Source organism: Cricetulus griseus, chromosome 2 (assembly GCF_003668045.3).
Source record: "Cricetulus griseus strain 17A/GY chromosome 2, alternate assembly CriGri-PICRH-1.0, whole genome shotgun sequence".
Lineage (NCBI taxonomy): Eukaryota > Metazoa > Chordata > Mammalia > Rodentia > Cricetidae > Cricetulus > Cricetulus griseus.
In genome coordinates, this window is record NC_048595.1 from 37,126,453 (window position 1) to 37,178,574 (window position 52,122).

Here is a 52,122-nt window from a genome sequence, read left to right on the forward strand (position 1 = left end):
CCAACACTAACTGATATACCTATAAACACAACCCTTAACAAGACTCAGAACACCACAGAAGCAGGGGCTGGGAGACAGACTGTAAAAGCCAGAAGACTGAGAAAATATCATGTATATTACAGGGAAGATGCACTAATGAAATCTCAATATGGGCATCTAAACAATCTCATAGGGCCCCATACCAAGATGAAGAGTGTGGTGGTCTGAATGAAAATGGCCCCCATAGGCTCATCTGTTTGAATGCTTAGTCATCAGGGAGGGGCACTACACGAGAGGGATTAGGGATTACATGTGGCCTTGTTTGAGGAAGTGTATCACTAGCGGTGGGCTTTGAGGTTTCAGAAGCACAACTCAGGCCTACAGGCCTGATCTCTTCTTGCTGTAGGCAGTTTTCCAATCCCAGCAGCCACTTCAAAATAACCACTCTGAGGCTTACATTATAAATGCTTGACCAATAGTTCCAGCTTATTACTACCTAGTTCATATATTTTAAGTTACCCATATTCCTTATTTACACTCTGCCACATGGCAGTACCTTTATTAACATGGCACAGTCCTCTCCTTCTCCAGGTCTACCAGTGACTTCTCTGACTCTGCCCTTTCTCATCCCATCATTCTCAGTTTAGCTTTCCTGCCCAAGTGTATCCTGTTCAGCTTTTGGCCACTCAGTTTGTTTATTAAATCAATCACAGCCACACATATTCAGGTAGTGTAAAAGAATATTACATAGCATCCTGCTGCCTGAGGGTCCAGATGTAAAACTCACAGCTACTTCTGCAATACCACTTCTGCCTGTGTGTGCATGACACACCATTATGACAATGGACTAAGCCTCAGAAACTGTAAGCAAGCCCCAATAAACACTTTCCTTTGTAAGAATTGCTGTAGTCATGGTGTCTCTTTACAGCAATAGAACACTAAGACAAAGAGCTAAAGGCAATTAATGGCTATCGAGATAGGATCTGTCTTCTTCAGGGACAAGCCCCCTGATAGGTTATTCAGTCCTAAGTGACAAGCCCTAAACACACATATAGAAGCAACAGTAAGTAAACTCAGCAGGCTGTATTTATATAGACATGTATGTGTATACATGTGTGTACATAACAATAAGAAGGGGTCATGAATTGGAGAAGTTAGAGTATGGGAGAAACTGCAATATGAAAGACAGATGAAAATTATGTAAATATAATACTCATTGAAGTAGAATATTATTTTAAGGTGTGTGACTTTTGTTTATGCTACATCTGTTTAACAATGTGAAGCTGTGATTCTTTGCCTGTCTAAAACACCTGATTGCCTCATAAAGAGCTGAACAGCCAATAGCGAGGCAGGAGCAAGGATAGGTGGGAACAGCAGACAGGATAAATAGAAGGAGAACCGAGGAAGTAGAGGAGCAATGAAAGAACAAGGGGAGGAGGATGACATCACCCAGCCACCCAGCCACCCAGCCACCCAGCCACCCAGCCAGTAAGAAGAAAGTAAGAAAGAAGTAAGAAAGATGAAAGCCCAGAGTGGAAAGGGTGACAAGGTAATTTAAATATAAGAAAAGCTAGCTAGCAAGAAGCCAAGCTAAGGCCAGCATTCGTAAGAATAAGCCTTTGTGTGTGATTTATTTGGGAGCTGGGTGAAGGGCCCCCCAAAAGCCAGAAGACTAAAAAAACAACAGCTCATGTATAAACTAATTTTTAATGTTTTAAAAATGTCTATTTTATCTTATATGCATGGGTATTTTGTCTGCAAACCACATGAATGCCTGTCAGGAGAGGGTGTCAAAACTCCTGGAATTGGAGTTACAGATAGTTGTGGGTCCTCTGCAAGAATAGTCAAGTGCTCTCAATCCCTGAGCCATTTCTCCAGCCCCATGAAATTCTTAAAAATGTCAAAATTTAAATTAAAAGAAAGCTTTCAGCAATGGCCAACAAGTGTACAGAGGAGGGACCTTGAAACAGGTTGTAAGACCTCACCAGATAACGCATCTGCTAGGGCTTTGACTTTGGGTTTCACCACCTCCAGAATTTTGAGTTCTCTGTTAACACTATGCAGTGGGTTAATCAACCTTCCTTCATTCTGAGGAATAGAGGCAGCCTGCTGGGAATGGATGTAACCTGGGATATTAGCACTGAGTTGCCATCCCCAGGAAAATACCTGATGAAGCTGTCTCACAGCTAACTCAGCCTACTCCCTGGCTTTTGTATCGTGGTTTCTATAAATTACAAGTCTGCCACAAGAATAGTGGAGAGAAAGTCATTTTTCTGGCCCTAGCTCTGCCCACAGCTCTAATAAGCCCACTTTCCTTTATTATTGGTTTCCCAGTTTTTTTTTTTTTTTTTCTTTTAGAATGCAGTAAGCAAGAAACCTGAGGGACCAGTTATACCTGCAACAGAAATTCATTCAGCCAACACCTCCAGGAAATAGCTTGCAGCATGCTAGATGGTTATGTAAACCTGTTTACAAAGCACTCAAACTTCATTCATAATCATATAATGACTCATGTCCCAGTAACATGTTATCATGTGACTGGTTCAATCCTGTACAGTCTTTTTTTGTTTTTTTGGTTTTTTTTTGGTTTTTTGAAACCTAAAAACTCGAAGCTTTGGAGCCTATCCTGGAACTTGCTCTGGAGACCAGGCTGGCCTTGAACTCACAGAGATCCTCCTGCCTCTGCCTCCCAAGTGCTGGGATTAAAGGCGTGCACCACCAACGCCCGGCTATTTTATGTTTTATTATCATCAAAAACTAGGCCGGGCAGTGGTGGTGCCTACCTTTAATCCTAGCACTTGGGAGGTAGAGCCAGGCAGATCTTTGTGAGTTTGAGGCCAGCCTGGTCTACTGAGTGAGTTCCAGGACAGCCAGGACTATACAGAGAAAACCTGTTTTGGGAAAACAAACCAAAAGCCAAAAAACATGGTCTAGAGTTCATAACACTTTTAAATGTTCCTGTGTCATCAAAAAAGCTATTGATTTTGTAATAATTTTAAAAACTGTTTGAATTTAAATTGTGAAGTAGAAGTTACAGTAACAAACATTTGGTTTTCTACAGACCTTGTTTCCATTCTGGTGGATAAGCTCAATAAAGGTAGTATGTTGTCCCCTCCCCCACAAAGGCAAAGAGATAAGAGGGTGAAATGAGAGAAGGGAAAAGAGAAGTTGACAGAGAAAATGCAATAAAGTTGCAAATGGGAAGAAAAGAGTAACAAAAGGAAAAAAGAGTGAGGGTAATCACAGGGCGAGATTGCCACCTTCCTTGTCTGTTAGCTATCATTTAAACATCTGGGGACTGTCTCAAAACCTTAGTTCCTTTCTCATTGTCTCTTTACCCCAATGATAACTGATTCCATCCTTCATCTGGATGATAAAGCTAATACCCACCCTGGTCACGCAGTTCTACGACAAGGACATGCACCCTTCCTCAGTCTTCTAGTCTTATCCACACAGTCAAAGCTGGGATGGGCATCACACAATCTCTGTCATTTCCCAACATCCTGTATAGACCAGCAGCATCTGTGCTGTAGCTCACTTAATCAAATACCTGCCACTGTATCCACTTCCTAGTCAATGCTCAAATATCTGGTTCCTTTTCCTGCCACCTCCCACTACCATTCCACAAATGTCATTATTTGTTTTCCTGTATGGTTTTGATTAAACGCCCTCAACTTTCTAGACCTCTTGGCCCTCTCTGCTGTACTTACCTTGAAAACTCAACCCGGAAAGAACATAACACCTGCTTTCTCCACCTACACTGGAACAACTAAACATCTTCAGTTAATTGAAATCCATGGTCTCAGACCCCAAATGAGCTTTTTGGGAATACCACATTCTCTAGGTTTTCCTCCTGTCAATAGAAGTTTGAAGAAAAAGAGGCATTTCTGTGTTCAACATTCTACAAGGCTAACTGATTAGAACTTCAGTGATCTTGGAGATCTGGAATGCTAGGGGTCCAGAGCCAAACTCAGGCTATCTTAGCCCCTAAACAACCATTTATTGGCCACCTCTTTGTGTGAGCTAACATTCTTGTGACTATTAGGTAAGTTATTTTGTAATGTACAAACAGAACCCTAGTTTCCAAACCCAAATGCTAAGAATGCCATCATATAGCATGAGACCAATAGCAGAGACCACCAGCTTTGCTATACACCGTTTCCACTAACTTACCTGAAAAAAGCTTTGATTTATAACTTTGTTCTGTTAGTATAAAAACCCCATGAAAATGCTAACCAATGTCTCCAACTTTCAAAGGTTTGTGTTCATCCAGGCTCGGTTTTAGGCTCGCTCTTCTATTTTTCCCAGCAATGGCTGGGATCAAAGTAACAGGGCTATGCCTAAAGTCTTTCACTGTGGCTAAAATATGCTCTAAATGCTTTCCATAACCGGCTCCACTCCCCATTTATCACTTTTCATTTCCCTATGGAGCCCTAACCTTCCCATATGCCCTCCTCTCTTAGTGGGCCACTGCAGCCTAGTCTCTGTTCTCCCCAGACCTCAAGTCTTGGTTCCAAGGTCACCTCTCCAGAGGCCTTCTCTGCAGACCTCAACCAAACTGTTCTTGTTTTTCCCTTGGTTTCCTTCCCAGCAGTGCTGTTGTTCCTATTGATTCCAGTGTCTGCTTATTCAGTTCAGCTGCTTCTCGTAGGAAAAGGAAACTCTGAGCGACAGAAAGATGCGTCTGGCTAGGGATCCACCCAGTATCTGATACGAAAAGCACTGGGTTTCCAGCCACACTCGGAAGGACCGGAACCGCGAGCGGAAGCTGGAGCCTTGCAGGAGGCCCCGCCCCTTCCGGTCGCGGCGGCCCGCAGCTGGCGGCGGGGCCAGGCGCCCGCTCAGCCCGCCCCCCTGTCCCCGCCCGCCCCGCCGCGCCGGCCGCTGTCAGAGGCGCAGTGTATGCTGAGCAGCTGTTGTCGCCGGCTGCTGCACGTCCTGGTCCCGAGCTTCCCGCCGCTGATCCGTGGCCTGCGGCTCTGTCCTGGCCACCTCATGAAGCCGTTGGTCGTGTTCGTTTTGGGTGGGCCCGGTGCGGGCAAGGGGACCCAGTGCGCGCGCATTGTCGAGGTGAGGCGGTGCGGGAGGGCGACGGAGAGCTCTTGGGCTGAGCGGGCCCGGGGGCCAGCGGGAGCTGCCGCGTTGGCTGCCGCGCCCCCCGCCGTGGGCAGCGGACTACGAGTCCCGACGGCCACCGCGCGCCCGGGCCGAGGGGCGTCGGGTCTGCGGGCGAGCGCCGCGTTGTCCGCTTTGTTCCCGCGCGCCCTTGCTTTTACTCTCGGGACCCGGGTCTTCTCTCGTGGCTCCTTCCCGGGCTGTCAGTCTACCGCTAATCCGCCTCAAGGAACCCAACCCGGATCTTGTGGTAGTTAAAGTACCGGAGCCGTGTGAGCCCAGGTGCTAACCTTTGGCCCAGCTGCCAGCTCACGCTTTTCTTTGGGCGAGTGAGTCACTCTCTCTCTCTTTGAACCTCAGTTGTCGAATCAAATAAGAAACCGGCTCCCCTGTTAACTGAGAAAGTAAGACATCACCCAACTCTAAAATCCTCTTACTAAAATAAATAAATAAATAAATAAATAAATAAATAAATAAATAAATAAATAAATAAATAAATGTTTGCTTTAGGGCTGGAGAGATGGCTCAGCGGGTTACGGCGCTTGCGGAAAAGTTCCATCCCCGAGACCCACATGGAAGGAGGGCACCAACCCCCGAGAGTTGTTCTTTGATTTTCACACTTGAGCTGTGGCTGAGTGTTTGCCCAAACAAACAGACAAATAAATAAATGCAATAAAAGTTTTGACTAAAGTTTACCAGTTCCATTTTGTTAGTATTTGAGGCCAGGGGTGGCTTGTACATGGAAAGGCAGAGACTTCGGACTCAGGTATATGGGTTTACACCCGGTTTTTCTATCCCTTGTGAGCAGTAATGATATGGTGAGGAAGGCCTAAAGGACAGTCTTGGGCAATGTTTGAAAGGAAAACGAGGCAACTAGAAACAAAAGGTTTTATCCCAACAAGGGTTGGGATAAAACACCCAACATTCCCCGTTAAATTGGGTGGTATAAGTTTTTGACCCAGAACTTATTAAATAATTTCCTTTTTTCCTAGGCTGTGGCCCATATTTGCTTTGACTTTTTCCACGTTCAGACATTCAACTCTTGTCCTATATTCTCTAAAGAACACCCACAAATAAATAGAATGTGTTCTAAAAATTATGTGTTTACAGTTGTGTTTATAATAGCAGGCAACTTAAAAAAAACAGTTCAATAACAAAATACATAGCATTTTCCTCATTTTTGTTTCTGTTGGTTTTCACTTTTTAAAAGTGAAATGGCAAGTGGATGGTTTCAGGTTATTTTATAAGTAAAATGACTAAAATGTAAATAGTATAGTAAGGGAAGGAGCAGAAAATTTATAGTCAAAACAGCAGTTCCAGACTCTGCTATTGTTTTTCTAGCCCCAGAGAAGTTACTTTTAACTTGAGTTCCTTTGTAAGAAGGGAGAAAATAGAATGTTTTGTATTTGTGACTATTAAATGAGGTCTGACACCTGGCACATAGATGCAAATGTCTTTTCCTTTAAACTTCCTGGTTTTATTATATTGGCCATTTAATTTGTTTTTAGAAAGACTACTACTATTGAACTGCAAGGGGCAGCAGGCTGGGCAGTAATAAGAGTACTATCTGAAGCTGTTAATTTTTATTTTGAAGGGGTGTTACTTTTAAAACTTGACTTAAGACTTTCATTTTTGAATGTACCCAGATACTTTGTTTCTGAGTTTATAATGTGTCCTTTTAAAGGTCCACACTCAACCTAACAATACTCCACTGGATTCAAAGTCTCTGTGTTCAGTAACTAGTATTTCTATTCATGAATTGATAGCTGTTAATACTTAAACCTGCTCATTATCAACTGCAAGAGTCCATGATCCATGATTAGATATGCTCCTTTTTTCTTTTCTTTTTTCATTCTTTTTTTTTTGTTTGTTTGAGAGCTCTTCTTTTACTTATTATTTAAGACTTTGGCAGTTATATGAGCTTAAGCTGTGGGTTGTTCTATTTTTTATTAATTTTTCTGGTTGCACTGGTAGTGGAAGCCAGGTCTCAAACATGAAAGACATGCACTCTACTACAGAGCATCTCTCTTTGCACTTTTTAAAGTTTGCAGCAAGTTGTCCCTGCACTTACTCTGTAACCAAGGTGGGCCTTGAACTTGTGGTCCTCCAGACTCAACTTCATAAATAGCTATGATTATAGGCCTGTTACACCAAGCCATCTAGAATAAACTGTTTTGAAATGTTTGCTGTTGGTTCTAGTTGCCATAAACATTAAACTGATAATCTGCCAATTTCAAATATATAATTTTAGAGGCACTATTCCTTAGCTGTTGAAGTAAACACTGGAATGTCTGTGGTCAGGTAAGTCAGGTGTTTTTCCCTCTGTGAGTCTGCATTTTAGCTCATAATTTCATTATATAGGCAGTACTTAATATCCTCAAAGATGGCAAGTTTCTTTGGAGAGAAGTTATTTTGGTTTCTGACTCATGTTGCTAGAAGTTGTGTTGTTTATTTTGAGGTGTGGGCTCCTTATATTAATCCAGGCTGGTCTCAAACTCTGTTCTTCTGCCTCAGCCTACCAAATGCTAGGATTACAGGTGTGTGCTGCCATGTGCTATTGGAAGTACACCTTGGATTCCAGGATATCTTTCCCTCATGCCCTGGCATATTGGAGTTAGGTAAGGGAGTGTGTTGGAAGGAAGCTGGTAGTTTTTTTCTGGAGTCACACTCTACTTTATTAATTGTTCCATGGGCAGGAAAGAGCAGATCTGATAGAGAACTTTTAAGGTATCTCCTAATTGGAAGAGAAATTTTGAGGGAGCTTTGGGAATTGACTTTACTCATTTATTTGTAATGGTCCTTTTCAGTTTAATTTTACTTTCTAATTAGTTATTTCTAAATCTGTGTCCTCTTGTACTATTTATTTAATTAGCCATTTTCTAAGTCATTGGAATACTTTTATTTTAATTAAATACTCAGTGAGATTATTATATAATGATGTATTTCTAAAACTTGTCTGTTGTATCATTTAAAAAAGTTTCTACTTCCTTATGTTGTGTGTACGTGTGTGTGTGTGTGTGTGTGTGTGTGTGTGTGTGTGTGCGCTATGGTACATGTACAAAGGTCAGAGGACAACTTTGTGAAGTTGCTTGTCTTTGTGAAGTTGCTTCTCTCCTTTTATCTTCATGTGAGCTCAGGGATGAGAATCAGGTCATCAGGCCTCATTTGTGAATTTTTGAAAAGTAAGCTTTATATTTGTTTTGATCCAAAATAAATTAGAGTTCTGTTACCTAAACTTATTTTTGAAAATAACATCCACAATTTTGCATAGGTTTGTTGGAAAGAATATTTAATTTCTCTTTCATAGATTGTGAACATTTTATTTACATAAGTAATATGTAAAGCATGTTCATACCATATTTATCATGTGTCAAAACTTCCTTAAGAGCTTCATTGAATGGATGACTCATAGTGTGCTTAGGAAAGTTTTGAATGAGATTGAATTTGAGACTACAGAAATCAGAAACTTGATTTATTTATCTTTTTGTGTTTGTTGTTGAGCATTGTACCCAGCACATAGTAGGTACTTGTTGAATAAATATTGATGACAGAGATGTTAATGTATCCTGAAGCTGTATACATTTTAAAAATTTGGTCCCTAGGGGGCACCCAAGTAGCTTTCTGGACCTCAAGTATGAATAAGACAAATTTTTGAGATGCTTTGGTTTATTCTGAGTGAATGAATGGTAAGTATGCTGAGCAGAATTTTAAAAGCTTTTAATTTCAAAATCCAGAACTCATCATGTACACTCAGAAGGAACTAGATAGGAAAAATCTGGTAGACCTTAAGATCTGGTCTTTTAAGGATAAGACTTTTTCTTCTTGGGAGGGTATAGTTAAAGATTTTTTTTTTTTTTTTTTTTTCTCGAGACCAGGTTTCTCTGTGTAGCTTTGGAGCCTATCATGGGACTTGCTCTGGAGACCAGGCTGGCCTCGAACTCAGAGATCGACTGCCTCTGCCTCCCAAGTGCTGGGATTAAAGGCGTGTGCTACCAACGCCTGGCAAAGAATTTTTTTTTTTAAAAAAAGGCAATTTAAGGAGGATCTCTGAGTTCAAGACCAGCCTGGTCTATAAGAACTAGTTCCAGGACAGCCTCCAAAAGCCACAGAAAAACCCTATCTTAACCTCCCCCCCCCCCAAAAAAAAAGCTTTAAAGAATCTATAAAAGATATGGTTTACAAAATATTTGCCTCTTGGGGATAGAGAGATGGCTCTATATCTTAACCACTGGCTCCTTTTCCAGATGACCCAGTTAGATTCCTAGTACCCACATGTGCCTAACACCATCTATAACATCAGTTCCAGGAGATCTGACTCCACTTTTGACCTCTACAGGTACCAGGTACGCACATGATACAAATACATACATGCAGGCAAAACACCCATGTGAATTTAAAAAGCAAAAAACTTGAGTCTATTAAAGAACCACTATTCCTTTTTTTTTTTTTTTAAGATTTTATTTATTATGTATACAACATTCTGCTTCCATGTATATCCGCACACCAGAAGAGGGCACCAGATCTCATAACGGATGGTTGTGAGCCACCATGTGGTTGCTGGGAATTGAACTCAGGACCTCTGGAAGAGCAGTTGGTGCTCTTAACCTCTGAGCCATCTCTCCAGCCCTCCTTTTTTCTTTTTAAAGATTTTATTTTTATTTTATTATGTATACAACATTCTACTTCCATGTATATCAGCACACCAGAAGAGTGCACCAAATTTCATAATGGATGGTTGTGAGCCACCATGTGGTTGCTGGGAATTGAACTCAGGACCTCTGGAAGAGTAGCTGGTGCTCTTAACTTCTGAGCCATCTCTCCATCCCCAAGAACCACTATTTCTTTAAGGATGCTTATAACACAGTGTTCTTATGTTGCTATTTTAGAAGAGGTGAGAAGAGCTTCAGATTATCTACTATACTTTTTTTTTTTTTTTTCTGGTCTTTTCATTTTAAGTTGTAAAAATAACAAATCTTGGCCTGGCGGTGGTGGCACAAACCTTTAATCCCAGTACTCGGGAGGCAGAGGCAGTCGGATCTCTGTGAGTTCGAGGCCAGCCTAGTCTACAAGAGCTAGTTCCAGGACAGCCTCCAAAGCCACAGAGAATCCTGCCTCAAAAATCAAAACAAACAAACAAACAAACAAAAAACATATCTTTTGAGACAAGTTCCGTTTCTTCTCTGGAGGTTCCAGTTACTTACTCTTTCCATCTCTATCAATAGTCTTTAAAAAGTTTATTTCTTGTTTTAATTTTATGTGTATGATGAGTGTTTGCCTGCATGTATGTGTGTCCAGAAGAATGTCATCTCTCCTGGAACTAAGTTATAAACAGTTGTGAGCTGTCATGTGGGTGCTGGAATCAAAATAAAGTTCTTTACAAGAGCAGCAAATGAGCTGACCTATTTCTTCAGTCTCCTCTTTCTCAATATCACAAAATCCACAAATTTAATTTTTTTTTACATCTAATAGGGTTATTTACTTTCCCCCAAAATAAACCATGTTTATTTTTTTCAGTGCTTTTCCTATACATTTAATATATTTTATTTGTAGCTGCAGAATATTCTGGATATTGTTATAGCTTAGCTGTACCATCTCAGTTGTGGCTATTTAGGACAGTTTCTAGGGGTAGTTTTGGTGTTAACTGTGTTTCGGTGAGCGTTCTTGCAAATGTAACTTTGCATATGAGTGTCAATAGGATTGCTTCCTCAGAGTATGTGCATTTTATTTCAATTAATTATGATAACTTGGGAAAAACTTTTGGGTTTTCAGAGGAACAGAACTATTAAGAGATAGATACAGATGTAAACATACAAAAGTTTTTATTTGGGGAACTATCTCAAAATTATAAAGGGTGAGAAGCCAAATGATAGGCTTATATAATCGGGAACCAAGAAGCTGGTGGTGTAACTCAGAATCTGAAGACCAGAGAACCTGTTTTCTAAGAGAGTGATTTTCCTCTTCCTCCCTCTTTGTTCTAAAGAATGTCATAAGATTTGGTGATGAGAGGATGAGGGCTATCTATTTTCTGTCCTGTTCTATTTTCCTGGATTTTAATAACATGCAGGCACCCTCCTGCTGTCATATCCCCTTCTCTATTATTGACTCTATCCTTTTGAACTGTGAGCCCAAATAAGCCCTCCTTTAAGTTGCTTTTTTGCCAGTTATGTTATCCTAGCAATGTGAAGCTAACAGAGTCAGAGTTCATGGCTTTTGTGTTTAAGTCTCAGAACCAGCACAATAAAACAACATCCATCTGTATGGGTACATTGGTTGTGCCAGGGAGTAGTTTCTCTGAGGTAAGGGGGCTAGTAGCAATTTTTGTTTTTCAAGACAGTTTCTTTGTATTCCTAGCTGTCCTGAAACTAGGTCTGTAAACCAGGCTGGCCTTGAATTCAAAGATCTGCCTCCAGTGCTGGTATTAAAGGTGTGCCACCATGTCAGGTTCTAATAGTAACTTAAAAAAAAAAAAATCCCAAACAGAATTAGTCTCTGCCTCAGTCTGCCCTAACTTGATCTTCCTTCAGTATCACTTATTTCCTCATCCTTATTCTCTTTGAAATTGTCTTGATTTACTTACTCCCTTTGTGTTAAAGTTTCATGGATCATATTTGGTTAATCTAGACATGTTCCAGTTCAAATGTTATTAGAACTGAGATTGTGGAAGACCTCAAAATCACACACAAGTACTGTGTCATAAGCAAGTTCTGAATCGAAATCAGAACATTTCTTAAAAAATCACTTCAGGTATGGAGAGAAAGATGGCTCAGTGTTAAGAGTGCTGGTTGTTCTTGCAGGGGACGTGGGGTCAGTTCCCAGCACCCATGTGGTGGTTCACAGCCATCTATATGTAACTTCTGTACCAGGGCATCAGATGCCCTCAGGTGGGCACCAGGCACATACTTGGTACACATACATAATGCTGGCAGCTACTGATACAAATGAAATAAAAAGTAATAAACTCCTTTAAAAAAGGAAATCACTCTAGAAATCTCTTTCTTGGCAAGGAGAGAGACAGAGACAGAGGGAGAGACAGAGAGAGAACACAGAGGCTTGATGTCTTATTTATGTTATGTTCCAGGTCTTGTTACTTTTAAGCTAATACCTTGGCTCAACTGCTACATGAAAGTGTTTGCTGTAACATTTAACCTGTCAAATCAAGAACATTTTTACAGACTAAACATGTGATAAGAGCATTTAAAAGTTAATAGAGAACAGGTGTAGCCTGAAAGACTCTTTGCTGACAGTTTTGTTCTGCCTGATGAATAAAGTTAACAAAACATCAGTCGGATAAAGGAAAAAGCACTATTTGTAACTTACTACTCCCAGAAACTGTCACTTTGAGGAGAACAGGTCCTGTGAAACATTTGCTCTATGCCTGGTTTCTGTCAGTCTTTTCCAAAAGACTTGTAGGTCCATTCACCACTAGAGTATATCCCATACTAATAAGCAGATGAACTCATTTTGGGGTGTGTGGAAGACTGCTTCCTCCCCACTTTCTGTTTGGAGCTTCCAGAATGGATTAGTCATTGGTGTTTGCTATTGGAAAATGCATGTGTTTAAACTCACAGGATTTACCTGTGTAGTTACATATGGTTTAGGTCGATAATAATATGAATTTCCATTTCTTGATGTCTGCTGGGAGCATAAAGGCACTTCAGAAGATGTTTCAGTCGTGTAATTGACTTGATAGTTAATTTACCTTATCAGATGGTAGAAGATTGTCTTTGTTATTCACTTAATGTCTGTTGGGCAATGCGAGTAGAAATGACAATGTTTCAGAAGTGGAGAAAAGCAAAAGTGAAACAAAGGAGACTAGCCAGAAGCAGTGATGACGTTGGCAAGAGTCTGGCAGGATCAAGATGTGTCAAATACACCTGGTTCTTTTTTTTTTTTTTTAAGATTTTATTTATTATGTATATAACATTCTGCTTCCATGTATATCTGCACACCAGAAGAGGGCACCATATCTCATAATGGATAGTTGTGAGCCACCATGTGGTTGCTGGGAATTGAACTCAGAACCTCTGGAAGAGCAGTCGGTGCCCTTAACCTCTGAGCCAACTCTCCAGCCCCCACACCTGGTTCTTTGTGTAGGGGTGAAGTTCTTGGGTTCATCCCTATGTCACACATCTCTATTGACTTTGAGTCTCCTTTTAAATGTGCACTAGAAGATTCTGTGATCCAAAGGTCATTGCAGCCCCTTCATTCTTAGCAGATATGTAACATAAGCAAGAAAGAAAACTTCATTATTTTATGTCATTGAGTTTGGGGGATTGCCAACCCATAACCTAGCCAAACTTGAGTAGTACATAATGCACAGTTTGGCAACTAGAAGTATTTACTTTCTTTCAGACAATTCAGTGCTAAGGCTTAACTGCATCAATACAGAGTGTATATTGGACTCACCTGTGCATTTCAGGTATTAGTACAATACTAATGATGGGGAAGCAAACTCCTTTGGAAAGGTAAGTTGTAAAATGGAGTTCTAGAACAATCATCCCTCAACTACTCTGAGGTTAATCCTTGGTTCCTTTCCTATGTCTGAGAACTCATTACTAGGTGCTAAAACCACCATTAGCACTTGTTCCAAAAGTATCATCCAGCCATGGGAAGGATATTGTTTTTCATAAATTCTAATTTCATATATGGAAGCTTTCCTCATGGGATTTCTCTCTCAGTAAATAGCCTTCCCTCCTCCTCCTATCAGCTCCCACTGAGGCTATAGAAGCTTGAAGGCTGAAGAGTCACCAAGGTATTACCACTGAGGTCCATTAAGGAATAATACTCAGTGACGGTCTGGAGATCTGAATCAAATTTTCTCTGTATTAACTAGGAGTCAGCACATCTCAGGTTCCCCTGTAACTGGATATGGACTGTTGTGAGCTGCTATGTGGTTGCTGGGAATAGAACTGGGTCCTCTGGAAGAAGAGCCAGTGTTCTTAACTACTGAACCATCTCACCATGGCTGCATTTAAAAATTTAAATTGTAAAACTTAATCTCATCCTGTGGGTTGCATTTATTTATTTATTTATTTATTTATTTATTTATTTATTGTAATGCCCTTGGGAGAAAAAAGTTTTAATGGCCAGGTATATTTGAACATATGGTGTGCTTTTTCCTGTTTGTGATTCAGGCATTACAAACATGAAAAGTTAGTCCAGGACTACAAAGGAAATAACAACTGATAAGTGTTTGTATTGGAGTTGGGGACAGATAGAGAAGGGATAACCTAGATAGAAAGAAAAGGGGAGGGGGGCAGGCAGTGGTGGTGCACACCTTTAATCCCAGCACTTGGGAGGCGAAGGCAGGAGAATCTCTGAGTCGAGGCCAGTCTGGTTTACAGAGTGAGTGCCAGGACAGGCTCCAAAGCTACAGAGGAACCCTGTCTTGGGGGGAGAAAAAGAAAAGGAAAGGAAGGAAGAAAAGAAAGAAAGAAAGAAAGAAAGGAAAAGTGAGGAAAGGTTCAAGTTAGTCACGTCAGATTGGTTTGATGGTGTCCATTTTGCAAATGGTTTCAAGAGATCTTTTCCATGGCAGGAAAGAAAATTTTATAGAAAACATTTTCTGTGATAGAGTTTATCACATTTTATGGCATTTCCCTTGAAGTGAGACTCCAGTCAGGAACCTGTTTGCTCTGCAGTATAAAAGTAGACAACAGTCTTCTATATTCAGCGTTAGATCCTAGGTTGGATTAGGATTGATTGCTGTGTAGTCAAAAACATATATTCCTGGGCTGGGCAGGTGGTGCACATCTTTAATCCCAGCGCTCTGAAGTTGGATTGCTGTCAGTTCAGGACAGCCTGGGCTACACAGTGAGACCCTGTCTCAAAACAAAGCATGGATTCCTAGATTGACTAATTTTAGAATGTATTTATAAAGGTAAATTTTATATCAAAATATGTATAGTTTCTCAAAGCCAAATGACTTTCCTCATACCTTCTGATAAGAGGTTTTGAGCTAATAATGAAGGTGATTCTTTACTGTCTAAGCAGGGTTTGATTATTTTGTTGTTATTGTTGAAAAAGGTTGCTTAGCACAACACAGTTTTGATAGGTCATTTTGGAGCTTAAGGTGGTGTGGGTATGTTGTCCACTCCACACATGGTATTTCTCAAACGTTTTGTTTATAGTTTTGAACTCTAGTGTCTGGAGTCAGGCTTCATTGAATATGTTTCCTTTTAAACCTTTGGGTAATCTCATGAATTCTAAATTTTCATCTGTTTCTGGGCTGTGAAACTGGACTGTTTTCTGTCTCTGTCTGTAACTCTTGACTCCATGCCCATGTGATGTGTTCCTGTATGGCTCTATTGTACTTTGGTTTCTCCTTTGTTTATGGGATGGATCACTTTTCAGAGAAAATTTTATCTAAACATTTGAGTTGATTTTTGGTTTGGGGAAGTTCATGGAGACCTTTCTCTAAAGCTGTTATTTTCTTTTCTTTTAACATGTATTTATCTTTTTAAGTAAGTGTTTTGCCTGCATATATGCATGTATGTCATGTGCATACCTGGTGCCTGTGGAAGTCAGAAGAGGATGTTAGATCCCCTGATACTGGAGTTACAGAAGGTCATGAGCCACCATGTGGGTACTAGAATCTGAGCCTGGATCCTCTATAAGAGCAAATAGTGCTCTTAACTGCTGAGCCATCTCTGTCATTTTCTAAGTGATGATCTGCTTTCACATTTGAAGTAAGTTTGATTGTGCAGGGTCAGTTTCCTTTTCTCTTGGAACCAGGTGGTTGGGAAGGTACAGGATGCTCTACCATTGAACACTAATGAGCTGAATTTACTGTTATTAGAACTGTTTCTCTGTATAACTTTGGAGCCTATCCTGGCACTTGCTCTGGAGACAGGCTGGCCTCAAACTCACAGAGATCCGACTGCCTCTGCCTCCCGAGTGCTGGGATGAAAGGCATGTGCCACCAACGCCCGGCAGAACTGTTAACTTTTAAAAGTACTTATTTTATTGGGTATGGGTATGGGTATATGGACAGTTTGTAGGAGTTGGTTCTTTCCTTCTACCTTGATGGTGCTAGGGACTGAATACAGGTCTCCAGAGGCTTGCAGCAAGTGGCTTTATTGCTGAGCTATCTCAATAGCCCAGAAGTTGAATTACTGAGTCAAAAGATGCACAAACTAAATCTTAAATTTACTGACCACTCACCCTCTATAAAGGTTGAACAAAGTATATTGATATTCGTGTCCCTGTGTTCTTGCCATTGCTGCTCTTTTTTCCTCTTCAGTTTTTCGAGACAGGATTTCTCTGTGTAGCCCCAGTTGTCCTGGAACCACACTGGCCCTGAACTCACAAAGATCTGCCTGCCTCTGCCTCTCAAATGCTGGGATTAAAGGCGTGTGCCACCACTGCCTGACTGCTATTGCTGCTTTTTAAAATACTAGAATCAATCTGTTGAGTAGAAACTGGAAGAATAATTTTGTCTTTATTTGCATTTGTGAGGTAGAGCTTTTTTTTTTTTTTTTTTTTCTTTTTCTTTTGGTAGTCCTGGCTGTCCTGTCCTGGAACTCACTACTCACTATGTAGACTGGGCTGGCTGGCCTCAAACTCACAAAGATCTACCTGTCTCTGCCTTCCGAGTGCTGAGACTAAAGGCATGCACTACTAACTACTGCCTGGTTCTGTTTTTGTGTTTGTTATTGTTTTTTTCTGCCTGTATGTCTGCCTGCAGGCCAGAAGAGGGCACCAGATATCATTATAGATGGTTGTGGGCCACCATATGGTTGCTGGGAATTGAATTTAGGACCTCTGGAAGAGCAGCCAGTGCTCTTAACCTCTGAGCTATCTCTCCAGCCTCCTTGTTTTTGTTTTTTGAGACAGGGTCTCTGTGTAGCTTTGGAGCCTGACCTGGCACTTTGTCTGTAGACCAGGGTAGCCTCAAACTCAGAGATCCTACTGCCTCTGCCTCCTGAGTGCTGGGATTAAAGGCATGCACCATCACTGCCTATCTTTGGTTTGGTTTTTTTAACCCTCTTATGAATAGTTTGTTTTTATGCTTGTTCACCCCCTCCCCCCTTATAGACCCAAGCTGATGTCCAATCCTGGGCTAAAGTGGTTTTTCTGTTTTAGCTTCAGACTATAGGTGAATGGCACATTACCAGCTTGCCTGTTTTTATATATAATATTTTATTGCTGGTTTTTCTTTATATACATTGTATATAGTGTACTATATAATGAACATATCTTGTGTACAAAAGTAGTTTCATGTAAGCTGTTGCCTGTCCTTTTTTTTAGCCCAGGTTGACCTTGAGCCTACTAGGTAGCACAGGCTAGTCTCAAACTCAAGGTAGTCTCTCTTTAGCCTCTTTAGGACTAGGATTATAGTTATGAGCCAAGCACCAAACTCATTTTGCTTTTTTGAGACACAATCTTGCTATGTAGCCCAGGCTAGCTTTAAACTTTTGATCTTTCTGCCTCAGTTTCTTGAGTGCTGGGATCACAGACATTCATAAGCCATATCCCTAGCAGCTCATTTATAGTTTTGCCTTGTTCAAAAGTTTTTATGGGATCAAACATAAACCATATCTTTTTTACTTTGCTTAGCAACAACCTTCCTGTATCTCAGGTGTTGATTATCACTGAATTCACATTAGTACTTGGCCTGTTTCTGTTTTCTGTCTTAGGACTGCATTGTTATGCCTATTTTATATATCAGTAACACACTATTTTAATTATTGTAGTGTTATAATATTTTATATAGCTAGGGAATTCCTCATTTGTAGTTGTTAATATTATTTTCAATTTTGAAAATTTTACTCATGCTTATTTCTTATAAACTTGATAATAAATTCACCAACTTTTTTTTTTTCCCAAAGCAAGCTAACATGGCTGGTGTGTAGCTAGTTCAGTGGCAGAGCCCCTTGTCTACCATGTTCAGGGGCTTTGTGTTTGAGCTCCAGTACCACAAAGCAAACAGACAATTCCAATCAGATTTTTAATATTTAAGTTAAAAAATTATTAATTTATTAATTTAGAGGATCTGACTGTATAGCCCTCACTAGCCTGGAGCTTACATTGACCCATCATTTCTGCCTCCACCCAGTAGGAGGTAAATTTTTTAATTAATATATAAAAAAAGCAAATGTTTCAGTAGGAATCTTTCCTAGGATATAGAATATTTTCTTTCTTCTTATTCTTTGAAAATTTCACACATGTACACAATGTATCTGACTCCCTCCTTTCAACTTCGTGGGGTGTTCCTCCAACACATCTCTCTCCCAACTTCTGTCCTTTCTCTTGAGTAGCCCACTGAATATAGTTGATCCATGCCCATACGGACATGGGTGTGGGATCATCCACTGGAGAATGCTTCCTTTTTGTGATTTGGCTTTTATTTATGCTGTAAATACAATGTTCATTTTCTTCATGTATTTCTTTGTGTGTGTGTGTGTGTGTGTCTTTTTGAAACAGGGTTTCTTTGTGTATCCTTGGCTTTGAATTCACAGCTGTCTGCCTGTGTCTGCCTCCTGAGTGCTGGGATTAAAGGTATATGCCGCTACCACCTGACTTCTTCAAGTAATTCTTTTTTCTTTCTTTTTTTTTTTTTGCTTTCCCAAGAGATTATTTTTTTATTAGTTCAAATTAGAAACAAGGCTGCTTCACATGTCAATCCCTTCTCCCTCTATCCCCCCCCTTCAAGTAATTCTTACACAGTATATTTAGTATATTTTTGGATTACTCCTAAAATTTTTTTTTTTTTTTTTTTTTTTTTTGGTTTTTCGAGACAGGGTTTCTCTGTGGCTTTGGAGACTGTCCTGGAACTAGGCTGGTTGGTCTTGAACTCACAGAGATCCACCTGCCTCTGCCTCCCGAGTGCTGGGACTAAAGGCATGTGCCACCACTGCCCAGCCTAAATTTAATTTTCAAATCATTATTTTTATTACATTAAAAAAAAAATGTGTGTGCTTATGTGCAGAAACCAGAGGGCAACTTGCTGGAGTTGGTTCTCTCCTTAAATGTGTTCTAGGGATTGTTAGGTCCTCAGGCTTAGCAGCAAGTACCTTTACCCACTGGGCCATTTCACCTGTTCTTTTATTGCTATTTTAATGAGATGGTGTTTGTTTGTTTGTTTTTGTTAGTTTGTTTTTCATTTTGTTGCCACCGCCCCCCCCCCAATACATACACCCTGAGATAGGATTTCTCTATGTAGTTTTGGTGTCCTGGAACTTTCTCTGTAGACCAGGCTGGCCTTGGACTCAGAGATCTGTCTGCTTTTGCCTCCTGGGTGCTGGTATCAAAGGCATATGCCACCACCACTCAACTGTAATGAAGTTTTTTTTTGTTTGTTTTTGTTTTTTGGTTTTTTCGAGACAGGGTTTCTCTGTAGCTTTGGAGCTTATCCTGGCACTCGCTCTGGAGACCAGGCTGGCCTCGAACTCACAGAGATCCGCCTGCCTCTGCCTCCCCAGTGCTGGGATTAAAGGCGTACGCCACCAACTCCCAGCTGTAATGAAGTATTTTCAAGTGTATTTTTTTAATTTTAATTTTTTATTTGGGTGTGTGTATGGCAGGGGTAGGGAGACATGTGTGCATTTACAGCATCATACCAAAGACCTGGGTATGAAGATCAAAGGATAACTTTTGGGAACCAGTTATCTCTTTCCAGCTTGAATTCTGGACATTGAACCCAGGTTGTCAGGCTTGTGCAGCAAATACTTCTGACCCAGTGAGTCAACTCACTGTCCCTCACTAGATGAATATTTTCTGATTAGTCACTGCTAGTTGATTGAAAAGCTCTTGAACCATCTATGAAAAAAATAAGCAGAAAATATAAACAAACAAGAGAAATTCTCATCATATTTATTATGCTCTGAAATATTTGTGATGCCAGTTTTTAGAACCTCTACGTTGAAGGCTTTGTGCAGACTTTTATTTTGTTTGGTTTTGGTTTTTGTTTGAAAAGTCTTACTGTATAGAACAAGCTGGCTGGAATTCAAAGAAATCCTGCCTCTGTCTCCCAAGTGCTGGACTAAAGGTATGTGCCACCATGCCCAGTGGTCAGCCTATTTTTTTTTAGATGGTTTCTCATTAACCTGGAGCTTGCCATTTTGACTAGACTGTGACTGCCCCTGGCCCCAGGATTATAGACTCTGCATGGTAATGCCCCTCTTATCTATGGGTACTTAGGATCTGAACTTAGGTCCTCTTGCTTGTAAGGCAAGCACATACTCACTGAGCCCTCTCTCCAGACCCAAAATAATAAGGACTTTGAGGACCAGAGAAATGGCTTATTAGGTAAAGTGCATCCTTAGCATGCACATCGTAGAAGAAGAGAACCAGTTTTTGCAAGTTATCCTCTTATCTGCACACGCATGCCCACATACATATACATAGATATAATAAATAAGGTTTTTGTTTGTTTTCTGAGATGGGGAATCTCCCTTTGTTGCCCAGAGTGGCCTTGAACTCACAGAGATCAACCCAATTCTGCCTTTTAAGTACTGAGATTAAAAGTATGCACCACTATGTCCAGCAGAAAGTGTTTTTTTCTTTAGAGCTCTATCTGTAGCTTATATTTCTGTTGTTTTCCTTTTGTGAAATTAAGGAGAGGTCCTGTGGCAGTTCAGTGGTACTTTTTAAATCCCACAAAAACAGGAAGATGAGGTGCTTGGCATTCAAATCTTCCTGCCTTCAAGGTCCTTGCATTTATACATCATTTGTGCCTTGAACTCTGCTTTTTCTTTTTCCTTTAAGACAGTGTTTTACATTGCCAAGGCTTGTTTCAACTTCCTGATTCTTCCTGCTTCTGCTGCTTCCTTGGTGTTGGGATTACAGGTATATACCAACTCTCCTAATTTTGTGTTTTTATTTTGTTTTTGTGGATTATATAGAACCACATTGTACAATTATTATATTTTAAGAGTGTGTGTGTGTGTGTGTGTGTGTGTGTGTGTGTGTGTGTGTGTGTGTGTGTGTGTGAAGTGATGTACCACTGAAGAATGTCCCAGGACCCAATATTACCTAACTTTTGAAAGGAAAGAAAGGCAGTTGCTAAAAGGTGATTTTTTTTTTTTTTTAATTAAAATGTGTGGTGGTTTGAATGACAGTGGCCTCCCTAATCTCATACATTAGAATGTCTGGTCCTTAGAAACTATTTGGGGAAGGATTAGGAGATGTGGCCTTGTTGGAAAAGATGTGGCATTGGGAGTGGCTTTGAGGTTTCACCTCAGGATGTAAAGCTCTCAGCTACTGCTACGATGCCATGCCTCTCTGCTTCCTGCCTTGATTCTAGACTAACCCTCTGAAACTGTAAGCAAGCCCTCAGTGTAATGCGTTCTATTAAAAGAGTTGCTGTGGTCATGGTGTCTCTTCCCAGCAACAGAACAGAACAGTGACTATGCCACAGTAGTTTGAGTGGATGCCATAAATTGACACCTGCCTGTTTATCGTAAAAGAAGATACTGTTTTGTTCTTACTGAGAACATGGTGCCTTTTTATCCCTCTGAACAGAGGATCCAACACTCTTCTGGCCTTTGTAGACACAGCACTTACATACACAAACCTACACTCACACGCATACACACAAAATTTAAAAATAAAAATAAAATCTAAAAGAAATGCTTTTACAAATGCCACCCATGTGCATATTATATATGTCTCTATAGATCCGATTTATAACTAGTTTTCTTCTTTTTCCCACGAAAGGGAATATAATATAATCCCGCTTTAAGACAATATAAATCTTGCCAATTTGAGTTCTCCAATGTCAGAAAACAGTGAGTATTGTTTTCTGTATTGTATAGTATTGTATAGTAATGTAAATTACTAGCCAGGTTTCTGAATGTGTATGGTTCACACTGACACATTACAAAGCATTCTGTATTGGTGGTGTTGTCACTGAGCACTTGCCATCGTTAGGGTTGTTCCTCTGCATTTGCTCAGTGTTACCATATACAAAGGATTAAGCCAGAATAGAACATCCGGCAAGCAGAGGCTTCCAAGTAAAAGCCAAAATAAACAGCGGGAAATGAAGCTGCTGTAAAGTTTTGTGGACAGTAGTTGCAAAATGCTTTTTGAAAATTGTACATACTAAGTGGGAAAGTAGGTCATACTTTATTTTTCATCAAGTCTTTTTGTACTCAACTTTTAGGCATTTGCCTGTATACTAGGTGATCAGGTTAGGCACTTAGCAACCAGTATGGAAGTAATTGAACAATTTTATATTTTTTTTCTGTGAATAATGGGAGTTTTTTTAAACTGATTGCAATTTTAGCACTTTTGATAATTTCTCTTACTAGAAGCATTTATAGGAATGAGACATAAATGTGATGATAGTATGATATTTATATATTTTTTCTTTTGGGGAGTTTTATTTATTTATTATGTATAGTAGAACACTATACTGTGTTGTATAGTGTTCTCTGTGTATGCCTGCAGGCCAGAAGAGGGCACCAGATCTCATTATGAATAGTTGTGAGTCACCATGTGGGTGCTGGGAATTGAACTCAGGACCTCCAGAAGAGCAGATGGCTCTTAACCTCTGAGCCATCTCTCCAGCCTCCAATATTTATATATTTTCATCCAACTTTATATCCAAGTTTACTCAGTAAATACCTTGTTTAAAGTTTGTTTTCCTTTGCTAATAGCGCTATTGCTACCTTACTAGTTAGTGAACAGGATAAATTTAGCCAACACTTTTGGGAAATGGAATGGGAATAAAGATGTATTGGACGGCTCATTTATAGCCTTGGTCATTTGAAGATTTTTAAGAAATTAACAGAATGCTTTTTTTTTTAATGGCCTTAAACTCAGTGTACTCCTGCCTCAGTCTCTTGAGTAGCTAGAATTACAGATGCATACACACTGACACTTTAAAAGTGGGGTGATGGTGTGGGCTGCATTTAAGTTGTATATATGCAAACTAAAAACTCGTTGAAGGAGTCTTAAGATTTGGAGTGAGATATGTTGTATGAATATATATTGAATATGAGTATCCTAATATTTGAGAATGGGTTGTGTCATTCTTTTGGTTTAATAGAATTAGACATGTAAATTTTTTCTTTGTTTGTTTTTTGAGACAGGGTTTTCACTGTATTGCTTTGAAGCCTGTCCTGGAACTTGCTCTGTAGAACAGGCTGTCCTTGAACTCACAGAGATCCTCCTGCCTCTGCCTCCTGAGTACTGGGATTAAAGACAGGCACCACCAATGTCTGGCAAGATGTCAATTCTTATGAGGATGCTTTTCATTATTCAGGATCTTCACTTAAGACTGTTGGTTCCTTATTGCACTCAAGAAGTGGCAATGCAATACCTTCATGTGTTCTGTGATTTAGCTTTAACTGTCACTCTCCCTTGCCTTAGTATCTCATTATGAGTCTGTTGCCATTGCCATTATAATACTATGTTGTTGACATTTCATAGATAATCATATCTGTTGTCTCGCCTAAGGCCCTTGATTGATTTTTTTAGTAAAACCTTTAGTATGTGTGTATATCTTGTACTACATTATAATTTCAGTTAGTCACAAGGCCGCATGTACAACTTAGTCACAGAAGATCATATCACCTAATGGTATTGTAGTCATTTTAGTTTTTATGGATATACTTTATGGTGTTAACTCAGCAACATTTCTTTTCTATCCTTGTCCTTATGTGTCATTTAATGATGGAGATATGCACCACTAGGCAGTTTTGTTCAAATATCATAAGATTGTTTGAACTTGGACAAACCCATATGATATATAGGTCAAGTACTGATGTGATCCCTGCTGCAGTGAAGGTAAACATGAAATGCATGAGATATATGAGTCTGATGCTCAAGTAACATGGCATACTATTATTCAGTGAATTTTTTATTTTATAATTAGAAGGTATATACTCTAAAATAATAATAAAAGTATAGTAAACAGAAAAGCAAGTAATATAAGTCATTTATCATCACATATTGTATTCTCTTCCTATCTATGTGCAATAGCTTTATATGGCTGGCAGTACATTAGTGTTATCTGTCACCACAATGAGTGAGTGTATATTGTGTCACCACAATGAGTGAGTGTATATTGTGCCTAGATGTTACTAGGTGATAGGAAGTTTTAGCTCCATTTTAATGTTACAGGACCACCACTGTATATGGGATTTTAATTTTTTTTATTTTTTTTTATTTTTTTGGTTTTTCAAGAAAGGATTTCTCTGTGTAGCTTTGGAGCCTGTCCAGGAACTTGCTCGGTCTACCAGGCTGGACTTGAACTCACAGAGATCCGCCAGTCTCTACCTCCCGAGTGCTGGGATTAAAGGCGTGTGCCACCACTGCCCGGCATATATGTGATTCTTATTAATCAAAACATTGTATATGACGGTATAATATTAAAAAAAAACACTATTAAAAATAAGTATCTTGGGCTGGTGAGACAGATCAGTCATTGTAAAGAGTTTACTGTACAAGCATAAAGACATGAGTCTGATCCCCAGGGCTCATGTAAAAAAGCAGGGCATAGTGGTGGGTGATTGTGATCTCAGCACTGTAGAGGCAGAGATAAGCAGATCCCTGGGGCTCACTGGCCAGACAGCCTAGTTTACATAGTAAGTTCCAGGCCAGTGAAAGACCCTGTCCCAAAAAAACAAGGTAGATGGAACCTGCTCTCTAGTCTATACATGGATATGCACACTACTTGCATGTTTAACCTACACACACACACACACACACACACACACACACACACACAGAGAGAGAAAGTATGATAACAAGGACACAATTGATGGCTCATATCTCCTAATATGTATTAGGTGATTTATGTACATTATCTTATTTACCCATGACCACAAGCTTACAAAATAGGTATCTGTATTCCCATTTTATAAATGAGACTTCTTAGGAGTACAAAGTTAGGAAATGGATTTGAAGAGACTTGCCTGAGTGGTGAGGCAGATTGTTTGGGCATTCTGAGTAGTCAAGAAAGCTCATCTCCTGGCATAGGTAGTCATGTGCTATTTACTGAGAAAAGGCAGAGGATAGAAGAATGGAGTTGGTCATAGTGGAGATGAATTCAATTTAGACATGTTGACTTTTTGTCTTGAGTCTCAGATTTTTGGTTGAAATTTTCATTCTTACATGTAAACTTTTGATTGTGTTTGTGAAGGAATATAGTGAGATGTCAGTGCTTTGACTAGCTAGATAAATGTTGAGATGATTTCATTGTGCAAACATGGTTAGGAAAGGGTAAGGCAAACTGTACTATATGAAATCTCTTAAGTTTTTCTTTTGTATTTATTTTCCCCATAAGCAAAAACTGCTTTATTGTAGAGAAATTCTAATATAGAAATTAACACAAAACTATGTGTACTCCTTTCACTGGATTGAATGACTTCTCATTTTTATATGTTGTTTGTTCCAGAAATATGGCTACACACACCTTTCTGCTGGAGAGCTTCTTCGTGATGAAAGGAAGAATCCAGATTCACAGTATGGTGAACTTATTGAAAAGTACATTAAAGAAGGAAAGATTGTGCCAGTTGAGATAACCATCAGCTTACTAAAGAGGGTAAGGAACAGGAATATCAACCTATTAGAACTACTAAGGACACAAGAAACATTATTCATTTGAATAATGAAAAAAAACAATATTAAATTTCTTGATTATGGAAGGTAGTTGTGGTCTTTGAAAATGGCAGAGATGGAAACTGCTTTCACTGTGAAGAACTTGACAGCAAGTATTCTCTGCTGTGGTCCAAGACCAGCTGAAGTCCAGCTTAAAGTACTTACAGAATTTTTTTTGTTTTTGAAACAGTCTCATGTAGCCTAAGCTGGCCCAGAAATTGTATCTTCAGGGATCTTCCTGCATCTGCCTATTAGGATTTACAGGCACTTGATCTGTCCTTCCCAGCATTCAATTATTCAATTATTGTTTTCCATTTGGGGTTATTCTCCCCTTTCCTTGCTCTTTCCTCCTCTTTTTTCTTGGAAATCTTTGTCCTCTCCTTCCCTACCTCCCACTTATGTTTTTCTCATTGTTGATATTCTGTTTTGAAGTCTCCTTTTTTGTCATTTTCATTGTGAGATCTAAAAAATATACTTTGGTAATGCTTTGCTGTAGATCCCTAAAACCAGTCAGTAACAGGTATTTTGACATAAAAGAATCAGTGACATGGAATAGCAATGTTTGGAACAGGAAGCAATAAATGCATCCCAGTAGGGAATCCTGGGAGTAACTGGAAACACTTGAGGTGTAGAGTGGCTCTTACACAGTCTGCCTCTTGCCTCAGCCTGGAGCAACCAGCTTCCTTTCCAGAGTAAATAAATCTACAGTTCTGTCCTCTGGCTCTAATGCCTTCTTCTGCATTATAGGTGGGTAGCATTATGAAAGGGTGGTTGACATCTCCATTGAAACTGTTCTTTTTTTGTGTGTGATACTGGAGATTGAATATAAGGCTTTGATTATGTTTGGCAAGTATCATCACTTAGCTGTGTCATCAGCCTTTTTTATACTTGCTGTCTTTGAGATGGGCTCTTACCAGGTTGTCCAGTTGGCTTTGAATTCCATCGGTAGTTCTTGAACTTGAAATCTTCCAACTTCAGCTGTGATTATAAGCAGAACTCTTCTTGCATGTTATCAGTGATCTTCCCTGTGTAGCCCAGAGAATACTTTCAGTCTATATTTTTCCTGTAGTTTTTAACTCTTAATTAGTAGATGTCTCTTTTGAGCCAGGCATGGTGGTGCATGCCTTTAATCCTAGCACTTTGGAGGCAGAGGCAGGCAGGTGTCTGTGAATTTGAGACCAGCCTAGTCCAGGGCTGTTACACAGGGAATCCCTGTCTTGAAAAACAAAACAAAACAAGTTTCTTTGAAACTAATTCTACTCGTTTCTTGAAACATCATCTGTTTATTCTCTTCCTACTGCAAGAACTGGTATTTTTCAGTATCTTGATTCCCCCCTCCCCTTTGCAAGTTTTCTAAACCACTATGCTTCGTAGAGTTTGGTTCTCTTCAGCTCTCATTTTATATATTCCTTGCTTGGTTGTTTAAACCATGCCCATGTTTTCACTGTGCCAATACTGCTTCTGAACTCTACAGCTCTGCATAAACCTTTTTTTGGTTTGGTTTGGTTTTTTTTTTTTTTTTTTTTTTTTTTTTTTTTTGTTTTTTTGTTTTGTTTTCGAGGCAGGGTTTCTGTGTATTACTTTGTAGGCTGTCCTGGAACTAGCTCTTGTAGACCAGGCTGGTCTTGAACTCACAGAGATCTGCCTGCCTCTGCCTCCCGATTGCTGGGATTAAAGGTGTACACCACCAATGCCCGATTAACATAAACCTTTGTTCTAGGTTCCAGATATATTTCTATCAGGCCTCTACCTAAAATTCTTATAAATGTCTCAAAGTCATGCCAGAAGCTAAAGTATGGTGTTTCTTTATTTCCTGTCTTGGCTATTGGCTGGATTAACTACCCAACTCTTACTTAGTAAGGGAATCTCTCATTCACTCTAACTTGGAGAATTAAGTGGGACCTTGTCTCAAAATGAAAAACAAACAAAAAAGTAAAAAGACTGGGTATGTTGTTCAGTAACAGAATGCTTTCCCAGCTTCTAGCTATTAGATTTGAAGTGTAGTGAATTCAAGCTCCTATAGATGGAGCACGTTTTCAGCAGTGGGTGGTGGTGCACACCATACCCCTAGCTCTTGAGAGGCTAAGACAGGAAGATAGCAAGTTGGAGACCAGCCCAAGTTACAGGAGTGAGTCCCTGCCTGTACCTCTTACAGCACAGTGGTTTAAAGATGAGAAACACGAGGGCATCACAGGGTCTCTAGATGCTGGAGCAAAGCTCTGGGTTAGTGGTAATTTGCATGAGAATGTAATACACACTGTGCTGATCAGCTATCACTGTACCAACATTTTAGTCAGGTAGATACATGGTTTAACCTGCTTATAGTGATGCTAGATGGCAATGATGCATGTGGTAAAGCAGACTGCTTACCTCTTAGCCAGGAAGCAAAGAGATAAAAGGGCCAGGATCCAACAGTCCCCTTTAGATACATATTCCCCATGGCTGGAGACATGGCTGAGCAGTTAAGAGCACTGGCTGCTCTTCCAGAGGACCTGAGTTCAATTCCCAGCAACCACATGGTGGCTCACAGCTGTCTATAGTGGTATCTGAAGCCCTCTTCTGGCATAAAGTCGATAGAGCACTCATATACATAAAATAAATAAACAAATCTTAACAAATACAACAACAAAAACTGTGGCTTGATAAGCTTTAAAAAAAAATCTGGTGACAAACTGAGTTGAAATTAAAAAAAAAAAAAATGTATTCCCAATGATCAATGAGGCGACTCTCCTAAAGGTAGGCCTACCCTGGAGACTAAGCTTTTTCTTTTTTGGTTTTTCAAGACAGGGTTTCTCTGTGGCTTTAGAGGCTTTTCCTGGAACTAGCTCTTGTAGACCAGGATGGTCTCGAACTCACAGAGATCTGCCTGCCTCTGCCTCCCGAGTGCTGGATTAAAGGTGTGCACCAACAACGCCCAGCCCCTGGAGACCAAGCTTTTAACACTTAACTTCCGAGGACAGTCAACATGTACTCTATAGGATATGTTTCATAAGTAAGGAAACTACAGAAGGGGAGGGGGAGAGAATAGGGGAGCACATACCTATAGTCTCACCATCTGAGGCAACCTTATCAAGAAGTTGGCTCATTTCTGTCTAGTATGTTTCCCTATGTATCTTCCCCTCTTGTGTTAGGGAACAATAACAGTAGCCTAGCCAGTCGTGTGCCCACTATTCTGCTTAAGATATTGTCATTCGGTGATACAGTATTGAGCTAAGTCTTTTTTTCTTTAGGAAATGGACCAAACAATGGCTGCCAATGCTCAGAAGAATAAATTCTTGATTGATGGATTTCCAAGAAATCAAGATAACCTTCAAGGTTGGAACAAGACCATGGATGGGAAGGCGGATGTATCTTTTGTTTTGTTTTTTGACTGTGATAATGAGGTAATGAACATCTTCATCTGCCCACACGGCTTCAAGTTATATAGATGGTCTGCTGTTAGAGAAAAACTGATTTTTTTTAAAAAAATTACGTTTTCTATTGGAAAAATACATATTTAGTGAGTGAATAGATTGGGTGGGCAGAACAGTACTGTCTTACTAATTGAATATTGAAGGCAGTTGGCATTAGCAGCTTTGTGACCCCAAGGCTGGCTTTATTTTCAATGTAAGAGTTAAGCTGGCTTTTTGTTTTAATAAGCAGTGACATACACAGTAATGTCAGGTAATGAAGCTGGAGTGCTGCTCAAGTGAGCACGACTTGGAACAGTGTGTTGTTTACTGGAAGATACATTTCAGGAAAGGTGGGAAAACCTACTATTTTAAAGAATTTATCTTCTAAGAATAAAACTATTTAGCCGGGCAGTGGTGGCGCACTCCTTTAATCCCAGCACTCGGGAGGCAGAGGCAGGCGGATATGTGTGAGTTCGAGGCCAGCCTGGTCTACAGAATGAGTTCCAGGACAGCTTCCAAAGCAGTACAGACAAACCCTGTTCGGAGAAAAAAAGGAAAAAAAAATTTGGAAAATAGCAAGAACACATCCCCCCTACAGATACACACTTCTAATAGCATACCCAGACATACCTTTGAATGAGTAAATAAATTTCTCAGAACCATTTAATTAAAAAGCTTGATTCTTTTTGACAACCACTGTGCTATAAATTTCATTAAATTAATGCCAACAGTCTGAATCTGAAGTAATGCCTTGAAGGAAGTTGGCTATTCTTAGGTTGAATTGTAAATGTGCCTCTGGTAAAGACTTACCGCAGCCTTTGAGTTGTTTTAAAATGTAGCTCTCTTTTCCCCACTCTTAAAAATATGTTTTCACTTACTCTTCAAAGTTAACTTTAGAATGTTACCACAGCTTTATAACTAAGGAATGTTTATTCACGATTAACAAGAGATGCTTTATTCAAATATGTTGACTCAAATATTTGGATATTTATGGAATTATTGTAAAGTAGGCAAAAACGGTACAAAGTTTGAGGAACGCAATTCATACCTAATGAGTTAATAATATGTCTGAGATGAAGCCATACCCACACAGATCTTCTTTTTATTGCAGTTTGAAAAAAAATACAGCAGGAAAAACTGAGTCATGAATGAATTCTTATTATGATCTGTACTTATTTAACCTAGTTTATATAAATTGAACCACATGTTTAAATTTAAAAAGATTTTGTATGTTGATTAATGAGTTAGACACATTGAGTTTAATGCAGAATATTTTTGTTTTGTTTTAGTCTCTTCAAAATATTTTCTTTTGAGTTGTTTTCTTTTTTTTAACTTTTTACTTCTGTCTCTCTTTAGATCTGTATTGAACGATGTCTTGAAAGGGGAAAAAGCAGTGGCAGGAGTGATGACAACAGAGAGAGCTTGGAAAAGAGGTACTTGGAAGTTTTTACTTTAACTACCTTAGTCCTGGTATAGAAATCAAGTGACAGATTAACTTCCTGTTCTCTCTTGTCCAGAAAAAGAGCATCATGCTTATATAGGCACAGTGGCTTGTGTAAAGAGAGAAAGCACTTGAGTCAGCCTTTGTCATCAGCCTTTCTATAATGTGGGAGAGGGAGGACAATAACCTACAATCTTGAAATACATGTTTCCTTGCAGAATTCAAACTTATCTTCAGTCAACAAAACCGATTATTGACTTATATGAAGAAATGGGGAAAGTCAAGAAAATAGATGCTTCTAAGTCTGTTGATGAAGTAAGTACACCTGACTTGCGTTTGCAGCAAATAAAAGTGTGATCACTGGGGTAAGTGGGAAACTTTAAAGTCAGTTGGGTGTTAGATTGTTTTTTTGTTTTGTTTTGTTTAAGATTTATTTATTATGTGCAGTTTCCTGTCCGCATGTATGCCTGTAGGCCAGAAGAGGGCACCAGATCTCATTACAGATGGTTGTGAGCCACCATGTGGTTGCTGGGAATTGAACTCAGGACCTCTGGAAGAGCAGACACTGCTTTTTTTTTTTTTCTAAGATTTTATTTATTATGTATACAGCATTCTGCTTCCATGTATATCTGCACACCAGAAGAGGGCACCAGATCTTATAATGGATGGTTGTGAGCTACCATGTGGTTGCTGGGAATTGAACTCAGGACCTCTGAAAGAGCAGTCGGTGCTCTTAAACACTGAGCCATCTCTCCAGCCCCCAGACAGTGCTCTTAACCTCTGAGCCTTCTCTCCAGCCCTGATTGTTTGTTTTTATTATTTTCCCTTTTAAAAGACTAAAATGGGGCTGGGCGTTGGTGGCGCTCGCCTTTAATCCCAGCACTCGGGAGGCAGAGGCAGGCGGATCTCTGTGAGTTCGAGGCCAGCCTGGTCTCCAGAGTGAGTGCCAGGATAGGCCCCAAAACTACACAGAGAAACCCTGTCTTGAAAAACAAAAAACAAAACAAAACAAAAAAGACTAAAATGGGTTTTACAATTTCAGACCTGTTTTTTACAAGAAGTGGGTGATTTATTAATTTCAAGCCTCTTTTCTCAAACAGTAGAAGATAATTATTTTCCATACACTGATTTGTATCTGGTTTGTGGTTAAAATCTATAGCACAACTTGCATGTCATAGTGAAGGGCCCCAGCTATTCTCTCTCCCAGAACACAGAGCTTCGGAGGAGCAGGGTTCCAAGGACTCTGGCCTTGCTCAATCTTTAGTGTCTGTGACTATCTGCCTGCAGGTATCCCTAGTGCTTCTGAGTTCATCTGCTCTCCCTTTCCCTGATTCTCTCTATCGTCTTCCTCTTATAATCATGGGACAAAAAAGCAGGTCCAGAGAAAGGCTCATTGAGTATTTCATCCATTGGCACTTCCTACAGTGGTGAGTCAGTACATGAGAGGACTTGGACTTAAGAGTCAAAGTGAGATTAGCCAATTGAGTATACATTTTGCCAGACTACTAGCTGCCCATCAAGAAGTGCATTTTGTTAGAAAAGCATTAACAAAACTGAAGGCAACATTTTCACACTTCTTTATGATTCATTTGCATTATTGATAAAGTGAAATAGATTAAGAAATTATGTTTAAAATTAATACAAAATTGATGTTTCTTTAACAGAAACTTGTACAGTCTTTTATGTGTAGTTTGTTTTATTTTTAATTTTGGTGTTGAGAATTGAACCCAGGATCTCTCACATGATACACAGTGGTTTTGTTTTTTTGTTTTTTTGTTTTTTGTTTTCTTTTTTTAACAATATCTGCTTTCAAAAATTGTGTTTTTCCTTTATAGGTTTTTGGTGAAGTTACGAAGATTTTTGACAAAGAAGGGTAACTAACCCTGAAAAAACATCTTTGAAATCATGCTTGAATATTGCTTTGATAGCTGCTGTCACAGCCCCCTTTTAAGGCAATTTTAATCTTTCAAAATTACATCTCAATTAATGTCTAGAAATATATAGTAAGACAAATTATGTGTTATTTTTAATTTGTGGTCACAGTACACAGTGAATTCAGGTTTAATCATCTTTGGTATTATGGTGCTCACAAAATGAAGAGGGTATCAGCTAGTTCTTGTTTGTATTTAAAAAACTACCCCTTTTATGTTTGTGCCTTCTGTGAGCAAAATTTTTTAGCATGCATGCGTATCCCTTTTGTAATTGCAATGTGTTAGGATTTGGGAATTCTTCCTTTTGCTGCACATTTAAGATTTTCAGCCTGTTAAGTAAATCTGTGGACCAAATTTAAAGGAACTTTATGTCTAGTCAACTCTTGCACAAGTAAACAAACTCATAAAATGGATTCCTAGCAATGTTCTAGTATTTATCAAATGACTGACCATTTTCTGTTGAAAGTTAAAACTTAGGCATCGATTTGTTACAGCTTGTGCAAAGTTGTATGACAGGGCACAGTCTTTGCTCTCAAGGTTTGGGTCAGGGGACAGGGACTTCAGAGCCTGACAGGATTGTCAGCTTTCTTCTGACATATTCTGTGGGGCAAGGGTCTAATGACTTGTGTTCCTATGCTCTGTGACATAGGGCTAGTCATCATTAAACTGATGTTAACACAGTTCCTAGTAGGAGACCCCTGACACGCACGTGCTAGTTTATGTTAATGTGTTTCAGTTCTTGTTTTAATAACACTTCAAGAGTTTTTTGTTTTCTTTCTTAGACTAAATACAGAGTTAAAATAAATTAGAAAAAGCAATCTAGTGGTTAAAATTCCCATTTGTATTTTATTTTCTGGAATATGTTGTTTTCATTGTTACTTGTTTTAAAAGATTTTAAAAATCATTGCACTTTGGTCAGAAAAATAATAAATATATCTTATAAATGTTTGGTTCCCTTCCTGCCTGCTTTATTCAATAAAGTCTGAGAGTCCAAATGATTTTCTTTCTTTAAAGAATTAAAAATTTGGTTTTTTTCTTTGTTCTATCTATCCCTAAAGCTGAGTGGTATCTAAAGTTCTTCTTTTTTAAATTCTGTTAATGTTTTGCTTGTATGTATGTTTGTGTGCCATGTACATGCTTGGTGCCCACAAAAGTCAGAAGAAGGTGTTCGATCCCTGTCGCTAGAGTTACAGAAAATTGTGAGCTGCCATGTGGGTGCTGAGAATAATCCAGGTCCTCTGCAAGAGCAGCAAGTGTTCTTCAGTGAGCCATCTCTTCAGCCCTGTATCTAAGGTTCTTAATAGAGAGATTTCTGTTCTTTAAATGCTCCTCATTTTTAGCACTTACACTGTTTGGTATACAGGGTTAAGGAATGTAGACTTTGTATAATTAGATTTTATATTTAAATTTATTGAGAAGAGTAAGAACAAGTTAATAGATTTTTTTTATAATGCATTTCTATGTGTCTTACAAAATGCACTATTAATGAGACAAATTTCAACATACTTGTCATTAGAAAACAAAGTATCCCTCCATACAATAGTATACTATATAATAGTAATTGGCCACCACACCTGATGTTGAGTCTGTCCTGGTTCTTGGATTGTGGTGAGTTTTTGTCTAGTATTTTAACCCAGTGGAGGAGAGGCTTTGTTGGTGGTTAATCACACAGCTATGAAATGAAGTAAGGGTCCGAACTGTTGTGAGACTTCCTGTTCATGCTAATGAAGAAATCTGTCAGCTGGAAATGTCAATATTCTTATTGATGACTACGAGAACCCCCTTTGGGTTTTGAGGGGACTAGGTGTTTTTCTTCATCAAATACTGACATTTACAAACAAACCAAAAAACACATTAATTTCTAAATTACAAGTAATTTTTTTGTTTGCTTTTTAAGTAGAAAAACATGTTGGCAATATTGAGTTTTGGAGTTGATTGAGATACATCTGACTTGGCTAGTTTAGTCATTCCATTTATTAAAGATTCGATGCTAAGAAGTATTTACAGTTCTTGAAGGACCTTACTTTGAGCCTTGCTGTATGTTAAAAGCTAATGTCATATCCGTGTATTAGTGTTGGGTGTGTATGAATTATTTAGTAAATAATCCCAATAAACGTGCTGATGCCTTTGCTGTCTTTGCTGGTTCTGATTTCTGTTCTCCAAGTGTATTAAAGATGAAACAGTATAAATTGTGTGCTCTCACACAACAAAGGCAGAGTTCAAGGCAGGAGAGCTTTCTTCTCTGCTTTGTGTTTGGGTATCTGGACTTAAACAGAATAGATATTATCCCATTTATTCAAGAGTTCATCTGGGCAGACCACATGTAACCTGTTTCACCACCTGTGGAAGCATTCCTTGCTTGTCTCTTGGAAGGCAACTTAACAGCAGGGACTATTTCAAAATGAGGGCTTTTCTGTGAACTGACCATGTTGTTACCATTTTAGTTGTTTGCTGTCATTGAAGAGGTACCTGGAGATAATGGTGATTGAAAGATTAAGCCATAAGAGGCCAGCATCCATTCCTTGGAGATTTGGGTCTTCATCTTCAAATGGGTACCAATGGCACAAGCCATTGTGCTACCAGCATATTCTTTGCCTTCTGGTTTTCTGTCTAGAACACTGATGTAGGTGTTCAGATATCTTCTGTTAATGTCAACATTTTTTTTTTTTTTTTTTTTTTTTTTGTCCCCTGTGAGACAGGACCTCAACTATATAGTCCAGGCTGATTTCAAACTCACCCTCCTCCTGCTTTAGTCTCTAATGTGCTGGGATCATAGGTCTGTACCATCACACTGGTTCAGTTATTGTTACTTAGTTATCCCTAACACTCCTGTCTCTTCAGCCAAATCAAATATTCCTTAATTCCAATCATTCTTTTTAATAAGGAAGCTTATGTGCCAAAAAAGGAAAACAGTGGTTCTAACCATCTGTCTCTTTACTCTCTCATCCTTGAAGCCAGTGTGTTATGTATAGGTGCTGTTGTTGTTGGTGTAATGATCTGGGTATTCTCCAAACCCTGTTCACCATTTTTTCCTTTGTGGGGAGATAGGAAAACTCAAGGTGAATTTTATGGTAGGGTTAACTATACTAGCTCCAGGCTGCCAGGCCCATCAGAGCAAAACACACTTTTCTTGAGTTTGTCTTCAAAGAAGTCTTTCTTAGTGGGTCACCAAAAACAGTAAGTACCACATTCTAACCTTCGTGGTGCTAATGAACAGCACCAACTAAGAGCACTTATTGAATAATCATGAGCACAAGACAAGTTTGGATCCCAGCATTCTGTAAATGACTGTAATTCCAGCTCTGAGGGACCTGTGTCCTCTGGGCCTCCATGTGTGAATAGGTGTGTGCGCACACACACATGAACATGCATAAATGAAAACAAAAATTCTTTTGGTTGTTTGAGACAGGGTTTCTTTGTAGCCCTGGGTGTCCTGGAACTCTCTCTGTAGACCAGGCTGATCTTGACCTCAGATCTGCCTGCTTCTGGCTCCCAAGTTCTGGGATTAAAGGTATATGCCACTACTGCCCATCTAAGAATTAGCTTTCTTAAAAACATATTTGTGAGCTTTGGAAATACTCAGTATTTTTCTTTTAGACATTGCCTCACTGTGTAGCCTTGGCTGGCCTTGATTTCATAGTACCTGTCTGCCTCTGCCTCCCAAGTAATGCTGGGATTACACTTGACTCCTGAATTTAAGATGAGCTCCCAAGAAAACTCCTTCATTTAGTAAGTTGTGTTGGGTGTTCTAAACTCTTGGATCCCTAAAAGGATGCAGCTGAACTGGCCTCCTGCCAGCTGCCTGGCTCTAAGGACTTTCAAGGCCAAAGGGCAAAGCTATTGGCGAGATTCAGCCATTGGTACTTAAAGGCACAAAGTTCCTAATGTGCCCAGGCTCACCATGAGCTGTTTGTAGGCTTTATAAAGAAGCATTTCTACAAGCTGTCAGAACTTGGTAGAACTTGATGTTGGTAACATAGTATCAAAGTGGCCCCATGATGTCAAGCTGCTTGCTCTCTACTAAAAGCACATAAAATACTGTCATTGCCACGTCTTCTTTTGGGATGGTGGTCTAAGTGAGCACAGTCTTTACATTATTTAGAAGGTAAAAATAAGCAACGTTTAGTTGGCTAGCTTTTAGATTGGGAGAGAGTACTTTCACTTTAGAATGACCAAGTTGTTGGCCTCAGGGTGTAGTTCCATAGTAGAGCATTTGTTTAGTGTAATCAGTCTTGGGTTCAATTTCCAGCACCACAAGAATTAAAATAAATTTGCCACGTTAAAACAGCAGCCTCAGCTGGGTGCCTTGACATGTGCCAATCACCTGGCTCCATAGGAGCCTAAGGCAAGAGGAAAGGATCATATGAGCCCAGGAGGACAACTTGAGCATTACAGCAAGACTGAACAATGAAGCCAGCTACCTCAAGATCCCCTTATCTCATACATTGTCAGAATGTGTCATGCATGGTATCCCGCATGACTGAGCAGACTGTACCCCTTCCTCTGCTTAGAGCCTTGGGTTGGATAAGTGCTGTTTCAGAAAAGTAGATAAATACTGGGCATGGGCTTGAGGCTGCTGCTCCTGCTGCTGCTGTGCTAATGGAAAAATACAAAATCGGGGGGATGGAAGGGCATGGGGCAAGGAGAGTAAAATTTTACTCCATTATACTTGTATTATGGTCCTTATTGGGGCTGGCTTGTTCTTTCATTTATCACTCATCAAACACCACTTCTTTATCCCAAAATGTTCATGATCATAGACCACATTCCCACTCCTCTCCTGAGTGTTAAACCATTGTCTTATGTGACCACATGTACATAAACTAATTGGTAAAATAATAGCTATATACACAAAGGATTCATTGTCTCAGCCTAATAACATCCATGCAAGGGTATGCCCTCTTAGTTTTAGCTAGCTGGTCACTCACAAGCCAATTTTGAGGGGTGTTAATCCTGAGACTTTGTTCCAAAGGATGGTAATAGCACCAAAATCTTCATGTGACAAAAATTGGTCTGCTATTCATTCAAAAAGGCTTTTGAGACAAAGATAACAACAATCAGCTATACCCAGACACTACAAGCTTACCAGACAAACTCAGGTTCAGTGGGTTGTTTTGTTTTGTTTTTCGAGACAGGGTTTCTCTGTGGCTTTGGAGGCTGTCCTGGAACTAGCTCTTGTAGACTAGGCTGGTCTCGAACTCACAGAGATCTGCCTGCCTCTGCCTTCTGAGTGCTAGGATTAAAGGCGTGCGCCACCACCGCCCGGCCTGCTTCAGTGGATTCTTAACTACACTTTTGAAAATGCTTTCCCCCTCATATGTATGATGGTTTTTTCCTCAATCACTCTATTTACTGAGGTGGGGTTCCTTGCTGAACCTGGAGCTTGCCTCAGGGATCTCATCTCTGCCTCCTGAATGCTGAGATCATAGGCAGTCACCATGCCTGGCTTTTACATAGGTTCTAGGGGCTCTGAACCCATCCTTATGTAAGCCCCTTATGCACTGAAACTCCCCCCACCCTTTTTTTTTTTTTTTTTTTAGATAAGCTCTCACTGTGTAGCCCATGCTGGCCTGGAACTCATTGTGTATCCCAGGTTGATCCCAACCTGCTTTGGTCCTTCCTACCCCAACCTCCTGAGTGCTGGGTTTTTAAGTGTGAGCCACCACACCCAGCCAGTCTATGCTTTTAATGCTGGCTGCCTTTTACTTCTGTGGTCTTATTTTGTTTTTCTAGCAATTCTGAAGCACCTTGGAATTGTTTTCCTTTTGCAAGGACCATTAAAGCGAGACCCAAGAGTGCAACTTTATTGCCTAATGAGCTTTATAAGTTGGTCGTTGGGGGTTTGGAACTGAGGTACAACTAATGCATTACATTAAGTCTCATCTTTCTACCTGCTGCCCTCCTACAACCAAGCAATGAACCCTCCAATACTCCCACTATTCTTCCATCTTTTTCCATTTTTCAAATTCATGTGTAGCATGGAGGATGGCCTTCAAATTCTGATCCTCCTGCCTTTACATTCTAATGCTGGGATTATAAACCTGTGTTACCATGTCTGGCTTGCTTGTTTGCTTTCTCCCTGCCTCCCTCCCTCCCTCCCTCCCTCCCTCCCTTCCTCCTCCCTCCCTCCCCCCCTCCCTCCCCTCCTCCCTTTGTTCCTTCCCCCTCCCTCTCCCTTTCCCCCTCCCTCCCTTCCTCCTCCATCCCTCCCTTTATTATTATCCTGGGCATGGTAATGCATGACTTTAATACTCAGGGGAAGGGCACAGAAGTACTTGGATTTCTGAGTTTGAGACTAGCTACATAGTGGCTACATAGTGAAACTGTCAAAAAAAATTTATTTAGTTGTGCTGTACACACACACACACACACTACCACATCATATGTAGAGGTCAGAGGATGACTTCTGGAAGTCAAGTGTGTCCTTCCATTGTGCAGGTTCTGGGATTAAACTCAGGTCATCATTCTTGGAAGCAATCGCCATTGTCCATTGAGCCATCTTGTTGGCCCAACAAAGAGCTCACATGTCTTGTGTATGTTTCACCATAAGATGGAACTGTTTTGCTTATTTTGCTAGATTTAAGAGCCAGGAGAATAAAAGCACCATTCTTTTAATTTTTTATTTGCTATTTTTTATTCTTTGAAAGTTCCATATGTTTATACAACAATCAAAAACATTAGTTTGATGGCCAGTCATGGTGGTGCATGCCTTAGTTCCAGGGAGTCAGAGGCCTCCCTGAAGATCTAGGCCAGCGTGATCTACATAGTGAGTTCCAGCCAAGGCTACATGGTGAGACCTTGTCTCAAAAAACAAAAGCAACACCCCAATCCCACATTAGTGTATAAGTCCATTTCCCAGGGCCCCAAACAGTACATAGTGGGCACTCACTTAATACTTGTTGTGAAGAAGACACAGAAAAAAAAAAAAAGATTGGAAGTAGCTGTAGCTCTAAGGTTCTTCTCTGAACTTTGGATCCCAGAAGGGTCTGCTTGTGATTCCCTTGGTATTTTATTGTCATTGCCCCAAAGGCTGGGAGTGGTTGAACATAAAGTAGGAGTAGAAAGAGAGGTGGACTTTGGACACCCTCAGCTCCACTCTGCTTTTAGCATACAATTCACAAAGACTTAAAACATGACCCTTAGAGGCTAAAGAGGGGTGGGGTGGAGGGGTGGGGGGAGACCTATGGCCAGAAAACTCCGTTCTGGCAGACATCTCAGCCATGCTATTTTTTAAAATGTATTTGAGTGTGTGTCTACACGTGTGTGTGTGTGTGTGTGTGTGTGTGTGTGTGTGTGTGTGTGTGTGTGTGTCTGTGAATGTGAGCTTGTTATAATGTGGAGGTCAGCAGACAGCTTTATGGAGTTACTTCTCTTATTCCACCTTTATTTTCCGTTCTGGTAATTGAACCCTGGTCATCAGTTTTTTGTGGCAAGTGCTTAACCCTCCCTCTTACTGGCCAATTTTGTTTTGACCCCTCATACCTCTATTTCACTATTGTGTTAGGACATGGAAAAATCTCTGCTGTACAAAGACAAATTTCTGGTTTATGTTTTAGATTTGAAACCACTTAGTACAAATGTCTGCTTGAAACCTTATAAAATTAGAGTATATCCTCAGGGCTTCAACAATGACTATAGTTATTGAAACTAGATAAGAATCAACTGGTATACTTGCAGCCTGCTCTCTTTAGGCAGGCATCATGGTGTTTCTGTTTTTATTACACTGAATTTATTTGGGAGAGGCATGCTCATGCTACAGTATGTATGCAGAGGTCAGAGGACAATCTGTGGGAGTCAGTTCACTATATGAGTCCTGCTGAACAAACTCAGGTCATCAGGCATGGTGGCAAGTACCTTTACCTGTCGAACTCTCTCTCTAGTCCTTTATTTGCCTTTGTATTGTTTTTTGTTATTTTGTTTTGAAACAGTATTTTACCATGGAATCCTGGCTGGTCTGGAACGCATATGTGGACAAGGCTAGCCTCAAATTTACAATAATCCTCTTGCCTCAGTCTCTTGAGGATTCGGATTACAGAGTCATGTACTACCATGCCTAGCTGGTACTTCATTTTTTGGTCTTTTTGGGATGGGGTTTCTCTGTGTAATGGTCCTGGCTGTCTTGGAATTCACTTTATAGACCAAGCTGGCTTCCAACTCAAAGAGATCCACCTTCCTTTGCCTCCTAAGTGCTGGGATTAAAGACATGTGCCACTACCACCTGGCTTAATTTTTTTAAAAAAATTAATGTGCACACGTGTATGTTTGCCTGCATGTTACATGTGTGCAGGTGCCCAAGGAGACCAGACAGGGTAGAGGTGGTGCTCCTGGAGCTGGAGTTACACAGTTGTAAGCTATCCAAAGTGGGTGCTTGCAACTGAACTCAGGTTCACTGAAAGAGCAGGAAGTGTCCTTATCCACTGAGCCATCTCTCCAACACCCAGCATTGTGATTCTTTTCTTTATTTAAAGTTTTTATTAAATTAATTAATTAATTTATTTATTATTGAGTGGGGGTGAACACTACTATACAGTGCTGGTCAGAGAACAACTTGTTGGAGTTGTTACTCTTTTGTTGTGTTGGTCCTAGGGATTGGATTCAGGTTGTTAGGTTGGCAGCAAGTTCCTTTACCAGCCCCCAAACACTGATTCTTGATCTGCTGTTGAGTGTGCAATGATGCTTTAAGATAATAGTTGTATTTATTCCATATTCTCTTCCTGACAGGGTGGAGGTCAGTGTTCTTTTTTTTTTTTTTTTTTTGAGTCAGGGTTCTGTCCTGGAACTTGCTCTATAGATCAGGCTGACCTTGAACTCACAGAGATCTGCTTGCCTTTGCCTCGCAAGTGCTGGGATTAAAGGCGTGTGCCACTACTGCCCAGGTAGTCAGTGCAGATTCTTAATAAGCTTTTGTGTAGTGGAATAGGAAAATGTCCTTGAGGCTCTCCAGACAGTTGGAACCACAGCTAGGCTAAGAACCTTGCTCTCCTGTCTCCTGGTTTTTCCTCCAGCACCAGCACACTTTTTCCACCACCTTCCAATGAAGGACTTGCAAAGGCAAAGCAGTCATCCCATGATGCTCCGGAACTGCTGTTACTGTGCAACAGGACCTCATGAGTATTTATTGTATTTTAAATCATGTTTATAACAAAACCCAATGCCTCAGGCTCCACCTCCAGGAAATCTAATTTAATTTTAAAGGCTCCTTGGATGAGTCCAACCAGTAGTTCTCAAACAGGATCTAGTGCATGGTCAAGAATATTTCTCTCTCTCTCTCTCTCTCTCTCTCTCTCTCTCTCTCTCTCTCTCTGTGTGTGTGTGTGTGTGTGTGTGTGTGAGAGTGAGTGTGTATACAAGTGTTTATGTGCATGCATGTGTGTGAAGGACAATGGATAGGCATCATTCCTCAGGTACTGTCTATCTTGCTTTTTGAGAGAGGTCTCTCATTGTCCAGGCATTCACCAAATAGGTTTGACTGACTGCCAGTGAGCCCAGGGATCCACTGGCTTCCACCTTCCCAGCACTAGGATTACTAGTACATTAGAATTAGTATTCCTTACAAACTCTGAGAACCTCTATACTAAAAGTAGCCAGGATAGCTGCAGCTTTGTGGGCAAGGGGCCAAGTTTATCCACAGTGCCTAGTGCAGAGTAAGTTCTCAGTGTGAGTGGATTGACAATTAGTAAGCACTTAATAAAAGCTCACAAATGCCTAGTCTGCCATTCCAGAAGCTCCTGGACTGAGGGAAAGATACTGTGGGGGGGGGGGTCCCTGATGTTCTCCCACTAGGGGAGTTGCCAAAGGGTCGTCAGATTGCTCCTTTTTTCTTACTTGGCAGTTGCCATGGCCCCAAAAGCCTGGAAGAACACAAGGGATGCCCAAACTCTGGAGGGAGGTGGAGTAGATGTATTGAGCATGGTTTGAGGACAAAGGGATGATGTGGAAGCAGTGAGTTGGGCTTCTTGAGGATATGGGTCCCCCACCCTAAACACATGCAAATAGTCTTCCAGCCCTGAGGTTCTGTGGTTCAGTCATGTTTGAAGGGTAGCTTAGTCTGAGGTCCACCTGGAACCCCAGATATATTCTCAGGCCTTCTTAAGACCCAAGACCCAGGAGTTCCCTGGCCATAGACATAGAGGAAAGGGACAGGGCAGTATAATTTGTGCCTTCTCATAGGAACCTAAAAGCTGAGATGTTCCCTTGGCTTCTCCTTCTGCCTCCCAGGGGCACCTGCTCAGCAAAGGCTGCTGGGAAGACTGCTGCTAGTGGTTGGGAGGTAACTTGTCATGGAGAAGAGGAACTGTGTGCTTTCATAGAGAAAGCACTAGAAAAGACAGCAAGTGGGGCATGGGGGAACCTCCTGAGAGCAAGAGTGAAGGTCCCATGCGAAGGTAAGTGCGGAAGTGCACTGGAAGGTCTTTAGTAAAAGGTTGAAGAGTGCAGATGGTGTCCCGTGATTATGTGCCTGAGCCCAGACTAGAAAGCTGGGGAGCTGTTAGGCTATGTGAGTCAGTTCCACAAAGCACTTTGGGTTTTGGAGGCTCCCTCCTGTTTATCCCCGCCTCTCACTCTTCTCCCCGCTTCTCTGCTACCCCCTTCCACTACCTCCTCCTCTCTCTTCCTTCTCTGTAAACTCCCTTAAATTCTATTCTGAAACCCTTAATGGGTTTTTCCATCTCACTTGGGACATTTTGAAAAACCTCTCTGGCTTGGCCTATGTTGGGGCTGGGCCCAAGGCAAGCTGGCTAGGAGGTGGGTCCCAGGAATAAGCAACCCACAGAATTGTGTCTGTTATTTAAGAAAAGTTTCTGGGTTTTTGGCTAATTGCAAAAATACATAATGGATGCTTTTTGCATCTGCTAGTTATTCTAGAACAGGCCTTCATCCAAGAGCAAACTTTAAACAAACAATAAGATTATGGAGCTTAACTATTTCAATGTGTAACAGAAAAGAAAGCCAAGCCCCAAGAAGTTACATTAACACATGCACTCAGACATAAGCACATGAGTGATCATACCAACAGATACAACATACACACGCAGGGTTTGGCGCTAGTACACCAAGCACATAAGCGATCATACCAACAGATACAATATACACACGCAAGGTTTGGCACTAGTGCATACAAATTCATGCTTGCATACTATCACCTATGACACATTTGCACACACAACTCACACACAAGCCCAATTAAACACATATACACAGGCTCTCAAGGTACATACATAAATGGTACATGCATACATGTATTTGAAAACACCCACATATCTGAGCAACAAAAGCACACAGATACACAACACCAAATCCATAGGCATTTCCAAAAATCTGTTTTTCCTAGTCACATGAGTCATCTTTCTGGATAAATGAATAGTCCTCACAACTGGAAATTAAGCACTTTGTCTGCTAGAACTTTGTCTAGGCTGTGTCTAGGCTGGTTTAGGTGTAGTTATCCATGTAGCCACCAAGGGGCGCCCAGGGTCCGTTCTGCATCTACCTTGAGCTTTTTCAGAGCTGGTCAGTTTCTGTACATCTACAAGCCCACACCTTCCTGTTCTGATTCTCGACACAGAGCTTTGTGGGCCCAACCCTGACTTATTCCCAGTGTCCCCTGGCCTTGTTCTCATCTCGTTCCTGTAACATAGCACAGAAACGAAGTCCCCTCGGGCAGAACAATGCATCTTACATAAGTAGATTTGCCAGGTATCGATAGACATATGATTCCTACCTAACTCTTCTCTGGGAGCAGCTGTCAAACTCACTGGGTTTCCAGCCTATCCCAGACTCTTCCAGTGCAGAACGGCCAAAGTCACTAATACACATTCAAGTGATGGAGTGAATGAGCTCGTGCTCAGCCAAATACAGCCTGAATACACACCCGCCCCCATCAGGCTGAAGAGGCCTCTGGACTTCAACACTCACCCAGCCTTTTGTGTTTCCAGGCTACAAATGTCAGTTTCTAAGCACAAGGTAGGGGCTGAGGGGATGGCTCAGTAGGTAAAGCACTCACTGTGCAAGGTTGAGGACTCGAATCCCCTGAGGACCTAAACAGGAGCGGCATGCGTGAGATAGCATGCTCACCTGTAATCCCAGCTCTCTATGGGGAGAAAAGAGACCAGAATAGAAGAATCCCCAGAAGCTCAAGGACCATAGCATATGCAGCAGCGAACAAAAAGACCCTGTCTCACACAAGATAGAAGGTAAGCACACGTGAGGCTGCTTGACCTACACATGCACCATGGGGCACACACCAGCACTCACACACATCATTTACACATATGAGGCCCCACCCAAGGCAGAGACAGGAAGACAAGAAGTCAGCAAACCTATGATTTTCAGATTCTTAGGCAGGAGCACTCCTGCCTTCTCACTAAATTGCTCAGACTTCTCCTCCAACAGACATTCCCACAGTCCATTATGACAGGGGCCTGTGCAACCCTGGAAACACAAGACTGATACTCTTGCAAAGATGTAAGGGTCTGCTGTGTTCATGTGAGCAGTACTGCACAGGATATGCAGCAGCAGACCAAGTGCAGAAGTGGCTGCGAGGAACTTTCTAGAGAAGGAGAGTTGAGGAAAGGGCATTGCATCCCTGTTTGGTTGACCCTCGCAGAGGAAGCCCAGGTCTGCCTGTCTGTGGCCTGAAAGCTTAACTGCCAGTCCAGAATGACTCTATGACATAAACAACGGATGTGCTTGAGACTGATAGGCCAAAGGCACACTGGGGTATTTGGTTTCTATGGCTTCACAATAAGGCATCACAACAAGGTGACTTAAAATACCCGCTTATTACCTCAAGTTCTACAGGTCAGAAGTCCGGGTAGAGCTAGCTGGCTTTCCATCCCACAGTGTCGTAAACCTGAAATCAAGGTGCCAGTTGGTACAGGCTCTTCCTGGAGGCTTTGGGAAACTCACCTGAAAGCTTCTTCCTTAGGACTGAAGGGCAGAGACGCTCATTTCCTTGCTACTGCTGTTCATCAGGTGTCCGTGGCTCTGGTGGCTGCTCTCAGGCCTTTTCCACATGCCCTTCCGTTTTAAGCACAGCAAAGGAGGCAGAACCTTCCTTTTGTTTTGTATCTGTTACCTCTCTTGCCAACTGCACAAAACTCTCAGCTTCAAATTAAGTGGCCCCAGTGACAATATTGGGTTTGACTCAGTATCTCCACATCTTAAATCGTCGCGCCAGTTCCTCAACTGCAACTGTGAAGTCCCATTTACCTGGCAGTTCTCAGAGGAGGAAGTTATTCCAGGGTGAAGGTCTATCCAGGACAGAATTCTACCTGGGCCTTTTCCTCACTCATCCTTTCCCCTCTGAGTGAGCTGAACGTGTGATTCTGCTTTATGGCCAAGGGTAGATTACCAGATTGTGCCCAATCAAGTCTTAAGAGCACATTCATAAAACAAAAGTTTCTCTGCTTGGCAGGAGAGATTCTAGAAAACCAAAGAGGTTAAGGCACCAGAAGCACTCGCCTGTTGCTTGCTTTGAAGATGGAGAGGACCTTTTGCCAGGAAGGGAGAAAGTCTGGGAGCTGAGAGCAGCCTGAAGTTGACAGCAAAGACTCAGGGGCATCTGGGCCATACCTCAGAGGGACTGAATCCAGCTAATAGATGGGTGAGCTTGCTGGTGGACTCTTCTGCAGAGCTTCCGGATAAGAGCTTGCCTTTGGGTTCTAGTGAGTGGAATCCAGCTGCACTTGCCCAAACTCCCACAGGCAGAAACGTGAGAAATGAGACGATGCTGTTTGGAGCTGCTAGCTGGTGGTAATTTGTTGTGCAACCGTAGAAAACTACTACAGCAGGCAGGACATAGCAATCTCTGAATACCCGTATACAGCTTTTCCCTCCTTTGCTTTTGTGTGTTTAAAAATAAGTTTCAGGTGAAGGCTATTTGGCCTTTAAAACATTGTATTAAAATGTAAAATGTGTGTATTTTTAAGTGTTCTTGGCTATTTCTCCTCTCTTTTACGCCATGTAGTTTTTATTTGACGGATCCAATTTCTTACTGAACTTCTGTGAGGATATTAATAGAATTTTAAAAGTCTACTTTTAGTTCTTTTCTGCTTCTTGCATTGTTTCCTGAGGTCACTTTATGTGTTTGTCTTCCTCTGGGTTTGGAGGCATTCCTCTAATGTGTGGTCACCTTTGTTCATACTCAAGTGTGAAGAGCCCAAAGCTTCCATGAGCTGGTGACTGCACCTGCTGCCAACTGCCAGCTAAGTTCCTTCTCCTCTCCCCACCGAGAGGAGGTCTTCTATGGACATTCAAATTCTCTAGAAGCCTGTAGCCTCCCCTAGAGAGCCAATACAGCTCCTTTTGTGTTCTGTGCAGAGAGTGAAAACAGACTGTTAATTCAGGAGACTTCTGGTTCTGCTGATGGAGGTCAACTACCATTTCTTTGCTATATCTTTCTCTGCACCCCCAGCAGACACACAGAACACCCCCCCCCCGTCCTGTGTGGAGCCCAGTCTTCCACCTGCTACTATGGTCCTGAAATCTCTTACGATGATTTGTCAACCAAGGCTCCCTCACCCACTGTCTTTATCACTATGAGTTTATGTCCTTCTGTTCTAGCTTCCTCTCTGCTGCCCTCATAAAAGATTCTGACCAAAAGCAACTTGGAGAAAGAAAAGGTTTATTTGGCCAATACTTCTAGGTCACAGTCCATTATTGAGAGAGGTCAGGGCAGGAACTCAAGCAGTAGCCTGAACCAGGAACCATGGAGGAGTACTGCTTGCTGGTTAGCTCGCTAGCTTGATCACAAGCTCATGCTTAGCTTCCTCCCTCCCTTTCTTCCTTGCTTGCTTGCTGCCCTCCCTCCCTCCTTCCCTCCTTCCTTTCTTCTCTCCTTCCCTCCCTCCCTCCCTCCCTTCTTTCTTTCTTTCTTTCTTTCTTTCTTTCTTTCTTTCTTTCTTTCTTTCTTTCTCCCTTCCTTCCCTTCTTTTTCTCCCTCCCTTTCTTCCCTTCTAAGTGTGTATATTTACTTAATTAAATCTTTTTCATACAATATATTTTGATCGTTTCCTCTCCCCATCTTTTCTCAGATCCTCCCCACCTCTCTACCCACCCATCTTCATGTCCTTTCTCTCTCTTTTTCAAAACAAAAACAAAATCCAAGAAACAGAAACAAACCCCACAAAAACACAAAAATGAAAATCAAAACAGGCAAAAGACCAAAAAGACAAAGAATGTGAAAACAAAGGAAAAAGAGAGAAAAGAAAACCTCTACAAAGCATCTTTGGGTTCATTTTGTGTTGGCTTCTTCCGGGCATGGGGCTGATTGTGGTTGATATATCCAGTTATATTACACTGGAGAAAACTGGCTGTCCCTTTGCCAGTGAGCAGCTACTACAGATAGCTTCTGGGTGAGGGGTGGGACTGTCCTCTTTCTCTTCTCAATTCTAGGACACCATGTGGCTTGCACCTGTGCAGGTCTTGAGCATGCAGCCACAGTCTCTGTGAGTTCATGTGTGTATCAGCCTTGTGTCTTGGAGTCACCCATCACCTAGCTTTCTTGCACAGCCCAGGACCATCTGGGGATGGTGATGCCCACAGTATGGTCCTCCTGCATCAACTGATAATCAAGACAATCCCCCGCTGACATGCCCACAGACCAATCTGACCTAGACCAATCTGATCAATCAAGGGTTTCTTCTCAGATGACACTAGATTGTGTCAAGTTGGCAATTAAAGCTAACCAGGACGCCTCCTCATTCCTCAGATCTCTTTAAGAGGATCTCAAGAGAAAGGGTGATAAAGTGAGTAGCTGGTTTAGCATAGCCAGTGCATGGTTCTAAGCTCTTTCTCCTCTCTTCATCACCACACTGGTAGTTCTCTGGGTATGACTCCAGGCTCCCAGGCTTGTTTCCTCCCCACAACTCCAAGTGCCATTCCTCCACTTTTAAAAACTTCTCCTCCAGAAAGAACTGTACCCCGAGACTGCTCTTGGCTGGATGCATCCAGAACACAATTCCAATATGGTCACACCTCATAAAAGGATGGCAAGACTTCAGTGTTAGAGTTTGGCTTGGGGAAGATGGGCCGCAGGCATCAGAGCACTTTGTAAAGAAACACTCTGTTACTTGCTGGCAGTGATACCCCGAAACTGGCCCTGCCAAAAGGTTCAGACCTGTGGCTGGAAAGGATTGGTGCCCAGCTCTTTGTCCTCTGCCCTCAGATTTGGCAGCACAGCCTGCAGCCACCGAGGGTTTCTTGCTGTTCCTGACCCATAGGATCATAAAGCCCGGTCACCTCGGAGGTAGCTCTGTATCCCAGAGCTTCATGACGGATCTGTTGGGCTGAGTGATACCTCAAGGATGGGACAGCAGGCTTCCATGTGTCCTAGATGGCTGTGCCTAAAGGGTCCTCTGCAGACAGGATATGACCCATCAGCCTGATTTGCCTAAGTCTGAGGGTTTCAGTGCTAAACCCAGAAAGATATAGACACGTAAATTACCCTGCCTGTGGAGGGCATGTCCCCTGTCTGTCTAACCCTAAGGTAGTTTCCACAGAGGAAGTTTTGGTACCAGTTACTGGTGCTAGCTACTCTAAGCTAATTATTTAGGGACCTAATTAGCCTCAAACACCAGTGCACTCCTAGCTTTTCCTCATCTCTGAGCTGTGATGAACAGCCTAGCTACTCCTGCCTTCTGCAGCCTTCCTCAGTGCCCCCAAGCTCTGCATGAACCCCCAAGGGATGTGATCTGGGTCTCTTACAAAGTGTTTTCTTGACACTTTCCCTTAGGGATCCTAGCATGATTCCAGGAACCACCCAGGGTAGGTTGGATTCCTTTCCCTCATCTCAATTAACAGCAGGATTGAAGGGGACAATAGATTTACAGGTCACTTATCATTTCCTCCTCACAATAAACCCTGACTGTGGGTTGTCATCTCATCTCAACCTCAGTGTGAAGCTACAGGCAGCTGTCACCATTCTACCCGACACGGAGGACAGCAGGGTTTTGTGGGGCTAACTTGCTTAGAGGCTCACCAATGACAGTAGCAGCAGAAATGGGGCTTGCACCACAGAGTACCTGATGCGGAAGTCTGAGAATCTGAAATGGTCTTGGAAGGTCCACTTGAAGTCTCATGTCCTCCAGGAAGCTCCTTCTAAACCTTCCTATTCAGGACTTTCACAGAGAGCCAAATTCACATTGGCCTTGATCTTCCAGGACTCATTATTTGTTTCCTTACCCCAAGTCCAGAGGGTGCATTCAGGCCTGGTGCAGTAGCTGATGGTCAAGAACTGTGGCCCTTTCATTGTACCTCACTGTGTCAGGCCGACTTTCTGCCGAGGGTCAGATATATATGAGGAACAATTTAGAAGGAGGCAAGGTTTGCTTTGGCTCAGAAGTGCTCTGAGGCAGAACCTGGCTCTGCTTGGGTGTAATATGGGCAGTCAGTTTCCTCCTCCTTTGCTTAATGAAAGGACTTCTTCCAGCTCCTTGGGCTGAGAGGCTAGGGCAGTAGGGAAGTGCTGGATGCTCAGCTGTGTGCAGGCTCTGAATTGCCCCAGCCAAGTCCAGCAGATTTTGCCTCCAGCCATTGGTGTAGGGATTTGCCAAACAAACCTAATCACTTAATGAGAAACGAAAATGGTGCCTGGTTCCTCCACTAAATTGCCCCTTTGAAAACAACACACAGGAGATTTATAGTAATCGCTATAATTACCTCATAAAACCCAGAGTTTGAAGACTGACACGCCTCATTTCTGGGAGGAATTTAGAGGCAACAAATTAAGGCAAAGAGTTCTTGGCCTGCTTTGTCCTTGGCTCCCTGGAACCCAGGACTCTTCCCACAGAGTGCCTGACCCCAGCCAAATATTGTTCCAAACATTCTGCAGGCAGTGGTGGTTGTTTTTTTGTTTTTTTTGTTTTTTTTTTTTTTTTTCCAGGCTTGCTCCTCCCCTCTCTCTATGACTGGTGTGCCTGAAAGAAGGTGAACCAAAGGCCCCAAGAAAGCTTGGCATCAGTGCAGATGACAATCTCTGAGGCTGCTTGCAACATCTAAGCTAAAAGACAGGAAGAGCATATGGGGACATACATAAATGCTGTCCTTAGCTAACACAGCGACGGATATTACCGCTAGGCACTTGCTACACTACAGGCACTGTGCTAAATATTTGGAACCTAAGAGGGGTGAGGGTGGGGCTCACAAAAGCTCCTGTCTAGAGCTCATCTCCTAGTAGAAGCAGGCAGACAGGGGGTAGAAATAAACAAAGGGACTCTTACAATATGTTGTTACTATTATGGACTTTCTTGTTCTGTGGTTCAGTACCTGACAAGAAGCCACTTAAAGAGGAGAGACTTATCTTGGCTCCTGGTCCAGGGGATACAGTCTGTCAGGGAATACATGGTGGAGGTCTGTGGCATGAGGAATATAAAGTACATCTCAGTGTGCCAGGAAGCAGAGAGGAAATTGAGGCAGGCCATAACACAAACTGCTCTCATCCAGTGGCCCACTTCATCCAGAGAGGCCTCACGACCTCCCTAAACTTAGTCATCAGCTGGGGACCAAGTCTTCAAACACAAGAGCTTGTAGGAGACATTTTAAATGTTGAGCATAGCAGATATGTCTCAGAAGGGCACAAGCACTATGAACAGAAATAAAGGAGGGAAGGGTCACAAAAGGAGGGGCCTACTTGTGTTTTGGGAGGTCACTAAGGGTACTAAAGCAGGTCAAGAAGGGCTCATGTAGGGGATGTAGAAATGGCCTAGCAGCTAGCACTGGCTGCTTTTCTAGAAGACCCTGCCTGGCTCAATTCCCAGCACCCACATGGTGGTTCACAAACTGTCTGTATCTCCAGTTCTAGGGGACCTGGCACCCTCACACAGGCATAAATGCAGGAAATACACAAAATGCATACTAAAAAGTAAAAATATAAAGATAAAGTTAAGAAGGGCCCATGGATACATGAGGAAAAAGTATTCTAATTGGTGGGAGGAGCTTCCTCAGAAATATGGAAGTAGAAAAAGACATGATCCTTATTGTCTTCCAGCAACAGCGAGGAGGCCAGTGCAGCTGGAGCAAGGAAAGCTAAGCAGGGCATTGATCTGGGAGGTCACTGGAGAAGTGACACAGAATAACACCACATGGTTTCAATCCAAAAGAATGTAGATTCTTATTGTCCTCGTTTTTGATCACTGTGCTGAGATTTGACAGTTGGGAGACTGGAGAGATGGCTCAGAGGTTAAGAGTGCATTCTGCTCTTGTGGAGGATCTAAGTTTGATTCCCAGAATTCAGGTCGAGTGGCTCACACCACCTGTAACCATAGCTCTAGGGAATCCCATGCTCTCTCTTAGCCTCTATAGCCACTACACCATATGCACAGAACCACACACACACATATACATAATTAAAAATAAAAAAATTTAAAAAGAATCGATAGTTGGGCTGGGGATATAATTCATTGATGGAGCATTTCCCTAGTGTACACAGCTTCCTGGGTTCAGTCCCCAGCATCACAGAGAGACGAACAGAAACACACACACACACACACACACACACACACACACACACACACACACAGGCATGCATGCACTCGATGAATAGTTTATGATTACACATCAGGGATTTAAAAGGTGGATTTATTTAATATGCATTTTGTTTTTTGACACAGGGTCTCATGTATAGTTTCAAACTTACTATGTAGCTGAGGCTATCCCTGATTCTTGATCCTCCAGCTTTCACTTCCCAAGTGCTAGGATCACAGACCTGTGCTACCACACC

General features: G+C 41.3%; 1 protein-coding gene and 1 long non-coding RNA gene across 3 annotated transcripts; both read left to right on the plus strand.

Moving 5' to 3' along the window:
- Positions 1-4,824: 4,824 nt before the first annotated feature.
- Positions 4,825-34,540, plus strand: Cmpk1 (cytidine/uridine monophosphate kinase 1). 2 transcript variants are annotated; one of them, XM_027402483.1, is made up of 7 exons: positions 4,825-5,049; positions 20,803-20,883; positions 25,439-25,585; positions 28,872-29,024; positions 30,390-30,466; positions 30,693-30,789; positions 32,310-34,540. In XM_027402483.1, the coding sequence occupies exons 1-7, from the start codon at positions 4,882-4,884 to the stop codon at positions 32,349-32,351; spliced, it is 765 nt and encodes a 254-aa protein (XP_027258284.1). In that variant the 5' UTR covers positions 4,825-4,881; the 3' UTR covers positions 32,352-34,540. The 2 variants fall into 2 exon arrangements, with proteins under 2 accessions (XP_027258284.1, XP_027258285.1); XM_027402484.2 differs by lacking the exon at positions 20,803-20,883 and having other exon boundaries at positions 4,827-5,049.
- LOC113834313 lies at positions 5,058-5,789 on the plus strand. Its single transcript, XR_003482758.2, has 2 exons — positions 5,058-5,498; positions 5,605-5,789. It is a non-coding gene; the product is annotated as an uncharacterized LOC113834313 (long non-coding RNA).
- Positions 34,541-52,122: the final 17,582 nt, after the last annotated feature.

Excerpts from the sequence above, each read along its gene's own strand:
- Cmpk1 (XM_027402483.1), top strand. The coding sequence starts at position 4,882 with ATGCTGAGCAGCTGTTGTCGCCGGCTGCTGCACGTCCTGGTCCCGAGC. Across the intron at positions 25,586-28,871 it reads CCATCAGCTTACTAAAGAGG|GAAATGGACCAAACAATGGC; the intron begins GTAAGGAACAGG and ends TTTTTTCTTTAG. Across the intron at positions 30,790-32,309 it reads CTTCTAAGTCTGTTGATGAA|GTTTTTGGTGAAGTTACGAA; the intron begins GTAAGTACACCT and ends TTTCCTTTATAG.